This window comes from Piliocolobus tephrosceles, chromosome 6 (assembly GCF_002776525.5).
Source record: "Piliocolobus tephrosceles isolate RC106 chromosome 6, ASM277652v3, whole genome shotgun sequence".
NCBI lineage: Eukaryota > Metazoa > Chordata > Mammalia > Primates > Cercopithecidae > Piliocolobus > Piliocolobus tephrosceles.
This window is the reverse complement of record NC_045439.1, coordinates 94,642,869-94,714,957: the sequence shown is the minus strand read 5'-3', so window position 1 is coordinate 94,714,957 and position 72,089 is coordinate 94,642,869. Positions and strand designations below refer to the sequence as shown.

At 40.6% G+C, this 72,089-nt stretch overlaps 2 pseudogenes; one reads left to right on the top strand and one right to left on the bottom strand.

Moving 5' to 3' along the window:
• Positions 1-20,898: 20,898 nt before the first annotated feature.
• LOC111522910 lies at positions 20,899-39,838 on the bottom strand (annotated as a pseudogene).
• A 3,790-nt stretch (positions 39,839-43,628) lies between these two features.
• LOC111522911 lies at positions 43,629-63,574 on the top strand (annotated as a pseudogene).
• Positions 63,575-72,089: the final 8,515 nt, after the last annotated feature.

The following is a 72,089-nucleotide window of genomic DNA, read 5'->3' as shown; positions in this document are numbered from 1 at the left end:
AGAAAAACCAATCAGTGAAATGGACAAACGTCAAGGCTGTGTTATTCACTGAAAACACACTGAACACATATTTCCTTCCACTTTTTTTCCCTAATCACATACTGCTTCTGAAGCATGGAAGGTGAAGCAATATGTGATTAGTAAAAGAAGTGGAAGGAAATACCCTCAGGCATTTTCAGTGGTTCTCTCTGGAGGCTGGAATTATAGGTGATTTATTTCCTACCTTGTGCTTTTCACTGCCTTTCCCAAACTTTAATCCATTTGATTACTTTTGCAGTTTGTTCTAAGGTTTTTTGTTTGTTTGTTTGTTTGTTTGTTTGAGTGGGTGGGTGGAGTCTTGCTCTGTTGCCCAGGCTGAAGTGCAGTGACATGATCTCGGCTCACGGCAACCTCTGCTTCCTGAGTTCAAGCAATTCTGTCTCAGCCTCCCGAGTAGCTGGGATTACAGGCACACACCACCACACCTGGCTAATTGTTGTATTTTTAATAGAGATGGGTTTTCACCATATTGGTCAGGCTAATCTCGAACTCCTGACCTCAGGTGATCCACCCGCCTCAGCCTCCCAAAGTGCTGGGATTACAGGCATGAGCCACTGCACGCAGCCTGTTCTAAGGTTTGAAATCAGAATGATGGTCACGCGTGGTGGCTCACACCTGTAATCCCAACATTTTGGGAAGCCGAGGCGGTCAGATCACGAGGTCAGGAGATCAATACCATCCTGGCTAATATGGTGAAACCCTGTCTCTACTCAAAATAGCAAAAATTAGCCAGGTGTGGTGGCACATGCCTGTAGTCCCAGCTACTCGGGAGGCTGAGGCAGGAAAATCGTGTGAACCTGGGAGGCGGAGGTTGTAGTGAGCCGAGATTGCGCCACTGCACTCCAGCCTGGGCAATAGAGCGAGATTCTGTCTCAAAATCAATAAATTAATTAAATAAAATCAGAATGACTGAGAAGGCAGTGTGAGTCACATAACTAGGAAATGCTAGAGACAGAATCAGACTTTCCAGGGAAGACAACCACTTGGATTTGGACATAATGAGTATCAGGGCCTGTGGACATCCAGGGAGCAGAGCCCACTGGAAGTGGACTGTAGGGTGCCCGTGGGGTCTGTGCTGTGTCTGGCTCGACACAGGCCTTGAAATAATCAAGGATGGAGAGGAAGAAGGGGAGAGTCGCACAGCACAACTGTACCCTGGGCTGTCAAAGTCCACGTGGCAGCCCTGGAGGAGGTCCAGGACCCCCAGGGCCACGTGGGGCTGGAAAGGAACAGAGCAACAGTGTCCAGACTTCCCACCTCCTGGCCCACACCCTCATCCAGAGATTCCGTCTTCCACTTGCAAGGACAAGGTGAGTGTGCCAGCTAGTGTGTCCCTCAGGGACTTAGGCAGAAAAATGAAATTTTAAATAGAGGCAAAAGTTACCAACCTGGAAAAAGACCAAGGTTTGTCTGCCCACCTCATTTTAACTGAGCCTCAGGAAAAGGTCAAAGAAAAGTAGGAAGCAGTTTTGCTCCCCCATCTTCTTCAAAGAAATAACTGGATGTGGAAGAACGGGCTTCTATGTCATAAGGAAGCCTTTCCCCCAAGGAATAGGATCAGAAACAATGAGGAAAGGAATTAGTAGTCATCAGTTCATAGCAAGCTCAGGAAGAAGCTGAATAAACTTTTGAACAATTTGTCTCACCCTGCTATAAAAAGAGGAAATTTTAAAAAGTTAAGAACTATCTTGTATATAGAGTTACATGCTTGTTTACTCCACTTAGATGATCTCAAGTCACAAAGGAAAGAAGCCCATGAATAAGAAAGCAAAGTCCTCCAGCCCCTCGCTTAACAGTCTGCAGACCAGCAGCTTTGGTGCCTCCAGGAACCGGCCAGAAACACAGCACCTCATGCCCGTGCACACCCATGTCTGAGAAGCGTGGCTTAACGAATATCTTCTTTGCAAAATAGGCCCTGCAATTAGGTATTTTCACAAGTCACCAATTTCCTCCCACCCCCATTTCACCAAAGCCTGAAACCCCACCTGAAAGGCCCCATTTTTGACTAATAGAAAAGAGACTAGACTAATAAAAAAGAGAGAAGACTCAAATTGCTAAAAGCATGAATGAAAGAGAGGACATTACTACCAACCTTACAGAAATAAAAAGGATTACAAGAGAATACTATAAATAATTGTATGCTAAATATTAGATAACCCAGGTAACATAGAAATTCCTAGAAAGATGCAAATTAATGAAAAGGACTCAATAAGAAATGTTAAACTTGAATAGACCTATAACAAGTGAAGATGGAATTAGTAATATAAAAATTTCCCATAAAGTAAAGCCCAGGACCAGGTGGCTTCACCACTGAATTTTATTAAACATTTTAACAAAGAACACCAATCCTTCTCAACATCTCCCTAAAAACAGAAGAGGAGGAAACACCTTCCAACTCATTTTGTGAGGCCAGTATTACCCTGATACCAAAATCAGACAAAAATGTCACAAGAAAACTACCGACCAATATCTTTCTTATTAATGTGAACATAAAAGTCCTCTATAATATAGTAGCAAACTGAATGCAGCAACATGTAAAAATGATTGTACATCACGGCCAGGTGGAACTTAGGAATGCAAGATCAGCTAAGCATACAATAATCAATCAATGTAATACACCACATTGATAAAGAACAAAACCACATGGTTATCTCAACAGAAAGAATAAAGGCATTTGACAAAATTTAACGCTTTCATGATAAAAATAAAAGGGAACTTCCTCAGCCTGATAAGGAGCATCCAGCTGTTTGGGAGCTCTACATAGGGATGACTGATTAAATCATTGGCCACTGGGGTTCAGCTTAACCTTCAGCTTCTCTCCTCTCCCTGCAGGTTGCTGGGTGGAGCTAAAAGCCTCAACCTTCTAATCATGCCTTGGTCTTTCCTGTAACCAGCCCCCATTCGGAAGCTACAAGGGCCCCAGCCACCAGTCATCTCATTAGCATAGAAAAAGACACTCATAACTCCAGAGATTCCAAGTGTTTTACAAGTTATGTCAAGAAACAGGAATGAAGACCAAATATATGTATTTCACAATATCACACAAGGGTTCCATCAACCCAAAGAAACACTGTACCCTGCAAGCCAGAACCCCAAAAAACTAGTCGCATCCTTCCTCCAATGAGAAATGGTTTGCAATAATGAACACACAGAATGAAAAAACAAATATATTATGAGCTAACCCAGATTACAACCCTCTGATTATTCATAAGAAATGAAAAAAAGTGTTTAACTTCTTCTACAAAAGTACTGATTATGTTTAATTTGTATTTAAAATATTTAAACCATAGTGTTACAGGACAGAAAAATATGTTACAGGAAAGGGGTCCCAATCCAGACCCCAAGAGAGGGTTTGGATCTCACACAAGAAAGAATTCAGAGCGAGTCCACAGTGCAAAGTGAAAGCAAATTTATTAAGAAAGTAAAGGAAGAAAAGAATGACTACTCCATAGACAGACCAGCCCCAAGGGCTGCTGGTTGTCCCTTTTTTAATGGTTATTTCTTGATGATACGCTAAACAAGTGGTGGATTATTCATGCCTCCCCTTTTTAGACCATATAGGGTAACTTCCTGATGTTGCCATGGCATTTGTAAACTGTCATGGTACTGGTGGAGTATAGCAGTGAGGACAACCAGAGGTCACTCTCATTGCTATTTTGGTTTTGGTGGGTTTTGGCCAGCTCCTTTACTGCAAACTGTTTTATCAGCAAGGTTTTTGTAACCTGTATTTTGTGCTGACCTCCTGTCTCACCTTGTGACTTAAAATGCCTTAACCATCTGGGAATGCAGTCCAGTAGGTTTCAACTTCATTTTGTCCAGCTCCTATTTAAGATGGAATTGCTCTGGTTCACATGCCTCTGACAATAGGGCCCCAAACCTCAAAGAAACCCCTAAAGATTTTCAACTGAAAATAAAATAAAAATAAAAATAAAAACAGAGAGATTAAAAAGCCCTGGGTTGGATTTGATAAAAGACATGAATCTGCAAAACCAAGAGGCTCACCAAATTTCAAGTAAGATAAAAAAGAGACCCACACTGAAACACATCATAGTCAAATTGTTGAAAGCCAAAGACAGCCTTGACAGCACCAAGAAGCACCTTATCATGTACAAATTATCCTCAATAAGATTACTTCCAATTTCTTATCAGATATCATGGATTCCAGAGGCAACAGGATTTTCGGATGACATATTTTAAAGTGCTGAAAGAAACAACTCTACTGACACTTTGGTCTCCAACTTGTAGCTTCCAGAATAGTGAGAAAATAAATTTTCTGTTGCTTAAACCACCCAGTCTATAGTACTTTGTTATGGCAGCCCTAGCAGACAAATACTGATGAGAAATGTGAGCTCCACAGTAAAATTTGATTTTACTGTAGTCTTCTTCACAAAGAAAATATCAGCAGAAGACTATACACAAAGGAAATGAAAAGGGAATCAAAATGGTTCACTACTGAAAATCAACAAAATACAAAAGGAAAACAAGGGACAAAAAAGATATATAGAAAACAAATAGCAAAGTGGCAGAAGTCTTTTCTTCTTTTTTTTTTTTTTTAATTTTTTTTTTTTTATTATACTTTAAGTTCTAGGGTACATATGCATAACGTGCAGGTTTGTTACATATGTATACATGTGCCATGTTGGTGTGCTGCACCCATCAACTCGTCAGCTCCCATCAATTCATCATTTATATCAGGTATAACTCCCCAATGCAATCCCTCCCCCCTCCCCCCTCCCCATGATAGGCCCCATTGTGTGATGTTCCCCTTCCCGAGTCCAAGTGAGCTCATTGTTCAGTTCCCACCTATGAGTGAGAACATGCGGTGTTTGGTTTTCTCTTCTTGTGATAATTTGCTAAGAATGATGGTTTCCAGCTGCATCCATGTCTCTACAAAGGACGCAAACTCATCCTTTTTTATGGCTGCATAGTATTCCATGGTGTATATGTGCCACATTTTCTTAATCCAGTCTGTCACTGATGGACATTTGGGTTGATTCCAAGTCTTTGCTATTGTGAATAGTGCCGCAATAAACATACGTGTGCATGTGTCTTTGTAGTAGCATAATTTATAATCCTTTGGGTATATACCCAGTAGTGGGATGGCTGGGTCATATGGTACATCTAGTTCTAGATCCTTGAGGAATTGCCATACTATTTTCCATAATGGTTGAACTAGTTTACAATCCCACCAACAGTGTAAAAGTGTTCCTATTTCTCCACATCCTCTCCAACACCTGTTGTTTCCTGATTTTTTAAGAAGTCTTTTCTTATCAGTAATTACTTTAAATGTAAATAGATGAAACTTTCCAATCAAGACAGAGAATGACAAAATGGGTTTTTAAAAACATGAACCAACTATATGCTGTCTACAAGAAACACACTTTAAATTCAAACAACAGATAGGCTGAAAGTGAAAGGATAGAAAAAGATTCCATGCAGATAGTTCCCAAAAGGGAGCTGGGGTTGCTATACTAATATTGGACAAAACAGGCTTTATGCCAAAAACTATTACAAGGGACAAGGATGTTATACATCAATAAATGATAAGTTGATTCACCAAGATTATATAATTATAAGCATATGTATTATATACAATTATGTAGTTATAAGCATATATTCACCAAACATCAGAGTTCTAAATATATGAAGCAAATATTGACAGAAGTGAAGGGAGAAATCATTCTACAATAATAGCTGTAGACTTCAATGTCCCACTTTTTGTTGTGTTTTATTTTTAGAGACAGGGTCTTGCTCTGTTGTCCAGGGTAGAATACTACGGTGTGACCATAGTACAGCTTCCAACTCCTGGGCTTAAGCAATCCCCTTGCCTCAGCCTCCTGGGTAACTAGGAATACAAGTGCATACCACCACCTACCACCACCTGGCTTTATTTTTTTTATTTTTTTTTTCCAGAAATGGAGTCTTGCTATGTTGCCCAGGCTAGTCTCAAACTCCTGGCCTCAAATGATCCTTCTGCCTCAGCTTCCCAAAGTGGTGGGATTACAGGCATAAGCCACTATACCTAGCCAACATCCCACTTTTAATAATGGATAGAAAATCTAGGCAGAAGATCATTAAAGATATAGAAAGCTTGAACAACACCATAAACCAACTAGACCTAAAGACATATATAGAACACTCCACCCAGTAACAGCAGAATATACATTCTTCTCAAATGTACATGGAACATTCTCCAAAATATACCATATGTTAGAATACAAATCAAGTCCAAATAAATTTAAAAAGTTTGAAATCATACAAAGTATCTTTTCTGACCACAGTGGAATAAATCTAAAAATCAATAATAGGTGAAAAAAATCCACAAATACATGGTCATTAACCAAAACTTTTTTTTTAAAGACAGGGTTTTACTGTATCTCCCAGGCTGGAGGGCAGTGTCATGATCTTGGCTAACTGCAACCTCCACTTCCTGGGCTCAAGTGACCCATCTGCCTCAGCCCCCCAAATAGCTGGGACTACAAGCACATGACACTATAGCCGGCTAATTTTTGTATTTTTTTCACAGAGATGAGGTTTCACCATGTTGCCCAGGCTGGTCTCAAACTACTGAGCTCAAGCAACCCATCCACCTTGGCCTTCCAAAGTGCTAGGATTACAGGTGTGAGCTACCATGCCTGGTCAACACCACATTTTTTTTTTTTTTTTTTTGAGATGGAGTCTCACTCTGTTGCCCAGGCTGGAGTGCAATGGCATGGGCTTGGCTCACTGCAACCTCTGCCTCCCAGGTTCAAGCGATTCTCCTGCCTCAGCCTCTCAAGTAGCTGGGATTACAGGTGCCCACCACCATGCCCGGCTAATTTTGTATTTTTAGTAGAGACAGGGTTTCACCATGTTGGCCAGGCTGGTCTCAAACTCCTGACCTCAGGTGATCCACCCATCTTGGCCTCCCAAAGTGTTGGGATTACAGGCATGAGCCACCGTGCCTGGCTAACAACACATTCTTAAACAAATTATAGGTCAAAGCAATCATAAGAGAAATTAAAAAACACTTAAAGACAAATGAAAATGAAAACACAACATACCAAAACTTATAGGATGCAGTAAAGGCGGTACTCAGAGGGAAATGTATAGCTGTAAATGCCTATATTAAAAAAGAAAAAATATCTCAAATCAATAACCTAACTTCATACCTTAAGGCTCAAGAAAAAGAAGAGCAAACTCAACCAAAAGCTAACACAAAGAGGGAAATAAAGATTAGAGTAAAAATAAATAAAAATAGATCATGGAAAAACAATCAATGAAACCAAAAGTTAGTTTGTTGAAAAAAATAAATTTTGACAAACCTTTAGCTCGACACACACACACACACACACACACACACACACACACACACACACACGAATATGCAAATAATCAAAATCAGAAATCAAAGCAGGGACATTACTTCTGAACAAACAGTAATGAGAAACATTATATAAGAATACTATGAACAATTATACACCAAAAATTGGATAACCTAGATGAAATGGACAAATATCTAGAAACACATAAATTACATAAATTGACTCAAAAAGAAATTGAAAGTCTTACCAGACATATAAAAAGTAAAAACATTTAATCAAAACTTCTCAACAAAGAAAAGCCTAGGACCAGATGGATTCACTGATGAAGCCTTCTAAAGATTTAAAGAAAAATTAATATCAATCCTTCTCAAACACTTCCAAAAAAATTCAAAGAGGAGGGAATACTTCCTAACTTATTCAGATGCCAGCATTACCCTAATAACAAAGCCATATTAAGACATAAAGAAAAAAATAAAAATCAGTATCCCTTATGAATATCAATACAAAAATCTTCAGCAAAACACTAGCAAACCAAATACAACACATTATATATCATCACCAAGTGGAATTTGTAACACGAATGCAAAAGTTGTTCAACATAAGAAAATCAAATTAATATAACATCACATTAATAGAATGATTATCTTAATTGGTACAGAAAAGGCATTTATAAAAGCCAACACTTTTTCATAAAAACTCTCAGAATTGGCTGGGCGCGGTGGCTCAAGCCTGTAATCCCAGCACTTTGGGAGGCCGAGACGAGTGGATCACGAGGTCAGGAGTTCGAGACCATCCTGGCTAACACAGTGAAACCCCATCTCTACTAAAAAAATACAAAAAGCTAGCCGGGCGAGGTGGCAGGCGCCTGTAGTCCCAGCTACTCGGGAGGCAGGAGAATGGCGTAAACCCAGGAGGCGGAGCTTGCAGTGAGCTGAGATCCGGCCACTGCACTCCAGCCTAGGCTACAGAGCGAGACTCCATCTCAAAAAAAAAAAAAACTCTCAGAATTAAAAACAGAACTTTATTTAAAAAGTAACTCTCAGAAAACTCGGAATAGAAGGAAGGTTCTTCAGCATAATAAAGGCACTTATGAAAAGCCCACAGCTAACATCATACTTAATGGGAAAAGACTGAAAGTTTTTCCCATAACTTCACAAACAAGTCAAAAACGTCTGTTTTCACCAGTGCTATTCAACATTGTATTGGAAGTTTCTACCTTTTTTTTTTTGACAGGGTCTCACTCTGTTTTACACGCTGGAGTACAGTTGTACCATCATAGCTCACTGCAGCCTTGACCTCCTGGGCTGAAGTGACCCCCTCATCTCAGTCTCCTGAGGCTGAGACCACAGGCATGTGCCACCACACCTGGGTAATTTTTGTTTTTATAGAGATAGGGTTTTGCCATGTTGCTCAGGCTTGTCTGAAACTCCTGGGCTCAAGGGATCCACCTGTCTCTGCCTCATGAAGTGTTGGGATTACAGGTGTGAGCCACTGGCCACTGCACCAGGCCTGTACTAGAAGTTGCAGCCACAGCAATTAGATAAGAAAAAGAAATAAAAAGCATTCAAACTGAAAAGGAAGTAAAACTATATTGACAGACAATATGATCTTGTACATAGAAAATCCCAAAGAATGTAAGGCAACTCCTAGAGCAAATAAATGATTCAGCAAAAATTCAGGGTACAAGATCAACACACAAAAACTAGTTATGTTTCTATATACCAATACTGAACAATCAGAAAAGGAAATTTAAAAAGCAATTCCATGTATAATATCATCTAAAAGCATGAAATATCTGGGAATAAATTTAACCAAGGAGTGAAAGACTTGTACACTGAAAATTAGAAAACATTCCTGAAAGTCCTAAATCAAGAAAGGCCTAAATAAATGGAAAGACGTCTTGTGCTAATGAATGGAAAGAATTAATATCAGTACTACCCAAAGTTATCTACAGATTCAAGACAACTTCTAACAAAATTTCAAAAGCCTTTTTTGCAGAAATGGAAAATCTGATCTTCAGTTCATATGAAATTGCAAGGAGCTTATGTTATGGGCTGGATTGTGTCCTCCTGTCCTCTCAATTCACATGTTCAAATCCGTAACCCCCTAGTACCTTAGAATGTGACTGTATTTGGAGATAGGACCTTTAAAGAAGTGATTGAGGGCCAAGCATGGTGGTTCACACCTGTAATCCCAGCACCTTGGGAGGCTGAGGCAGGTGGATCACCTGAAGTCAGGAGTTCAAGACCAGCCTGACCAATATGGTAAAACCCCATCTCTACTAAAAGTACAAAAATTAGTCAGGCATGGTGGCGGGTGCCTGTAATCCCAGCTACTTGGGAGGCTGAGGCAGGAGAATTGCTTAAACCCAGGAAGTGGAGGTTGAAGTGAGTTGAGATCATGCCATTGTGCTCCAGGATGGGCAGCAAGAGCAAAACTTCATCTTTAAAAAAAAAAAAAGTGATTGAGTTAAAATAAGGCTGTTAGGGTGATCCCTAATCTAATCTAGCTGGTATCCTTATAAGGAGGAGAAATTTGGAGACACTTACTGCCATCAGTGATGGAAGTACACAAAGAAAACACCATATGAGGATGTAGCAAGAAAGTAGCCATCTGCAAGCCAAGGAGAGAGTCCTCAAGAGAAACCATACCTGCTGACATCTTGATCTTAGACTTCCAGCCCCCAGAACTGTAAGAAAATAAAATTCTGTTGTTCAAGCAACCCAGTTTGTGGTATTTTGTTTTTTGTTTTCTTTTTGAGATGGAGTCTAGCTCTGTCACCCAGGCTAGAATGCAGTGGCAAGATCTCCGGCTCACTGCAACCTCTGCCTCCCAGGTTCAAATGATCCTTCTGTCTTCACCTCCCAAGTAGCTGGGACCACAAGCTCATATCACCACGCCTGGCTAGTTTTTGTATTTTTAGTAGAGATGGGGTTTTACCATGTTGGCCAGGCTGGTCTGAAGTTCTGACCTCAGGTGATCCACTTGCCTCGGCCTCCCAAAGTGTTGGGATTACAGGTATGAGCCAATGCACCCAGCCAGTTTGTGGTTTTTTTTAAATGGCAACCCTAGAAAACTAATATAGCTCAAATGGCAAAAAAAAAAAAAAAAAAAAAAAAAAAAAAAAAAAAAAAAAAAAACCTTGAAAAAGAACTTGAGAGGATTCACAGTTTCCAAATTCAAAACTTACTACAAACCTGCAAACCTACAGTAATCAAAACAGTGTGGTACTGGCATAAGGACGGACATATAGACCAATGGAGTAGAACTGAGAGTTCAGAAATAAACTTGTACATCTGTGGCAAATTGACTTTTAACAAGGGTGCCAAGTCTGTTCAATGTGGAAAGAACAGTCTCTTCAACAAATGGTGCTGGGTTAACTGGAGTTCCACAGGTAAAAGAATGAAGCTGGGCCTCTACCTCATACTATACACTAAAATTTAAAAAATGGATTAAAGACCTAAATATAAAAGCTAAAACTATAAAACTCTTAGAAGAAAACGTAAGAATCATCCTTCATGACCTTGGACTTGGCAAAGCGTTCTTAGATACGACACCAAAAGCACAGGCAACAAAAGAAAAAAGAGACAAACTCAGCTTCATCAAAATAAACTTGTTATCTGTTGCAGGAAGTCAGGGACCCTGAACGGAGGGACCAGCTGAAGCCGCAGCAGAAGAACATAAATTGTGAAGATTTAATGGACAGTTATCAATTCCCCAAATTAATACTTTTATAATTTCTTATGCCTGTCTTTACTGCAGTCTCTGAACATAAATTGTGAAGATTTCATGGACATTTATCACTTCCCCAGTCAATACTCTTATAATTTCTTATGCCTGTCTTTAATCTCTTAATCCCATCATCTTCATAGGTTGAGGACGTATGTCGCCTGAGGACCCTGTGATGATTGTGTTAACTGTACAAATTGTTTTTAAAAGGTGTGTTTGAACAATATGAAATCTGATTGCAAAACATGGGTGCTTGAACAATATGAAATCAGGGCACCCTGAAAAAGAACAGCATAACAGCGATTTTCAGGGAACAAGGAAAGATAACCGTAAGGTCTGACTGCCTATAGGGTCGGCTAGAATAGAGCCATATTTTTCTTCTTGCAGGGAGCCTATAGATGGATGTGTGAGTAGGAGAAATATCATTGAATTCTTTTCCCAGCAAGGAATATTAATAATTGATAACCCTGGGGAAGGAATGTATTCCCAGGGGTAGGTGTATAGATGGCCGCTTGGGGAGTGTCTGTCTTATGGGGTTGAGATAAGGGATGAAATATGCCCTGGTCTCCTGCAGTGCCCTCAGGCTTACTAGGATTGGAAATTCCAGCCTGGTGAATTCTAGTCAGACTGGTTGTCTGCTCTTGAACCCTGTTTCCTGTTAAAATGTTTATCAAGACAATGCATGCACAGTGGGACACAGACCCTCATCAGTAATTCTAATTTTGCCTTTGCCTTGTGATCTTTATGGCCCTTTGAAGCATGTGATCCTTATGACTTACTCCCTGTTTGTATACCCCTCCCCTTTCAAAATCCCTAATAAAAACTTGCTGGTTTTGCAGCTCAGGTGGACATCACAGAACCTGCTGATATGTGATGTCACCTCCAGAGGCCCAGCTGTAAAATTTCTCTTTGTACTCTTTATCTTTATTTCTCAGACTGGCCGACACTTAGGGAAAATAGAAAAGGACCTACATTGAAATATTGGGGGCTGGTTCCCCCAGTAGTTATCAAAGAACACTATCAACAGAGTTGAAGGCAACCCATAGAGAGAAAATATCTGCAAGTCACATATTTCATAAGGGATCAATATCCAGAATATATAAAGAACTCCTACAACTCAAGAAAACAAACCACTTGATTCAAAAATGGGCAAAGCATTTGAATGGACATTTCTCCAAAGATGACATACAAATGTTCAATAAGCACACGAAAAGATGCTCAACATCACTAACCATTAGGGAAAGGCAAGTCAAAACCACAATGAAATATCTTCACTTCACACTCATTAGGATAAGCACTATTATTTTAATGGAAAATAACATGTTGGCAAGGATGTGGAAAAATCAGAAGTCTTGTGCATTGCTAGTGAGAATGTAAAATGGTACAGCTTCTGTGGAAGATATTATGTATGGTATTTCCTCAAAAACTTAAACATAGAATTACTATATGACCCAGCAATTCCACTTATGGGAATATAACCCAGAAATTACAAAACATTCTTGAAAGTCCTAAATAAAGAAAGGCCTAAATAAATAGAAAGATGTCTTGTGCTAATGAATGGTTAGCACAAGTAATAATTCCACAATTTGTACACCCATGTTTACAGCAGCATTATTCACAATAGAAACAACCCACATGTCCTTCAACAGATGAATAGATAAACAAAATGTGGTATATACACACAATGGAACATTATTCAGCCATAAAAGGAATATAATTTTGATATATGCTACAATACGGATGGACCTTGAAAACATTATGGTTAGTGAAAGCAGCTAGGCATAGAAGGACAAATATTGTATGATTTCACTTATATGAAGTACCTAGAAAAGGCAAATTCATAGAGACAGAAAATGGAGCTGAAGTTACTTGGGGTTTGGGGAAAGGGTTTGGGAGTTATTTAATGAGTATAGAGTTATTTGGGATGATGAAAAAGTTTTTTGAGTATACACAATGATGATACATAACATGAATGCATTTAACATCACTGAATTGTACATTTATGGGTGGTTAAAATGATAAATATTATATTTTGTCACACTTTAAAAACAACACTTTACCAAATTTCATAGAATTGATGATAGTTAAGTGAGAGGAAATGAAGTTCACTTCCATTATCCACAACATAGATATTTTCCACAAGGTATCTGATGAATAATATAATGACAACCATGGTTTTAAACACTTTACATTTTTGCAAGCTTTGGAATTTCTCCAAATGAGCTTTTTTCTGCTCCACACACACTTTTACTAAAACAAGCTGTACCAGAGCTCAGCAGATTCCCACCTCAGGTTACACTGAATTAGTGATTTCTAGTCTTCTTTAAAAATATTCTCACCCATAGTTGTTCTGTGTAGATTACTCATAAAGTCAAATTCTCAGTCTCTTCAAACTTGGCACTGACACCTTGAGCAGTATTGGTAACATCTGTTGACTCATCAAAAGCCAAGGAAAACCACTCAAAATCATTTCCCTTCCTTCTTTCTTTTGGTAAATTAGAGACAGGGTCTCACTCTGTTGCCCATGCCGGAGTGCAGAGGAGCCATCATAGCTCACTGCAGCCTTGAACTCCTGGGCTCAAGCAATCCTCCCACCTCAGCCTCTCAAGTAGCTGGGACTTTAAAATTAGTGTGCCACCACACTTGGCTTTTTTTTTTTTTTTTTTTTTTTTTAACTTTTAGTAGAGACAGATCCTCGTTATGTTGTCCAGGCTGGTCTTGAACTCCCAGCCTCAAGCAATCCTCCTGCCTCGGCCTCCCAAAGTGCTGAGCCACCATGCCCTATATTTCTAAATGTTTAAAAGATGAAGAAGAATATAGTCAGTGAAAATTCAAATTTCAGTGCCCATAAAGTTTTATTGGAACACAGCCATATTGAAACACACCCTGGCATCACTACTCTCCAGCCTGAGTGACAGGGTGAGACCTTGTCTCAAAAAAAAAAAAAAAAAGTAAAAGCCATTTTTATACACCTGCTGGAGGGTGGTCTTAAAAATAATAAAAACTAACAATAAAAAGCTATTTTTAGTTTCTGGCTCACACACATACAAGCAGCTGGCTATCATTTGCCAAACTTTGCAGCTGAAGACAGAAAATAAGCAGTATTCATATTTCTCACAAGTTCTAATGGGAAAAAGAGGCATCCTCAAGTAAAGAGGAAGGAAGGGAGGAAGAACTCCGAATGCTGGTTCTTTGAAACTATCAGCAAAATAATCAAACACATGACACGTTTAATTCAGAAAATGAAGACTATTAAATATGAGACATAATAGATTTGGAATCTTCCCAGTTACAAGAGAAAACAATGCATAACTACATACTAATAAAATGGAAAATCTTCATGACATAGGCAATACAGGAAACATATATGAATTTATAGATATGGGGGGAAATGTGTGCTTCAGTGAAAAACTATGCACTGATAAGAGCAATAACCCAGGTTCTGATTCAGATTCTACAGGGGCTCTGAACCTTCCACTGCCTTCAAGCGATTTTGCAACTTTGAAAGTTGTAGATACCTGAGCATGCAGAAAATTCCTGTCTAGAGACTTTGCAAGTAAGATTGTTCCAATAGAGCTTCAGTTGACTTCCCCACTGTAGAAGGAAGAGGTTACTTTTGTGTCCATTTATAAATTCATTTCAACGTTACTTTACTCCAAATTAATTTGTCCTTCTTTGACTTCTCCTTTGAACTGATTATAACATCTTAGTTCCCCCAATTGAGTTTAAAAAAAAAAAAAATTTGGCCAGGCACGGTGACTCAGGCCTGTAATCCCAGCACTTTGGGAGACCGAGGTGGGCGGATCATTTGAGGTCAGGAGTTGGAGACCAGCCTCGCCAACATGGTGAACCCCACCTGTCTCTACTAAAAGTACAAAAATTAGCCAGGCGTGGTGGCGGGCGCCTGTAATCCCAGCTACTCAGGAGGTTGAGGCAGGAAAATTGCTTGAACCTGGGAGGCGAGATCACAACACTGCACTCCAGGGTGCGACAGGAAGACTCCACCTCAAAAAATAAAAATAAACTTAAAAAATATTTAACAATACTCATTTTATATAATTATTTAACTTTTGTTTGTTGAAAATAACAAAGAAAGATATGGGAAAAAATAATTACTTCCAAAAATTTCTGGGGGCACTTTTAATCTTCAGCAAACACTGTATGCGTGACACAGAAAGCAAAAGACAGTCCAGTCCAGTTCATGCCAACAGCATTACTGTGACGCATAGAATTGGGGAGGATAGCCCCCGAGGGTACCGGGCGGAGCACGGAACTGCCCGAAGAGCTCACTCGGAAGACCTGTGCTGGGCCCGCCCCAAACAAACACAAATCACAGCCCTGGCGGCCCTGGGGGCGGGGGCGGGGGCGGGGGCGGGGGCGGGGGCGGGGGCTGACCGTTTGCGTTTAATGAGATCCTTGGGTAGCTCTAATGAGCACTATGATTAGTCCTGTTTTAGAGGAAAGAACCAAAGCCTAAACAGGTTACCCAGCACAGCTGGAGCACTGTCACAACTGCTTCCCGCAGCCACCGTGCAGCCGCCCGTCCCTCCCCGTCTCTTACTTCGTATCTAAGTTACCTAGTGCAGGTTTCCCTAGGCGGGCGAGCTGGGAAGATGAAAATAATGACAGCTCCCCCTAGTGGAGGAGTGTGGCAAGTATCACAGCAAGCTGCCCAGTTTCATTATTGGTAATTTTTCTTAGTTTGGGCTTTGTGTAAGCTCCCCCTGTCTCAGCTCCCTGCCCCGCCATCCTTACACAAAGCCCAATCGTTTCCTCACCATTAACGCCAGACCTAGGGGAGGGGCTTCTTTATGCGGCGCTGTATTTAGAAGATAAGAGTGTTTGTTGAGAATGCTCTACACCCCACCCCACCCACACAAATACAAACGTCTGCAAACGTTTGCTGGGAAGAAATAATCTCTTCCTTACAGTAGAGTACGAATAAATATAAAAGGAATGATGGAGTTAGAATATCACCAATAGATGCTAAAGCTAGTGGGCAAAAAGTTGATGAGGAACAGATATTTTGCCTCAAAATATCTGCTCACAATTACAAAGGGGAAAAGTTTACAGTAGAGAAACTTGACAGATGTACCTTAATCCAAGTACTCAAAGTAAATATCGGGGGGCTGAAGTGGGGGGATCACTTGAGCCTGAGAGGTCAAGGCTGCAGTGAGCTGCGATTGTGTCACTGCACTCCAGCCTGGGGGACAGAGTGAGACCCTGCCTGTAAAAAAAAAAAAAATATATATACACACACACACACACACACACACACACACATATATATAGTTAGGAGGAAAATTCTAGTGTCTTTAGCACTATACGGTGACAATAATTGATGACAATTTATTATATATTTTCAAATAGCTAGAAGGGTGGATTTTGAATGCTCCCAGAACAAAGAAATGGTAAATGCTTGAGGTGGTGGAGGCACTAATTGCCATGATTTGATCATTGCACATTGTATACATGTATAAAAATATTACACTGTACCCATAAATATGTACAACTATTATGTGTCAGTTAAAAATAATAAAAGCAAAAAATCTACTCTTAGAAAATTTCAAGTATAATTATTTATAGTCATCATTCTGTACAACAGATCTCCAGAACTTACTAACATTATATTAATTCTGATCAAATTACTAGATACACAGAGTTATGAACAAAATGGCAAAATGGTATCTGGAGCAAGAAATGCTCAGCAAAACAAACAAACAAAAAAAAAAAAAAACGACAAAATGGTGACAAAAGGCTTATATCAAAAACCATTTCTTGTGCCCTTTCCTTTCTTGCCTTTGAGTGCTAATTCCCAGAGGCCATCACTTTAAACTCGTTTTGCTATGGCCTCCGGTATTTATAATCATATTTCTAAATAATGTTTATATTGCCACTTCTTGATTTGTTTTCCTCAGTATCTGTCGACTTCCTGGCATAGCACAGTGCTGGGATTTACTTCCTTTATGAGGTCTTAACAATGTCCTTGCCTCCGTTCTACCAATTTGATTGGATCATAATCTTATGAAATCAAAATATTTACATTCTTGTAGATATCTCAATATTGTTCCCTCAGCCAAGTCCTGCACTAAAATTGTTTCATTTCTTTCTTCCCCTGGAGTTAATAATTGCTTCAGATATCTTCCCTTCATTTGCTTATATGTTTTTGTACCTACCTATTACCTAGTGTTTTTTTTTTTCAGATGCTCCAACTGATCTATCAAATGTCTAGTGATAATTATCCAAAAACTAAGAAACACTGGACACTGTATCAGCCCCATTATTTTCCTGAAGCCTTCCCTCTCTCCCTTGCCCTCCATCCTTCTACTCCAAACTGGACTCAGCTCTCTCAGCCTGTGGTACAGCTGGCATCCTGGCATGTCTCTGCAACACCGTGTGAATATCCTGCTGCCTCTTCTGTGTGCATCTACTGTTCCCTGGCCCCAGATCTTTTTCCTTGGTTTATCCTCTCATTGTGTTGCAGCACATCTTCCAGTGGCTTCCTGAGACGGAGTGAATGGAAGCCAAGCTTTCTGACCCCACATATTTTAAAATGTCATTGTTCTACCTCAACTCCTGATTACTAGTTTGGCTGGATGTAATGCTCTAATTTAAACATAACTTCTCCTCACATTGGGAAATATTGCTCTATTATTTTTTAGTTCCCAGTGTTTTTGGGAAGAAGTCAGTGTCATGTGGAGTCTTGGCTCTTTGCATATGACTTGTCTTTTCTCTCTGGAAGATTTTAGGATTTCCTCTCTACCCTTGGTTTTCTAGAATTTCTCAGTAATGTGCCTTTTTTTTTTTTTTTCTTGATGGAGTCTCGCTCTTTTGCCCAGCTGGAGTACAGTGACGTGATCTCGGCTCACTGCAACCTCCGCCTCCCGGGTTCAAGCAATTCTCCTGCCTCAGTCTGCTGAGTAGCTGGGATTACAGGCGCCCGCCACCACGCCAAGCTAATTTTTGTATTTTTAGTAGAGATGGCGTTTCACCATGTTGGTCAGGCTGGTCTCGAACTTCTGACCTTGTGATCTACCCACCTCAGCCTCCCAAAGTGCTAGGATTACAGGCGTGAGCCACCACACCCAGCCCGATGTACCTTCTTGTAGGTCTTTCTTCATTCACTGTGCTAGTTACTTGGTAGATGCTTTTTGTTGGTAGAAGAGCTGAGGTAGGACTGGCTTGTCTGGCATAATATAAAAGAGTCTTGCAACATGTCCGGGGTCCAGGGTCTAAAACCCCTCGTGGCCTTTGGAATACCAAGTGCTGTGCCAAAGGGTGGAAGGCTGCCCTACTGCACCAGAAATCTAAGCCCAGGGCATAAAATCTCTTGTGGCTTGGATGGAATCCAGGGCTGAGGGCATAAAACCCCCCATAACCTCTGGAATGTGCACAGACTTGTTGGTTGCTCTCCTAGGCTCGTAAACATGTTCTCCATTATCTCAAGCAGCAGAGCATATTCTATATGCATCAAAGAAAATACTAAACCATCACAGTTACACTTGATGCACTGCTACCTTTCTACCCCCATGTCCCCACACCCTCACCTTTTACCCCCACATCCACATGTCCTCACCACTTGCTTGTTTGATCACCAATAAATAGTGTGGGCTCCCAGAGCTTGAGGCCTTCACAGCCTCCAATCTAGCATTGGTCCCTCAGACCCACTTTATGCACTCTGGCCTTTTTGCATTCCTTTGACCCCGCCAGACTTTGTAGCCCCCACAGCCTGGTGTTGGGCCTGATCACCCCAACACTTTTGAACTAGAAAATTATGTCCTTCTGGCCAGGTGTGGTGGCTCACACCTGTAATCCCAGCACTTTGGGAGGCCAAGGCAACAGATCATGAGGTCAGGAGATTGAGACTACCCTGGATAGCATGGTGAAACCCCATCTCTACTTAAAAAATACAAAAAATTAGCTGGGCATGGTGGCGGGTGCCTGTAGTCCCAGCTACTCGGGAGGCTGATGCAGGAGAATCGCTTGAACTGGAGAGGCCGAGGTTGCAGTGAGCCAAAATTGCGCCATTGCACTCCAGCCTGGGTGAAAGAGCGAGACTTCATCGAAAGAAAGAAAGAGAGAGAGAGAGAGAGAAAGAGGGAAAGAGAGAGAGAGAGAGAGGAAGGAAGGGAGGAAGGAAGGAAGGAAGGAAGGAAGGAAGGAAGGAAGAGAAAGAAAGAAAGAAAGAAGAAAAAGAAAGAAAGAAAGAAAGAAAGAAAGAAAGAAAGAAAGAAAGAAAGGGAGAAAGAGAGAAAGAGAGAAAGAGAGAAAGAAAGAAGAAAATTATGACCTTCTATTGTGGGAAGCTACCAGCATGTTCATGTGAGCTGGGTAATCTCGTTCTTTTCTTCCAAGAACAGAGGTATCAAGGCCCTGGGAACCTTATAAGTGGATAGGGAAAGGGGGCCTGAGGTGAATCCAACAAAGTTGCAGCACCCACTGAGCTCATGTCCCAGGGCCAGGCTCTGCCTGAGGACAGTAGACATGGGTGAGACCCACTTCCTGCCAGTCCCATGGTGGGGTTCAGGACACACATGGTCCAGAAGGCCCCCAGTTCCAGGCTAAATTTACATGCACCTACCTGCATGTAGCGTTCTTTGAGCCACAGGACAACTTAGGGGAAGAGGTAGCTCCAGAGAGTAGGATAGGAGACAAGTAAATAATGGAGTGGGGAGTGGCCTTGTGGGGAAGGGGCAAAGGCAGGGCTGTGTGTGTCTGTGTGTGTGTGTGTGTGTGTGTGTGTGTGTATTGTGTATTGGGGGAAATGGGGAGAACATCTGAAGTTTTATCTGCCCCCTTTTTCTGGCCACTGCACCCCTTTTCTTCCTGAATAGTTTTTCTTCCCATTATGGACTGAATGTCCCTGTCTCCTCCAAATTCACATTGAAGTCCTAATTCTCTGTGTTGCTGCATTTGGATATAAGGCCTCTCAGGAAGTCATTAAGGTTAAATGAGGTCCTAAGGGTAGGGCCCTGATTCAGTAGGATTAGTGTCCTTATAAGACGAGACACCAGAGAGTGCACTCACTCTCTCCTCACAAATACAAAGAAGAGGTCACGTGAGCACACAATATGGCAGCCACCTATGGGTCAAGAGAAGCCTCAGAATGAAACCTACCTTGCTGGCACTTTGGTCTTGGATTGTCCAGCCTCCAGAACTGTGAGAAATAAATGTTTGTGGCTTAAGCCACCCAGACTGTGGTATTTTGGCATGGCACCCTGAACTGTCTAATACGTCTCTCCACCCTACTTCAACCACATGACACTAGAGGGCTTGGAAGTTCTAGTGTCCCAGCTACCCAGCCAATCCAAACCAGACCAAGCAGAAACTGTCCTCTGGAATTTTCTGAATAGGAACTAATGGAGGGAAACCCCATCCTTTCTTGGGGGCAAAGCCAGGAAGATGGAAGCCTCATGCTGCCAACAGCCTGACTCCAACCTTGCAGGGAAAGTTGCTCTGAGAGCACAAAACTGATCTGCAGACTGAGGTGGAAACAGAGACAAGGGAAAGAGCCTGCAAATCCCGACAGCACTGGTGACTCTGAGACCAGGTATTCCTGAGGCTCAGCTGTTCCCTGCCCTGCACGTGGCTAACTTACTGACAAATGAACTTCCCTTCTTGCCTAAGGCAACTCAAGTGAATTTTCTGTCACTCACCCCAAAGAGCCCTGACTGCAGTGGCAGGGCATGGCAGGGCTGGGCTGGCTGGGACAGAGGACAGTGTGGGTGGAATCAGCTGTGACAGACACACAGAAAGTACAGTTATTGCATGGACTCCATGAGATCTTACTCCAGCCCCCACTGTGAGCAAGCCTGGGCTCATATGCTCAGTAGGTCAGAGTGAGGGATTTGGTCAGAGGTGGATGCTCAGGGTCATCTTTCTATGGGCCAGACCCTTCGTCATCAAAGGCTTTGCCATCAGAGATAGTTTTAGTCACATCTTGTGTTCACTTGATCAATTGCTGTTCTCCTAGTTTCAGAATCTTCAAATTAGCCTTCCCCACATGGATGATAGGAAGCAACAGGCATCCTGGCCAGAAGCCCAGACCAAGAACAGGGCTCCTGCCAGTCTGCCCAGGGTTCCAGAGGGCAAGACCAAGGGGTGGTGGGAGGAGCTCAGCCTGGGCAGCTGTGATATGTCCACGACTCTTGATCTGTCTCCAGGAACTTTTCACCCCTCAGGTGTGGGCCCCCACTGGGGCATACATGGGAAAGACAATGCCCATGTCCCCGACTAGTTCCCCTGTCAAAACAGGTCATTGCACCAACCACCCTCCTCCATTAAAACTGGACAGACCAAGGGTCACTTTCCTAATGGATGGGTCTTCTCGGTCCATCTCATGCTTCCAACAGGGCTCCATCCTGGGATGGGAACATACCAGGGCAGTCATTTTGACCCAGCCTCCAGCCAAAGCCAGTTCCCCTGTCAAGCAGGCCCTGGAGTTACACTGGAGGGTGACAGGCCTCATCTGGAAATTTCTTGTGAAAATTGTCAGTTTCTCACACAAGTACAGCCTGACAGTTTAATTCAAATTAAACCCAGAAGGAGACTGCTGCTTCAGTCTCAACTGCTATGTAGAGCAGTTGTGTGCTAGAAATTGTGCAGTCAGACACTGTGCAGATTGACTCAGTAGATACAGCAAGTACACACATAGGGCACCAACCAAGAATGAGTGCGTATACACACACACATGAATACGAACGACAGAAAATCTAGAAACAAACTGTTTTAATTTCAGGTGTCATGGAAGTTTTGTGTCATTTCCCCAAAAAAACACAAATTTTATTTTATGATTTAGTCTTGTTTTTATTTAGAATCACTTAAGGAAAAGGAGAGCTGAGTGCAGTGGCTCATACCTGTAATCCCAGCACTTTGGGAGGCTGAGGTAGAAGGATCATTTGAGCCCAGGAGCTCGAGAGCAGCCTGGGCAACATGGTGAAACCCCATCTCTATAAGAAAAACAAAAATTAGCCAGATGTGGTAGCGTGTACCTGTGGTCCCATTTACCAAGGAAACTGAGGTGGGAGGCTCACTTGAGCCTGGGAGGCAGAGGTTGCAGTGAACCGAGATCATGTCACTGCACTCCAGCCTGGGTGACAGAGTGAGAACCCATCTCAAAAACAAAAAAAAAGAGAAAGAGAGAAAAAGATAGGGAAAGAGAAAAGAAGAGAAAGAGGAGAGGAGAAGAGGGGATGGAGGAGAGAAGAGGAATGGAGAGGAGAAGAGAGGAATGATATCTGGTATCGGAAAACTTAAGTGGATGCATCTGAGAACTTTGAGCCTCCAGTTTCCACTGAATGCTCTGGTCTAAAAGAAGTAGCCCCCTTTCCTTGCTAAGAGAAAGGCAGCTGACCCTTGCCTGGAGACTAGGCAAAGAGCCTCCAACAAAGCCTTACAGCAGGATGAGGTGTGTCGTCATTGCTGCCCCACATTGACACCAGGCTATGGTCAGGCTATGGTCATTCCTCATCACGGCCCAAGGTCACAAGCACAATCTGCTCTGGGAGAATGATTTTTTTTTTTTTGCCAAAAATGTTGTAGGGGCTGCCTAGTGTGTGCTGGCAGAATCTGGGAGAGGAGGTGGAGGAGTGGACATAAGGGTGTTGGACCAGGGGGAGACTAAAGGCTGTATACACGAGAATACACTGACCTAGGAGGACGCTCAGGATTTAATGGCTTGGCAAGGACACCTGGGGCTGTAACATGCGCTGGAGTGGCTTCTAGAAATGTGGACGTAACAGTTGCTGCAGCGAATTAGGCGGAGATTATACAACTGCATTCACGAGGCATCAAAGAAGCCGGAAAATGCAGGGAGGTAGGAATGTTGGAATGGTTCGTTATATGCCAGCAGATTCAGAATCCACCACTTGACTATGTGCCCTTGGAGGCCTCACAGGAACTCCCCTCTCTAGGCTAACGAGGAAGGCACTAGTGAGAAGGGCACCTGAATCTTTCAGAGACTCAGTGGCATTATCCTTTGTAGGCCAGGATCGACAAGAGGAGATGTTGCCATTGGACCAGGCTTTGTGGTGTCAGTGGGAATGGTGGAAGACCAGAACAGCAGATGCCAGGTGGTGGCATGTCACCATCAACAACAATGTGGATGTAATTAACTTAATTGGTAGGAAGGCTAGAGTGATAACCAGGATCCCTTGACCTCCAGGGATCTCTTGTATTGGCTAAAAACTGCTGGCATTCCTGCATACCGCTGCACTCCAGCCTGGGTAACAGAGTGAGACCTTGTCTCAAAAACAAAACAAAACAAAACAAGTGTTGTTATAATGGCACCAATTGCATATGAAGTTCCTGAAATTCTGAGTTCCACTAATATGATTTGTGTGATTAAAAAAATCCATGCTTAAAAGCAACACACCAATAGAGGCAAGCAAACCATGTTTTGAACAAAATAACTATCAATGGTGATGGCACGTGGATCTCCCCTTTCAGAACCCTGAGATTCTCAGTGCCATTAGGCTAAGGGCTTTCTGCAGACAAGGTAACTATCAGAATCACATGGAGAATATCAGAGCCTGGAAGGACACTTGAGAATTTTCTATTTCAACCTTCTTCATTTACACAGAGACAAAACTGAAATTCAGAGAGTTCTGGTTTCTCAAGGCACACCACTACTCAATAAACACAGAGCCAGAAGCTAGATCTAGCTCAGTGTTCTTTTAAAGCTTTAAAAATTCCTCTCTGCTAGTAAAGCTTACAGCCTGGCAAGAATATAATATATACACACAAATACAGTTATTTCCAAAATAGTTTGGTCAGGGGCAGACCCTGCATTTCTCCAATTTATAATTTATTTTTAAGAATTGCAAAATGTGGGCCAGGCGTGGTGGCTCACGCCTGTAATCCCAGCACTTTGGGAGGTCGAGGTGGGCGGATCACGAGGTCAGGAGATCGAGACCATCCTGGCTAACACTGTGAAACCCCGTCTCTACTAAAAATGCAAAAAATTAGCTGGGAGTGGCAGCGGGTGCCTGTAGTCCCAGGTACTCGGGAGGCTGAGGCAGGAGAATGGCGTGAACCTGGGAGGCGGAGCTTGCAGTGAGCCGAGATCACGCCACTGCACTCCAGCCTGGGCAACAGAGTGAGACTCTGTCTCAAAAAATAAATAAATAAATAAAAATTTTTAAAAATTTGCAAAATGTGTCTCCAATATTCATAACAGGATGTCATTAACCAATCCCCATAGTGGGTTGGACATCGAGGTTGTTTCCAACTGTTTGCTTTTATAATTATTCATTATAATGCTGAAAAATTGGAATCAACCTAAATGTCCAACAATATAGGCTTTAATTCTCTATAAAGTGAATATCAAATAGCCATAGAAAAAACGTTAAAGACCCAGAAGTGTTGCTAACTGAGCAAAAATACGCCATTTCAGGTCAGATGCAGTGGCTCACACCTGTAATCCCAGCACTTGGAGGCTGAGGAGGGCAGATCACTTGAGTCCAGGAGCTGGAGACCAGCCTGGCCAACATAGCAAAACCACATTGTAAGGTACATGGATGTGCTTTGGTCAAGGAATAGGCCGAGGCGGATAGCCAGGCCTGCATGACACGAGTTTGGCGTACAAGCACACAGGTCCACTTGTAATATAACCTGTTTGTGTAAGTTCATACTTGGCTTTATGCCACTGTGGTCTGTAAAAGGTATAACTGCCCTGTTGACGCTGTGCATAAGAGACATGGCTCTTGGGGGCTTGGCTCAGCTCGGCTCAACATGGCTTGATATGATGAGCGCACTGGCACCCAGAGAAAGAGACAGCCAAAAGCCGTCCATCTGGCAGACAGATGGGAGGGAGCCAGGACACAGCTGGGCTTGCTCATGCCCAGAGAGAGAAGGAGTTAAGCTGCTGACCCTGAAGGCGAGGGAGAGCCGACTATGCAGCTGTGTGTGGGGGCAGCTGGCTCAAGCAGCTGAGACTGGGTGAACAGTTTAAGAATAAGCTGCTAATAAGAGAGCTAGTGTAAGGAAGCTGTTAATGAGAGCTGCCGCTGAATAAAACTATCTTTCATCTGCCTACAGCCCTCCGAAGGGTTTTTTCTGCTCACCCACCAACTCCCCTCAGACTTCAGCATGGGCTGGACCTGGACCCTAGAATCTGACACATATCTCTACTAAAAATACAAAAATTAGCCAGTGTGGTGGCACGTGCCTGTAATTCCAGCTACTAGGGTGGCTGAGGCACGATGATCGCATGAACCCAGGAGGCAGAGGTTGCAGTGAGCCAAGATCACGCCACTGCACTCCAGCCTGTGCAACAGAGCATGACCCTATCTCAAAAAAAAAAAAAAAAAAACAGTGAAAGACCATTTGTCCAGTATAAACTCTTTCAAAATATATACTCTAGCACAGAAAAGTCTAGAAATGTCATCAACGGTAATTTCAGGAAAGAATTCTAAAGTGATTTTTTCGGTTATCTGCATTTTTTTCTTTTATTTTTTTGAGATAGGGTCTTGCTCTGTCACCCAGGCTGGAGTGCAGTGACGTGCAGCCTCGACCTCCCAGGCTTAAGCAATCCTCCCACCTCCGTCTCCTGAGTAGCTGGCACTACAGGCACATGCCACCACCCCTGGCTAATTTTTGTATTCTTGTATTTTTTGCAAAGATGGGGTTTCGCCATGTTGCCCAAGCTGGTCTCAAGCAATCTGCCCACCTCGGCCTCCCAGAGTGCTGGGATTACAAGTGTGAGCCACGTGTGCCAGGCCAACGTTTTCTTTTCTATAATCACCATGACCATGGGTTTCATGTACCAACATTTTTCTAACAATAATATTTACAAAGCATACTATGAAAAATGTTCAAAGAGAATACAAAATTGTAAAAATCATATATAATTAGGTTTTTGCTTGTTTTTAAGGCAAGAAAGAGATTGTCCAGGAAGTTACTTCCACTTTGTGTTTTTCTGGTGAACTCATTAGGAACTCTAAAAAGTTCCAGGAGTAGAATCACAGGTCAAAGTGCCCTGGCTTTAACTTCTGGTTCAGAGAATCCTAACAACTTACATTATCACCAGCAAGGTCTTTGACTACACAAGGAACTCTCACCTTAAAGCGTTTCTCATCTGACATCAGCTGCTGGGCTTTCTGCTGATGTGTTGACACCAGAAGGCTTCTTGAGTTCTGTGTATTCGGCTGGCCTCCGGTGGCCCCATTATTATTTTCTGCCAGGTAAAGTTCAGTCACCTGTACACAGATCTCATCACTTATGATATGCTGCAGCTGGAATCAAACAAAGGCAAGCTGTTAGTGAACACGGAAAACATTTCCTCATTACACAGTCAATGTTCCTTTAACTGATCCAGTCACTCAACTCAAAAGAGGTTTTGGGTTTTTTTGGCTGGCAATTTTAGAAAATTCATCACACAAACCACTGTATCATTTTCTTGGAGAATAATCAAGCCAAGATTTTCTACCATATCAGTGATTCATTGTAAAACTTTCATATCTGTTTAAAATAAAAACTATAGATAACTCAGCTTAATGTACTGTTTATTTAAAATTCTAAGGATCTTTAAATAGCTTTCCATGGGTTATATATTTATTGCATTTTAAAATCATTTACAATTTGCTTTCACACATATTCTCCCTCATTTGATCCTCATAACTGCCTTGGGAAGCAGATTGGAGATAGAGTAGGGGCCTGTTAGGAGACAGATTTACACAATGCATAAGAAAGCTCACTATGAGCTGGGTGAGGAGGGGACACTTGGAGAATCATGAATGCAATATCTATGTCTATATTCCCAGCCCAACTACAAAGCCTGAAACTTTGTAGGTATTTAAGAAATAGCTGCTGAATTATTGCCTAGGGGTGCTCAGCTGAAGAAGCAGGGTTGGGACTAACAGTCAAGCTTCCTGACTCCTAGCCCAATACTTCTCCAAACACACCACCTATTTTTCTATATCTGATAGAAAGTATAGTGCTTAAGTTGTACATAATGTTAACTCACTTTCAATATAGGCCAATCATGATTGACTATCAGTAGTTTTTGCGACAATCTAAGAAACTAATGACTAGAAAGTTGAACCTTTCAGAGTTCCCATTCTCATGTCATATGCTATTTCTATTTTGAAATAAAAATACTTTCAAATGAAACTTTGTCCATCAAAATGACAGAGAAGTGAAAAATAGATATAAGAAGAAAGTAAAACATTAATTTCAATATCAATTTGTCTATTTTACTTTAAAATTATTATAACCACCAAGCCATTCTATTTTTAGGAAGCTACATTCTCTTTGAAGTGTTAGGAACTATGATAACTATTTATTCTTAACTTTAAGTCCTAAATGACCAGTATGTGTATTAGTAGATAACAGGACAAGAGCAAGGTCAGAAGGGTGACTGAGTGTGGCAGAAAGGGCAGTAACTCCAGCAACTGCAGATGGATAATGACAATGAATCCAGATAATGGATCTGATGCAATCATTCAAATAATGCTTATGAGTAACATAGGGAAAAGCTTCAGATACAGTGTTGTAGAGACAAAAAGGGCAAGGTGGAAAAAAATATGGAAAGCATGACTTCAATCATGCATACAGATGTTCCACTTTACACTTTTTTTGTTTTGTTTTGAGACAGGGTCTCGCTTCGTCACTCAGGCTGGAGTGCAGTGGCATCATGATCTTGGCTCACGGTAGCCTTGACTTCCTGGGCTCAAGCAAGTCTCCCACCTCAGCCTCCTAAGTAGCTGGGACTACAGGCATGTGTCACCATATCTAGCTAAGCTTTTGTATTTTTAGTAGAGATTGGGTTTTGCCATGTTGCTCAGTCTGGTCTCAAACTCCTGAGCTCAAGTAATCAGCCTTCCTTGGCCTCCTAAAGTGCTGGGATTACAGGCATGAGCCACCACCTCTACTTTATACTTTCTTGTTGAAATAGACTGCATTACTGATTCCCCACCCATGCCCTCTTTTTGGATATCTGGCCCCTCCTTGAGTCTCTGGAAAGGGCAGGACTACACATCCACGGACAACTAGGGAACTCCCACCCCCACTGCTAGGCAGATCAGATTCTCTCTCCTCTCATTGGAAACGACACAGAGAGTGCTCCATCGATTTTTTTGCAGATAAGCATCTGTATGGAAAGGTCCAGTAACACTGGGACCAGGGGCACTACCAGGGCAAGCCAAAGCCTCAGAGGCTGGAGGAGCCTGGTGTACATGCTGAATGTCCATCTGCAGAGCAAAGCACAAGCATGGAGCAGAAGTCCAGAGAAAGGCATGCAGGAAGGAAAAATAACCTCCCAGCCCAGTCCTTCCATGGTGTGGTCACATGTTGAGTTCTGTATTTAGATGTCTGTGAGATTGCCTATTGTATTCTTAATACAAATCCCTCTTAAGCCAGCCAGAATAGGCTAAGATAAATGTAATGACTTGACTTGGCTGGAGTGCAGTGGCGTGATCACGGCTCACTGCAGCCTCAACTTCCTGGGCTCAGGTGATCCTCCCACTTTAGACTCCTGAGTAGCTGGGACTAGAATCATGAGCCACCACACCCAGCTAATTTTTTGTATTTTTGTCATAAAAATATTACACTTTTCAGAAGAAATCATATATAACACACTGAAAATCAGTGATTGTTTTTCTTCTTTTTTTCTGTGAATGTGTAGATGTTTGAGTCTCTTGTATTTTTTCTTTTACACAGGATATGGACTGTTTGAAAACTATTTCATTATCTTCATCATCACCATTCATTTCAGACGCTTCAGATTTTCCTCTCTCCAAAAATGTTGATGTACAAACTGGTGTGGGGCCCTGGGTATCCACAGTCTTTTCAGGAGAGTCAGGAGTGCCTAAAACCTTTTCCTTCTTCTTACATAAAACCTGGCCTTTTGTAGATATCTGATTATTCGTTTTTGAAATACTTTCCATTTTCTGTAAAATCAAAGAAGGAAAATCATAATCAATTCCTTTTTAAACTAATTTCTTCCAAAGTAATCTTTCTTTCTTTTTAAATCGCCCCTCCATCAGCAGCTTTTGCATAAGTGCTGATTCTGATTATACGTTTCACTGATGTATATGATGGCTGCTCAAATGGAATATCCCAGTCTTTAAAGAGTTCTTTCTGACTTTTTCAGGTGGCATAAAATGACCCTGTGAGAGTCTTTCTCCAAACAGGTAGTTGTTCATCGTTTTAGCAACTATCTTGGCAATATCCTCAGACTCACACTCCACACTTGCATAGCCTTTGCTATTTCCAGTCATTTTTATTCTGGATAGTCTGAACCTTGTAACAGTGCCACACTGGGAGAAATAGGAAAGGATCAGAGTTTCGCTCAGTAGGTTAGAAAGGTGGCGCACATGCACTACTCCAGGCGAAAGGTGTTCTTGTTTTTTTCCCCAGATTATGCACTTGCGAACCTGTGCCAGAACTCGAGCAATCTGCCTGCCCTGGACTCCCAAAGTGCTGGAATTATAGGCATGATCCACCGCACCCAGCCTTGACTTTGAAATGTATGTTGTACATCCAGTCAGCAGTAAACTCTGAGGGAACACCAAAGATGAGGAGAATGAGAGAAGAGATACCTCCGGTTCAAGGAATTAAGAAGAGATGCTTTAAAAAAGGTTTTAAAGGGTTTTAAAAAGTCACTGTGGCTCATGCCTGTAGTCACAGCATTTTGGGAGGCCAAAGTGGGTGAACTGCTTGAGACTAAAAGTTTGAGACCACCCAGGGCAACATGGCAAAGCCCCATCTGTACAAAAAATACAATAAATTAGCTGGGCACAGTGGTGCCTGTCGTCCCAGCTACTCGAGAGGCTGAGGTGGGAAATTGAGGCTGCAGTGAACTGAGATCCATCACTCCACTCCAGCCTGGGTGACAGAGTGAGACCTTGTCTTTAAAAAAAAAAAAAAATCACTGTTTTAGGGTTTTCTGGATGAAATCTCTGTTTCCATTAAAAAAAAAAAAGGTGGAGACAGTATGCATTACTGATTTAAAATCATAATCAGACACTTAGAGTAAATAATTGTATCTATTATTTCAAAAACCAACCTCAGGATTATTAAAAGTTAGTTTTATTAGATTTTTTTAAAGATGTGCTGATTCACTCAGGTCTGTCACTTTTCTTCTAAAAGCAGCAAATGTATTTAACATTTTACTGAGATCCTCAACAGCTGCCATTTGCTTTGTATAGCAAATTGTTTACAAAGTAACTTTTTTCCATTTTTGATATTTTCATGAAAATTATGTTCTTCAGTTTTAAAGCCCCATCCCTCTCCCAAAGAAAGATTAATAACTACCAAGTAATTATTATTTAGGAAAATAACAACAACAAGCATAAGAACAAAAACTCCATCTTTTAAACACTTCTGGAACATGGGTAAGCATCCAAAGTCAAGACCTTCTGGGCCCAATGGAGGTGCTAGGCTGCCTCAGGACACCATCAGCACTTCCCCATCCACAACAGCCTCAACAGGTGGGAGCCATGCACGGATCCTGGGGGGCTTCCTGTTCCACAAGCTCCCCTCTCTTTTTCCTCTCCACCCTTGCTGTTGGGCCTCCCCTCTGAATCTGCATAACAAAGGCAGCAGGGTCTTTAATACTGTTCAGCTTTGTAAATGGAGACAAGATACTCTAGAAAACTGAGAGATTCCCTGGTCCAGTCTGGGGGAGGAAAAAATATGCAGTGTAGCATAGATGGTTTTACTTGTCCACTCAGACACACGCTCATACTTATTAGATGGATGTATCAGATGCTTCAAAAGTCCTAACGTGTAGTAGCACAAAGGTTGCTTGTAAAAAAGATGTTGCAAAATGATAAAAATTTCTGCAGCAGTTCAGGCTCCTGAGGACAAAGCTCATTCTGATAAGTAGTTATTTTGACATGCACAACAGCTGTGCCTATAAGTCCTGTGTTCAGAGGGTTTCATTTAGACTGCAGGAAGTTGGAATCCAAGTTTGAAAGGCTGTCTGCTGACAAAATGTGCTATATCCATCAATGGACTTCTACTCTGTAATGAAAGGAACAAACTATCAAAACATGTTATATTAAGGGAGGAGAACACCGCTCATATTGTCTTACATCCAATTTCTGCTTCCAAAGAAAGAAGAAGAAAAAGCTAAAAGGCAGAAATGAACTCCACAGGCAGATAGCCTGTGCATACCCTAGGCCTGGTACTTAAAAGTCAACCCCTCACCTAACTGCTTGTGTTATCTATAGATTCCAGACATTGTATGGAAAAGCACTGTGAAAATCCTTGTCCTGTTCTGTTTCATTCCAATTGCTGATGCATGCAGCCCCCAGTCACATACCCCCTGCTTGATCAATTGATGACCAACCCTCCCACACAGACCCCCTTAGAGTTGTAAGCCCTTAAAAGGGACAATAATTGCTCACTCAAGGAACTTGGCTTTTGAGATGCAAGTCTGCTGAAGCTCCTAGCTGAATAAAGCTCCTTCCTTCTTTAATGCAGTGTCTGCGGGTTGTCTGCAGCTCATCCTGCTACATTTCTTGGTTCCCTGACTGGGAAGTGAGGTGATTGGCAGATGGTCGAGGCAGCCTCTTAGGTCACTTAGGCCTGCCCTGTGGAGCATCCCTGCAGGGGACTCTGACCTGCTCTTTGGATCCAAAGAGCGCTGCCAGGTAGGCAATTGCCTCAGAGGGATGCCTCACCAGAGCAGCTTGTGGCCGGCCCCTGTGGAGGATCAATGCAGTGGCTGAACACTGGGAAGGAACTGGCACTTGGAGTCCAGACACCTTGGTAAAACTGGTCTATGGAACTTGCCCACTCCTTTTGAGTGGAAGCATGGCCTGATCACCCACAGCATGCCTATACCGGCACTTTGGTTTTTGTTTTTGACTTGACTTGGATTGCTTGATACTTTGGTTTTGGTTTTGACCTGGCTTGGATTTGTTGATACTCTGATTTCGGTTTTGAGTCTGGTTTGGTGTAAACTGTAAAAGTGTGTGTATGCCCTTTTTACCCATTCTTTGTTTTGGTGTGCCGGTGGTGTGCGTGTGGTGTTTTGTTTCAAGGAAACATGGGTCAGGCACAGAGTAAGCCCACCCCACTAGGAACTATGTTGAAAAATTCCAAGAAAGGATTTAAGGGAGATTATGGTGTTACTATGACACCAGGAAAATTTAGAACTTTGTGAGAAATAGACTGGCCAGTATTAGACGTGGGTTGGCCATCAGAAGGAAGCCTGGACAGGTCCCTTGTTTCAAAGGTATAGCACAAGGTAACCTGTAAGCCAGGGAGCCAGACCAGTTCCCATACATAGACACTTGGTTACAGCTGCTTTTAGATGCCCCCCAACAGTGGTTGAGAGATCAGCAGCATAAGTGGCTGGAAGAGGCAAGGAAAGACCAGCAGAGAGAGAGAGAGGAAAGAGATAGACAGGAAAAGAGGCAAAGAAAGAGAAGAAGAGACAGAGAAACAAAGAGGGAGTCAAGGAGAGGGAGAGAGAGAGAAACAGAGAGAGGCAGAGAGTGAGAGGAAGAGACAGAGGCAAAAGGAAAGTCAGAGAGGCAGAAAGTCAAAGGTAGTAAGAGAGAGAAAGAGAGAGAGATATACAAGTAGTTAAAAAAAATACCCCCGGAGGCTGAGGCAGGAGAATGGCATAAACCCCGGAGGCGGAACTTGCAGTGAGCTGAGATCCGGCCACTGCACTCCAGCCTGGGTGACAGAGCCAGACTCCGTCTCAAAAAAAAAAAAAAAAAAAAATACCCTATTCCTTTAAAAGACAAGGTAAATTTAAAACCTATAATTGATAACTAAAGGTATTCTCCATAACCCTATAACACTCCAATACCACTTTGTTGTCAGTGTAAACGAGGGCATACCCTGAAAGCACTGAGGCCACTGATAACCCATAGCCTTCCTATCAAAAAATCCTTAACCCAGTAACCCACGGATGGCCCAAATGCATTCGATGTGTAGCAGAAACTGCTTTGCTAACAGAAGAAAGTAGAAAAATAAGTTTTAAAGGAAACCTCATTGTGAGCACACCTCACCAGTTCAGAAGTATCCTAAGTCAAAAAAAAAAAAAGGCAAAAAGGTAGCTTACTAACTTAAAAATCTTAAAGTATAGGGCTATTCCATTAAAAAAAAAGATAATTTAACATTAATCACTGAAAATTCCCAGCCGGGTGCGGTGGCTCAAGCCTGTAATCTCAGCACTTTGGGAGGCTGGGGTGGGCAGATCACAAGGTCAGGAGATGGAGACCATCCTGGCTAACCCTTGAAACCCCGTCTCTACTAAAAAATACAAAAAACTAGCCAGGCGAGGTGGCGGGTGCCTGTAGTCCCAGCTACTCAGGAGGCTGAGGCAGGAGAATGGTGTAACCCGGGAGGCGGAGCTTGCAGTGAGCTGAGATCCGGCCACTGCACTCCAGCCTGGGCGACAGAGCAAAACTCCGTCTCAACAACAAGTTTCCTAACAGAGATCTAAATCGTAATTACCATACAAAGGTCCAGCCAGACCTAGGAGAAACTCCCTTCAGGACAGGAGGGTAGAGGGTTCCTTCGGGGTAATTGAAGGGAAAAAAAAAAATAAGCCTTTTATACCAATTCTAAGTTAATTTGGACTAAACAAGGTCTTACTAATAGCAAAGGATAATTGAAATCCCAAATTTACAAGATTTTCAACAAAAGTAAAGTTTGCTAAAAGTTAACAGTGTAACATGTATTATAGTAACTTCTAATCTTGTGGCCTTAGACCGTCTAGTCCACAGACACAAAAGAAGTTTGCTTTGGAAAAGAGAGATTATCATCTTTGAAAAAAGAAAGGAAAAAATGGAGGCAGAATTTACGTAAAAGAATGCTGCATGGTAAATTCTTATCCTGAAATAAGTTAACTGGTTGTTTAAAGAAAGAAATGTTTGTAATAAGTCAGAAAGTTGAGACATGTCTAAGAATTGTCTGCGAAAGTCATGAAAAAAATATATGCAATAAATGTTGTATAATTTAAAAGTAATTAGGCCTCCTGAATGTAAAACTATTGAAAAACCAGTTTATACGCAAGATGTTTAAGGAAAGTAAAATATACTTCTGGTAAAAAGATTATAAGGAGGCACAAGAATGTGGATTTTTTACCTACATTAAAAGGTTAAAAAAAATTGTTTTCAAGGTTTAAGCAAGCCTTAAAACATTAGTTGTAAAGAAAATTCTGGGTGTAAACGTATTAGCTAAAGTTAAAGGGGTATCATCCAGTTTTTCTGTGAACTGGACCTGAAAGTAAAAACACAACGAGTTTTTCTTAAAGCACTAACCTACTCTTTAACAAAAATTATAAAAGGTTAAAAAGAGTCTATAAAAATCTTACCTTATGGTCAGACATTAAAAATTGAATAAATATGTCTACAAAGTTTTATTAAAACTATGTTTTTCATTAATAACACACTAATATAAAGGTGAAATTTAGCTTATCTGGTATAAAAATCATACAGAAAGCATTGTCAAACATAAAATGGTGTCTGGCTTTCTTTGGTCTAAAAACTAATAAAAATAAGTGCTAAAGGAAATTTCTCAGTAAGAAGGCACCAAGGACTATAAAGTCCACTGCTGATATCCCCACATTTAAAACAAACGGTCCTGGGAAGGACCCTATCTTGTGCTACCAAGCACTGACACTGCTGTTCATACAGCAATAAAGGAATGGATTCATCACACCCGAGTCAAGAAAGTGCCAACCCCTCCAGAGTTGTGGGCCATAGTCCCAGGGGAAAACCCTACCAAACTAAAGCTAAGAAAAGTTTAACTCTTTCATCTATTCTATTACTCTTTCTTCTTTCCTCGCTGTATTGCTGATCATCTAGTTATTAACATAACCAAGTCAATTTCACCTCAAACTATTGCATTTAATGCTTGCTTTGTTATAACCTGTGGGGACTTGCCAAGTCAAAGACAGCTCTCTATTTCAGAAAAGTACTTCTGTCCCTCTTGACTCTCCTCAGACTAGGCATTAGTAAGTTACGACCATTTAATTTGAGGAGATTTCAATAAAGACCCCAGTGTCAACCAGGAGTCTTGCCCCCTGGCTCCCCGCGATGTAGAACTTCTATCCCATAGTTGATCCAATATTCTGTGGACCACTAAAGAGCAAGGATGGACTGCCCCAACCAGTTTTTGTAATATCCTAAAATCATACATTCATTTTACTGGAGGATCATAGAAGTTAAAGACTTAAAACAAACCTTGACAATTAACACAGGATACCAAGATGGAAATGCCTGGTTGGAATAGATCAAATATTCTGTCTGCATGTTAAACAAAAGCAATTGTTATGCTTGTGCACATGGCAGACCAAAAGTCCACATTGACCACTTTTCACTAAGGTGGTCCTCCAGTCAACCAGGCATGGACTACATGGTAGCTCTTTTCCAAGATTCTACAGCCTTGAATAACAAGTTGTGCCAAGCTCTCTCTCTGCTATGTCCCAAAGGTCAACACCCTGAAGGTCAGCCCCTGAGGGCCATCCAGCTTCCGTCTCCCGACACTAAGTTCACTCCGTGTCTGTCAAGACAGGGAGGAAACATAGCATTCCTTGGAGACCTGAAGGGATGCAGTGAGCTTAAGAATTTTCAAGAGCTTAGCAATAAGTTAGCCCTTGTTCATCCCTGAGTGGATGTGTGGTGGTATTGTGGTGGACCTTTACTGGACACTCTGCTGAATAACTGGAGTGGCACTTGTACTTTTGCCCAATTGGCTATCCCTTTCACCCTGGTATTTCATCAACTAGAGGGAGGGTGGGTATTAGAAGAAGGATGGGTCCGGTTATTAGACGGAACAATAGCTGTGCCACTACTGCTAGGAGCTGCAGTCATACTGGCTGTGTATGAGACCACCCACCTAGGCCAAGAGTCACTTGAAAAGATGTTAAGCTGGTACTTCTACATCTCATGTCTGTCAACTCTTGCAAAAACAGTGGCACAGCAGTGTGTCACCTCCCAGCAGCACAATGCTAGGCAAGGTCCAACTGTACTGCCTGGCATACAGGCTTATAGAACAGCCCCCTTTGAAGATCTCCAAGTAGACTTCACCGAGATGTCCAAATGTGGAGATCTCATCCATAGGTTTGGACTGCTCTTATGAATTGGGTTGGACAATGGGCTGGTGTTTGTGGCTGACTTGTTACAGAGGACAGCAAAGGTGATCGGGTGTAGATCAAGGATTAGAACATAGCACCCCTTGTGGCCACGTGAAAAGGACCCCAGACCATCATCTTGACCACTCCCACAGCTGTAAAAGCAAAAGGAATCCCAGCCTGGATCTACCACAGCCACGTGAAACCCACAGCACCTGAGACCTGGGAGGTGAGACCAAGCCTGGACAATCTCTGCAAAGTGACTCTGAAGAAGATGACAAGACCTGCTCCAGTCACACCCGGAAGCTGACTGGTCCATGCATGGTCGAAACATGAGGAAACTCACTATGGGACTTATTTTCCTTAAATTTTGGACTTTTACAGTAGGGACTTCAATTGACCTTCCTCAAAATAAGGACTGTTCCCAGTGTATACATCAGGTCACTAAGGTAGGGCAAAAAGTTAAAACTGTCTTTTTGTTCTATAGATATTATAAATGTGCAGGAACTCTAATAGGGACTTGTTTGTATAATGTCACCCAGTACAAGGTATGTAACCCAGGAAGTGACCAGCCTGATGTGTGTTATAACCCATCTGAGCCCCCTATGGTTACAGTTTTTAAAATAAAATTAAAAACAGCCACCTGGTGGGGTCTAGGCCAAACTAAAAAGAATCCATTTAGTAAATTCCCAAAGTTGCAAACTGTGTGGGCCTACCCAGAGTCCCACCAGGACTGGACAGCCCCCACTGGATTATACTGGATATGCAGGCATAGAGCTTATGCCAAATAACCCTACCAGTGGGCAGGTAGTTGTGTGATTTGCACTATTTAACCATCCTTCTTTCTACTGCCCATAAAAACAGGTGAACTCCTGGGCTTCCCTGTCTATGCTTCCTGCAAACAAACACAAACAAAAAAACAAACAAACAAAGCTATAGGTAATTGGAAAGATGATAAATGGCCCCCTAAAAAAGTCATACAATACTATGAGCCTGCTACTTGGTCACAAGACAGCTCGTGGGGATACCGGACACCCTTTATATGCTCAACCAAATCATAAGGTTACAAGCTGTCTTAGAGGCCAGGTGTGGTGGCTCACACCTGTAATCCCAGCACCTTGGGAGGCCAAGGTGAGTGGACCACGAGGTCAGGAGACCAAGACTATTGTGGCTGACATGATGAAACCCCATCTCTATTAAAAATACAAAAAATTAGCTGGGCATTGTGGCAGGTGCCTGTGGTCCCAGCTACTGAGGAGGCTGAGGCAGGAGAATGGCGTGAACCCAGGAGGTGGAGGTTGCAGTGAACTGGGATGTGCCACTGCACTCCAGCCTTGGTAACAGAGTGAGACTCCATCTCGAAAAAAGAAAAAGAAAAAAAAAAAAGAAATAATCACTAGTGAAACTGGCAGAGCCTTTACTATTCTACTATTCTAGGCCGGCAAGAAATTAAGATGAGAAATGCTATCTATCAAAATAGATTGGCTCTCAACTACTTGCTAGCAGCTGAGAGAGGAGTCTGTGGGAAGTTTAACCTTACCAATTGCTGTCTATACATAGATGAACAAGAGCAAGTAGTTGAAGACATAAAGATATGACAAAACTGGTACATGTGCCCATGCAAGGGTGGCATGTATTTAATCCTGGGGCCATGTTTAGAAAATGGTTCCCAGCACTAGGAGGATTTAAAACTTTTATAACAGAAATTATAATAGTAATAAGAACCTGCTTACTACTCCCTTGTTTGCTACCTGTACTCCTTCAAATGATAAAAAGCTTCATCACTACTTTAGTTCACCAAAATTCTTCAGCACAAGTGTACTATATAAATAACTATCAATCTGTCCTACAAGAAGACATGGGTAGTGAGGATAAAAGTGAGAACTCTCACTTTGAGTGAAGTTCTCAAAGGGGGAATTAAGGGAGGAGAACACCCCTCATATTGTCTTATGCCCAATTTCTGCCTCCAAAGAAAGAAGAAGTAAAAACAAAAAGACAGAAATGAAATCCACAGGCAGATAGCCCAGCCTGCACCCTGGGCCTGGTAGTTAAAAATCAACCCCTCACCTAACTGCTTGTGTTATCTATAGATTCCAAACATTGTATGGAAAAGCATTGTGAAAATCCCTGTCCTGTTCTGTTCCATTCCAATTACTGGTGCATGCAGCCCTCAGTCACAACCCCCTGCTTGCTCAATCAATCACGATCCTCTCACGCAGACAGCCTTAGAGTTGTAAGCCCTTAAAAGGGAGAGGCATTGCTTACTTGGGGAGCTTGGCTTTGAGATGCAAGTCTGCCAAAGCTCCCAGCTGAATAAAGCCCCTTCCTTCTTTAACACAGTATCTGAGGAGTTTTGTCTGTGGCTCGTCCTGCTACAATATGTCATGGAACAACCTCAAAAACATTAGCTAAGTAAAAAAGCCAGACATGAAACCACATATTGTATAATTCCATTGATTTGAAATGTCCAAAAAAGGCAAATTTATAGACAGAAATGGGCTGATTTACCTCTAGAGGCAGGGATTCAAGCTCTCTAGACTACATGTGATACATACATGAGAAAAAAATAAGGAAAAGAAAAGAAAATTAAATATAAATAAATGGAAATAATACTTCTCCCTGATCATAAAGAAAATCACATTCTTTTTGTAATAATTTGGAATACAAACTATGAAGAAAAGTCTGTAATTTTGCCACTCAAAACATTCTGGTTTGTTACTTTTTACACTTTTTTATGCATATAAACATTTTAAAAAGTAGAATCATTATATAGTCTTTTGTCACTATATTTTGGACATATTTCTATGGCAATAAATCTATCCTTGGCATCATCATTTTTAATAGCTTGATATCTATTAATTTAATCATTGCCACTCCAGAAGTAAATTTTCTTATACATATATTTTAATGGATTAGAGAAAACATTTTTGGATTGAATTCATGTAAGTAGAGTTTCTGGAGGAAAATAACATAAAACAGTTTTAGGGTTTTTAATAGAAATTTTCAAATTATCCTGCAGAAAAATTGGTTCAGTTTATACTCCCACAAATAGGGGCAGAGCGCCACATTCCCCCTTCCATTTGTACTCCTTACTGGTTTTTAAGCAGAAAATCTCATTGTTTTCATTATATTTATTTGGTTTCTAATGCTTTTGAATCTTTTGTGTGTGTGTGTGTGACAGAGTCTTGCTCTGTCATCCAGGCTGGGCTGCAGTGGCATGATCTGATCCTGGCTCACTGCAACGTCTGCTTCCTGGGTTCAAGCTATTCTCCTACCTCAGCCTCCTGAGTAGATGGGATTATAGGTATCCACCACCACGCCTGGCTAATGTTTGTATCTTTAGTACAGACATGGTTTCAACATGTTGGTCAGGCTGGTCTCACATTCCTGACCTCAGGTGGTCCTCTTGCCTTGGTCTCCCAAAGTTATGGGATTATAGGCATGAGCCACCACACCCAGCCAGCACAGCTAACTTCTGATGAGACTACCTCAGACAAGTTACGTACTGTCTCTGAGCCTCTGTGTTCTCATCCATGAAACGGGTTTAATCACCCAGATTTGTTGAGATAATTAAAAGAGAGAATACCTGCAATGCAACAGCACCATGCTAACACAGCTGACTCATCAGTTTCAGTGCTGGTCTGTCCTCTCTCACCTTCAATTGCAAGGCCCCTTGCTGTCCTTTTGCCACCAGCAGAAGTGTGTTCCCCCGGGAGGCTGCCATCAGTTGCAGGTTTCTTTGCTCTGTTTGGTATGTCCCTTTCCCAGGCACCCAGGCGATGGCCACTGGTGATCTGACTTTAAGCTTTGAGTGCCCAGGTGTGACCTATGGCCAGTCCCTGTCTGATCTGTGCCCCACTTTCTCATGTCCAAAATGAGAAGTCAGTTCTCTCCAATGTCTTTCCTATGGCTTTAAGAGGAGGTATGTACTTCTCACTTGGAGGAGGGGCTGGCAAAACCACTTGAATTTTAATTTGAATTGAGGCATCTTGGCAGAGGTTGTAAAATGTCCTCTCACACCTGTACTACCACACCTAGCTAATTTTTTGTATTTTTTGTAGAGGCAGGGTTTTGCCATGTTGCCTTAGCTGCTTTTTTGATACTCCATCAAAACTTGATTTTTCTTGAACTTTGGATATTTTACCCTTGCATGATATTATAATATCACGCCTTGGTCACTTCACAAATAATGGTTCACTGAGCTCTTCTATATGCTGATACATTTGATTTTATGGTATCAAAATACATTCATCAATATCACCATCAATCTCATCAGAATACATTTGGAAAACTATGGTGGATAAAAGTTTTCTAAAATTCTAATTTTTTTATTCAAAAGCTTGAGTTTTGTTATTAGCAATTTTATTGTTAAATTTTATTATGACCTTTCTGTTGTTTTCCTTGAAATAACAGAATCTCCCTTTTTCTATTTTTTTTTTTTTTTTTGTTTTTGAGACGGAGTCTCGTTCTGTCGCCCGGGCTGGAGTGCAGTGGCCAGATCTCAGCTCACTGCAAGCTCCGCCTCCCGGGTTTACGCCATTCTTCTGCCTCAGCCTCCCGAGTAGCTGGGACTACAGGCACCAGCCACCTCGCCCGGCTAGCTTTTTGTATTTTTTAGTAGAGACGGGGTTTCACCGTGTTAGCCAGGATGGTCTCGAACTCCTGACCTCGTGATCCGCCCATCTCGGCCTCCCAAAGTGCTGGGATTACAGGCTTGAGACACCGCGCCTGGCCCCTTTTTCTATTTTTTTGTGTCCTCTTTTATTTCATTGAGCAGTGGTTTGTAGTTCTCCTTGAAGAGGTCCTTCACATTCCATGCTCATGGATAGGAAGAATCAATATCATGAAAATGGCCATACTGCCCAAGGTAATTTATAGATTCAATGCCATCCCCATTAAGTTACCATGACTTTCTTCACAAAATTGGAAAAAACTACTTTAAAGTTCATATGGAACCAAAAAAGAGCCTGCATTGCCAAGACAATCCTAAACCAAAAGAACAAAGCTGGAGGCATCACGCTACCTGACTTGAAACTATACTACAAGGGTACAGTAACCAGAACAGCATGGTACTGGCACCAAAACAGATATAGACCAATGGAACAGAACAGAGCCCTGAGAAATAATACCACACATCTACAACCATCTGATCTTTGGCAAACCTGACAAAAACAAGAAATGGGGAAAGGATTCCCTATTTAATAAATGGTGCTGGGAAAACTGGCTAGCCATAAATAGAAAGCTGAAATTGGATCCCTTCCTTACACCTTACACAAAAATTAATTCAAGATAAATTAGAGACTTAAATGTTAGACCTAAAACCGTAAAAACCCTAGAAGAAAACCTAGGTAATACCATTCCGGACATAGGCATGGGCAAGGACTTCGTGTCTAACACAGCAAAAGCAATGGCAACAAAAGCCAAAATTGACAAATGGGATCTAATTAAACTAAAGAGCTTCTGTACAGCAAAAGAAACTACCGTCAGAGTGAACAGGCAACCTATGGAATGGGAGAAAATTTTTGCAATCTACTCATCTGACAAAGGGCTAATATCCAGAATCCACAAAGAACTCAAAATTTACAAGAAAAAAACAACTCCATCAAAAACTGGGCAAAGGATATGAACAGACATTTCTCAAAAGAAGACATTTATGCAGCCAACAGACACATGAAAAAATACTCATCATCACTAGCCATCAGAGAAATGCAAATCAAAACCACAATGAGATACCACCTTACACCAGTTAGAGTGATGATCATTAAAGAGTCAGGAAACAACAGATGCTGGAGAGCATGTGGAGAAATAGGAACACTTTTACACTGTTGGTGGGACTGTAACCCAGTTCAACCATTGTGGAAGACAGTGTGGCCATTCCTCAAGGATCTAGAACTAGAAACACCATTTGACCCAGCCATCCCATTACTGGGTATATACCCAAAGGATTATAAATCATGCTGCTATAAAGACACATGCACATGTATGTTTATTGTGGCACTATTCACAATAGCAAAGACTTGGAACCAACCCAAAGGTCCATCAATGACAGATTGGATTAAGAAAATGTGACACATATACACCATGGAATATTATGCAGCCATAAAAAAGGATGAGTTCATGTCCTTTGTAGGCACATGGATGCAGCTGGAAACCATCATTCTGAGCAAACTATCAAAAGGAAAGAAAACCAAACACGGCATGTTCTCACTCATACGTGGGAATTGTACAATTGAACCAACACTTGGACACAGGGTGGGGAACATCACACACTGGAGCCTGTCGTGGGTTGCGGGGAGGGGGGAGGAATAGCTTTAGGAGGTATACCTAAGGTAAATGACAAGTTAATGAGTGCAGCACACCAACATGGCACATGTATACATATGTAACAAGCCTACACATTGTGCACATGTACCCTAGAAGATAAAACACACACACATAAAAAAAGAAATAGTAGAATCTCCTTTTTTGAGAAAATGTCTCCCAAAACCCAAGCTGAAATAACATTTTTTGTCAGTCATCCTTTGAAGTAAAAATGATATTCCATTAAAGTGGTTAATTCACTTCATGACTTAGTCACACGAGGGTTTTTTCTCAGGCAGTCTGTAGGAATGTTTATGTATACTTCCCATTTCATCACTTGAAATATTAAAAAGATATATTCAAGGATTAAGATGTAAAATTTTCACTCCTTCATCATAGACATTCTTTTTATTTTTGAGACTGGGCCTTGTTCTGTCACCTAGGCTGGAATGCAGTAGCATGACCACAGCTCACTGTAGCCTCAACCTTCTGGGCTCAATCAATCCTCCTGGCTCAGCCTGCCAAGTAGCTGGGACTAGAAGCATGCAACCACCATGTCCATCTAATTTTTGTATTTTTAGTAGAGATGGGGTTTCGTCATGTTGGCCAGGCTAATCGCAAACTCTTGACCTCAGGTGATCTGCCCATCTTGGCCTCCCAAAGTGCTGGGATTACAGGCCTGAGTCACTGCCCAGCCCACCGTTCCTTTTTAAACCTTTAAACATTTCCTATGCATAGTAGTCATACCATGACTACTAGTAGTTTGGTGTTACTGCCTTTATTTGTGCTAAAGTACCAGCATTTTAACCCACCATTGTATCTGCACCATTACAGCAAATGTCACCATGTTAGTATTCCTGTCAAAATAGTTTGGACCTGGGGGTCTGAGGGCCACACTTTGGGAACCATTGAAATAGGTACTTACACCTACTATATATCATATCTTTTCATCTACAGGATTTTTAAAAACTTGATTGCAGTTAATGTTTTTGTAATTTTTAAAATATGGTTTTGATGGGTTTCAGTCCAGAGCAACAACACGTATTTTATTTTGCTTATGCTGAAGTTTACTAGACAAATACTAACCTAATAGAATGAGGTCCTAAATCTAGTTGCAGTTTCTTTAGCCAAAAAAAAAAAAAAAAAAAAGCAAACACAAACAAAAAAAACCCCAAAACTAAAAATGTACAAATGGTCCATATGGTGTATTCCCAATGTATGCTGCAGAATTTGAAGAAGAAAATGCAATAGTCCGTAAGTGGTGTTCTTTAAGAATAGGATTGGGCCAGGTGCAGTGGCTCACACCTGTAATCCCAGCACTTTGGGAGGCGGAGGCGGGCGGATCACGAGATCAAGAGATAGAGAAACCCCGTCTCTACTAAAAATACAGAAAATTAACTGGGGATGGTGACGGGCACCTATAGTCCCAGCTACTCTGGAGGCTGATTCAGGAGAATGACGTGAACCCGGGAGGCTGAGCTTGCAGCGAGCCAGGATCGCGCCACTGCATCCAGCCTGGGAGACAGAGCAAGACTCCATCTCAAAAAAAAAAATTGGATTAATTCTGAAGAGTTTCAGCCTGTAAAGAGATTTGGGACACTGTAAGAGAGGAATAAGAAGAATGAGAATAGTAAAATAAATAATTATTGAAGAGATATACTGTTAATGATGTCCTCCTTCAATACAACTTGTTTTTTTGTTTTTGTTTTTGTTTTTGAGATGGAGTCTTTCTCTGTCACCAGGCTGGACTGCAGTGGCACATCTCAGCTCTCTGAATCCTCTGCCTCCCGGGTTCAAGTGATTTCCCTTCCTCAGCCTCCTGAGTAGCTGGGACTACAGGCACATGCCACCACGCCTGGATAATTTTTATTTTAGTGGAGACGGGGTTTCACCACATTGATCAGGATGTCTCCATCTCCCGACCTCGTGATCTACCCACCTCAGCCTCCCAAAGTGCCAGGATTAGAGGCGTGAGCCACCACGTCCACCCAACTTGTTTTTCTTAAAAGAATCTTTGGTAAGTATTTGGTTTCTGGCCGGGCGTGGTGGCTCAAGCCTGTAATCCCAGCACTTTGGGAGGCCCAGACGGGCGGATCACGAGGTCAGGAGACAGAGACCATCCTGGCTAACACGGTGAAACCCCGTCTCTACTAAAAAAACAAAAAACTAGCCGGGCGAGGTGGCGGGCGCCTGTAGTCCCAGCTACTCCGGCGGCTGAGGGAGGAGAACGGCGTAAACCCGGGAGGCGGAGCTTGCAGTAAGCTGAGATCGGGCCACTGCACTCCAGCCTGGGCGACAGAGCGAGACTCCGTCTCAAAAAAAAAAAAAAAAAAAAAAAGTATTCGGTTTCTGTGGCTTCGGCTATAATTCAGATTACAGTTTTGAAAGCAGTATTTCCTAACGTTGTTTGTGCAAAATGGTTTTCCATGACTTGAACCTAGTTCTTCTGAAGCTAATATATAATAATAATGGCTTTTCCCCAATTTATAACAGAAAACATTGCAACATAACAGAATAAATGTCTATTAGTGGGTGAAAGCACATAATGCTTAGTTCATTAGCTTTTTTAAAAAATCACATGTAATTGTGTTCTGAAAATATATGTATAGTAATGGCATTTATTGGTATTACTTGATTCGTGTGATAGAATAAAATGTTAGAATTTTATGGTGTTTGAATTAGTTATCTATTGCTCTGTAACAAATTTAGCAGCTTAAAACAACAAATGTTATCTCACAGTTTCTGTGGGTCAGGATTCTGTGCAGTTTACCTTGGGTTCACTGGCTTGGCCTCTCACCAGGCAGTGAAGGTGTTGATGGCAGCTGTGATCATCCCAAGGCAGGATAGGGAGAGAATCCATCTCCAAGCTTGCATTGGCAGGATTCATCTCAGAGGCTGTTGGACTGGGCCTCCGTTTCTAGATGACCATTGGTCGGAGGCCTTTTACAACACCTCGCCATGCGCGTCACTCCATAGGGCACCTCATCACATGGCAACTGGCTTCCATCAGAGGGAGCAATGGAAAGAGCAGGAGAAGGGTGACCAAGGCAGGCATCGTAGTCTCCTTGTAGCCTCACCTCAGAAGGGATGTTATTACTTTTGCTGTATTCTCTTTGTTAGAAGTGAGTCACTAGGTCCAGGAGTGGGAATTTTACAAGGGCATGAATGGCAGGAGGTGACAGTGATCAGGGCCATTTAGAGGCTGCCTACCGGTGTTGAAGAAAATTGTTGACTTCTATGAGCTGTAGCAGCAGACAGTGCTATGCAAGGATGGCTGTCTCAGAAGTCCAGCTCCTCACTTGGGTTTTAATGTGTTGCCTTTCCCCCCACACATTTTGTTTAAATCCATGGTCATCTTGCCATTTAGTGGTGTGGTTTAGTTTTATATTTGGATTAATCTGTATGTAAATGTCTAACATAGGTGTCTCTGTGTTAAACAGGAATACTGTTCATTTTCTTCACCGATATGGTTTGTGGACTCTGATGAGCCAAATCTGACATAAGTTCTGGAATGTCTAGAAGATGCTAAGAACAACAATTTGGTGAGGAAAGGAGCCAAGCAATTTTCTGTTTTCCTCATGAACATGATATTTAGAAATTGAATGTTAAGAGATAATATGATTAAAAAGCATGCTTAATGACTATAATCTTAGAGGATTTAAAGTCTGGGAATTTTAAGTCCTCTGAATCTTTCTTACTACCAGGATTCTCTTTATTATTTACCACATGTATAACCTTAGTTTAGATTAGGAATTCAGAATCTCTTTTTCCCTGAATTCTAACCATTAAGAGCCAAGCAAGCATTTTGGGTAGAGACCACTAGCCAAGGTGAGAAGTAGAAAAAAGACCAAGGTAGAAGTGAAGGTAGGGATGGGGAGAATGACACCAGAATGACACCAGAACTAGTAGGAGGGAATTGCCTCTTTTTTTTTTTTTTTTTTTTGGAGATAGAGTCTCACTCTGTTGCCCAGGCTGGAGTGCAGTGGTGTGATCTCAGCTCACTGCAAGCTCTGCCTCCCGGGTTCATGCCATTCTTCTGCCTCAGCCCCCCGAGTAGCTGTACAGCCATCTGCCACCATGCCCAGCTAATTTTTTGTGTGTTTTTAGTAGAGACAGAGTTTCATCATGTTAGCCAGGATGGTCTCAATCTCCTGACCACCTGATCCACCCGCCTCGGCCTCCCAAAGTGCTGGAATTATAGGTGTGACCCACCGCACCTGGTGGGAATTGCCTTTTCTTTCAAGGGACTGTAAGTCTGCAGTAAAAGTCAATGGTATTCAAATTAAAAGTTTTGTTTTTATTTTTAGTATGTAAAGAAATATAACTTTCCATGTTGGAAAAATTTTAAGAACCCTTTTTTAATTATAAAACTCATAAGCAGCCATTGTTGAGAAAATTAGTAAAGTACAGAAAAGAAAAAGAAAAAAATTAAAGTCTTCCATAATTTCTCTACCTAATATTGCCACTATTGACAGTTGACATTATGGCCATTTTCTACCAGTATATATTTTTTCTTTGGTAGTAAAATACATATCCCTTATAGATATGTTTAAATAGTTGAGGTCATATTCTCTATAATTTTATATTCTTTTTTTTTTTCTTGAGATGAAGTCTCGCTCTGTGGCCCAGGCTGGAGTGCAGTGGCGTGATCTGCACTCACTGCAAGCTCCGCCTCCCGGGTTCACATCATTCTCCTGCCTCAGCCTCCCCAGTAGCTGGGACTACAGGTGCCCACCACCATGCCCGGCTAATTTTTGTATTTTTTAGTAGAGATGGGGCTTCACCATGTTAGCCAGGATGGTCTTGATCTCCTGATCTCATGTTCTGCCTGCCTCGGCCTCCCAAAGTGCTAGGATTACAGGTGTCAGCCACTGTACCCGGCCCTTTTATATTCTTTTAAAAAGTATTTACTGTATTTTACCATGATGTCATAGTGTTTATAGAAAAAAAATCATTATTTTCAGTTGACATGATTGTTTACCTGAAAATATCCAAAGGAACCAAATGAAAAAAACAATTTTTAAGATTAGTGGCTAAAATCTCTTTATATAAAAATCAATATCCTTCCCCAATGCTAGCTATAATAATATAGAAGATATAGTGATACAATATTTTTTCAGGTTTTTCAGGTGTTTCAGCAAAAATTAAATATCTAGGAATAAACAGATGTGCAGGACTTTTATCAAGGACATGACAAAATTTTGCTGAGTGGAATGAAAGATTTGCATTCTATGTTCCTGGATGAGCAGATTTCATGCTATAAATATGTTAGTTATCACCATGTCTTCATATTAATTTATAAATATAATTTCTGCTGGGCACAGTGGCTCATACCTGTAATCCCAAAACTTTGGGAAGCTGAGGTGAGTAGATGACAATTAGCTGGGTGTCTGTGGCACACACTTGTAGTTCCAACTACTCCTGAGGCTGAGGCAGGAGGATCACTTGAGCTTGGGAGGCAGAGGTTGCAGTGAGCCGAGATCATGTCTCTGAACTCCAGCCTAGGTGACAGAGTGAGACCGTGTCTCAAAAAAAAAAAAAAAGAGAAAAAAAGTGTGTGTATATATTTTATATACATATACATTTTGTATATATATATATACAAATTTCAGTACAGATTCCAGCAGATTTATTTTTGGCACTTGACAAAACAACTCTAAAATTTGTTTAGAAGTATAAATAATAAAAAAAAATCAAGTATAGACTCTTTCAACCAGATATTAAATAAAATATTGTAGACTAGCCCTGGGCCAGACAGATAAAGGCAATGGAAGTTTAGAACCAGAGTCATGCAAATGAGAATTTAATATAAGGAAAAGGTGGTATTTTACCTTAATAGTGAAAAGATAGATTATTCTGTAAATAGTTTTAGGAGAACTGGCCATTTGTGGAAGTTTGAATCTTAACTTCAGTTTTTGTCAAAATAAGTTGTAGTTAGTTTAAACACATCTAAAATTCTTAAAAATTAGAAGAGAAGAACTTCAGTTGAATGATATTTTAAGAGTTAAGGCTGAGGGTAGGCACAGTGGTTCATGCCTGTAATCCCAGCACTTTTCGAGGCCAAGGTGGGAGGATTGCTTGAGCCCAGGAGTTCGAGATCAGCCTGGGCAACATAACAAGACTCTCTCTCTCTCTCTAGATATAGATATACGTATAAATATATATATACAAGTACAAAAAAGAGTTAAGTTTTGTGTGGAGAGCCATGAAGATAAGAGGTAAAAATTAAAGGTTTGATGGACACATGTTTACATCTCCAGCAAGGGGGTTGATGGGAAAGAATGATAGACATAGCTCCTTTACTGCTACCTCCTTTTAGGGAGTTGCTTCTGAACATCTAAAGATACCAGTTTTATAATAGCAGAAATGAGTTATTTTTCAGTGTCTAAAACATTACATAACATACATACATACATACATAAACATGTTCTTGTTCATAAAGTTAAATGAAGTAGGATATAAAATGGGGCCTAGTGTTTAAAAAATAAATATATTTACATGAAGGAGAAAACAACTCGCCTCACACTCTTACAGCCTCTGCCGGTTTACCATAACCTAGTTTCTTGAGAGAATAAGCTACATGTCTTCACCTTTTTTCACTGAGCTCACTATAATCTGGATTCTGCCTTCATCGTTGTGCTAAAATTTACCTCCTAGTTGCCAAATCCAGTGGCTCCCCTCTTAGTCCCCAAATTGACCCCTTTGCAGTATTTTGATGCTGTTGATTGTTCCTTTGTTGAAGCATTCCTCCATTCTTCATGTCCACCAATAAAGAGTTGGTTAAATAAAAATTATAGTGTAGTTTTATAATAGAATATTCTGTTGTAGACCAAAAAATGCAGGCAGTCTTTCCATAAGAGCATGTGCAGACTTCTAAGATATATTAAGTAAAAAAGTGAGGCATAAAATATTGTGTATAATCTGACCCCTTTAGTATACAGTGTAAAAAAATCTATGTCTGTGTTTGTTTATACTTACTTTTTTCTCCCCTGGTGGATACGGGAAACTGTGTATAGTAGAACACAATTTAAAAAAAACTGTGGCTTCTGTGCCAGGACCTGTAATAATTGGGTATAAAAGACAAAAAAGGCATGTCCATGTCCTCTGGGAAGAGACATGATAATCGAATGGGACTTGTATCAGATTCTTTTCTCCTGTTTTGATCTTATCACCTGCCTTGGTCTCCTCTGATCTCTTCTTCCTTGGCCTACTTCTTTCTTCTCTTTTCATTCTGTGCTTTCTCTGAGTAATCTTTGACTCCCATTACTTAAGTCATGACCTGTGTTCCAGGGATTCCTAAATCCGTATTCATCTTGAGTTTCAAACCCATATATCTGTCTGTATATCATATATGTTAGGGAATCTCACTTGGAGTGACATGGGTGTTCAAAATGATGATATTTAAAACTTCATGTATCTACCTCTTAGCACTGTATCAGCCCCATCATGTGTTCCATCAATAATTCTCCTTGTCATTGTGGGTGGGACAAAATGAAATAATCAAACTAGTCACCCATGCCCAAACCTGGGAACTGTCCTAGTGTTCTTTTATATACTACTGCTCTCTGATCCCCACCCCCCACAAACTAGTACATTTCTAAGACCTGTCCTTCTGAATGTCTCTTACTATTTTCCTTGTGATCTCAGTTTCTTCCTCCTATCCCTCAAATGCTTTTTGTGTGTGTGCAGTGGGGGAAGAGAGTAAAATTAAAATTCATGGAACATGTACTACCCTGTCTTTGTTTCATTCTTTCTTTCTTTCCTTTTTTTTTTTTTTTTTTTTGTGATGAAGTCTCACTCTTGTCCCCCAGGCTGGAGTGCAATGGTGGAATCTTGGCTCACTGCAACCTCCACCTCCTGGGTTCAAGTGATTCCCTGCCTTAGCCTCCTGAGTAGCTGGGATTACAGGCTACTGTAATACATGCCCAGCTAATTTTTGTATTTTTTAATAGAGATGAGGTTTCATCATGTTGGCCAGGCTGGTCTCAAACTCCTGACCTCAGGTGATCCTCCTGCCTCAGCCTCTGAAATTGCTGGCATTACAGGTGTGAGCCACTGTGCCCGGCCACTACCCTGCCTGTCTTGTTGCTTGGTATGACTCCACTACCCTGCTGCCTCTCTCCCCCTGCAGCGGGATAATTTAGGAATCAGAGAGACTGAGGGGTTGATGAAGATATGTATTATTATTTAGGTGCACTGGCCCAGTCAGATTAACATCTAAAGGACTGAACCCTGAACAAAGAGTCAGGTTACCTTTTAAGCATTTTGTGAGGTAGAGGGGAGATCTGTGCAGGGAGAAGCATATTACAGAAGCAAGAAACAAAGACAGTTATTCAGTTGAGACATGCATTACATTGTTTCTTACTTTTCAAAGAAAAACATGTTTTACAACTTGATTTTATCTGTCTAGTGACCTTGCAGCTGCACAGCTAGAGAAACAGGGTCTTCACAATGCCTAGGAAAGGAGGAGAGATAAGGCTCACTAGCCTCAGAAAAACAGGCAGTTAATTTTTAAAGGACTCCACCTCTTTTTATTTTCTAGGGGGAATTGGTTTTTTTTTTTTTTTTTACATACAGCTGAGTTTTTGCTTACACATTCTTTTTTTTTTTTTTAATTACATTTTAAGTTCTAGGGTACATGTGCATAATGTGCAGTTTTGTCACATATGCATACATGTACCATGTTGGTGTGCTGCACCCATTAAGTTGTCATTTACATTACATATATCTCCTAATGCTATCCCTCCCCACTCCCCTCCACCCTACAACAGGCCCCGGTGTGTGTGATGTTCCCCATCCTGTGTCCAAGTGTTCTGATTGTTCAATTCCCACCTATGAGTGAGAACATGCGGTGTTTGGTTTTCTGTCCTTGTGATAGTTTGCTGAGAATGATGGTTTCCAGCTGCATCCATGTCCCTACAAAGGACATGAACTCATCCTTTTTATGGCTGCATAGTATTCCATGGTGTATATGTGCCACATTTTCCTAATCCAGTCTATCATTGCTGGACATTTGGGTTGGTTCCAAGTCTTTGCTATTGTGAATAGTGCCACAATAAACATACGTGTGCATGTGTCTTTATAGCAGCATGATTTATAATCCTTTGGGTATATACCCCGTAATGGGATGGCTGGGTCAAATGGTATTTCTAGTTCCAGATCCTTGGGGAATGGCCACACTGTCTTCCACAATGGTTGAACTAGTTTACAGTCCCACCAACAGTGTATAAGTGTTCCTATTTCTCCACAACCTCTCCAGCACCTGTTGTTTCCTGACTTTTTTATGATCACCCTTCTAACTGGTGTGAGATGGTATCTCATTGTGGTTTTGATTTGCATTTCTCTGATGACCACTGTTGATGAGCATTTTTTCATGTGTCTATTGACTGCATAAATGTCTTCTTTTGAGAAGTGTCTGTTCATATCCTTTGCCCCTTTTTGATGGGGTTGTTTGATTTTTTCTTGTAAATTTAAGTTCTTTGTAGATTCTGGATATTAGCTCTTTGTCAGATGAGTAGATTGCAAAAATTTTCTCCCATTCTGTAGGTTGCCTATTCACTCTGATGGTAATTTCACATTCTTTAATTTCTTTTAATTCCTGTTTCACCCCAGCCCTCCTGTAGCCCCTTCTGCGCTAGAGGTCAGAGTGTCCTGTCCAGGTCTGTGTCCACATCACCCTGCCTCATCTTCATTATGTACTTAGCACAAAGCAGAGCACATTGGGTGCATAACAAATCCACACTGGGGCTTGGCTTCCTTTTAAGCATGAGGATTTTTGGTGGATCCTAATTTATGGTTCAACCTTCCTGTTTCCACCTTCTTCATTGATAACCTTCGGAAGGCTTATTCTTTGCTTTGTTAACCCATTCTAATCCTGTGTCTTCTTTTTTTGTCCTTTGTAAACCTGCTTCTTTCTCTTCATCTCTTTTCTTGGTCAGAGACACCCATAAAATTGTTCCCTACCAAGTGAAGCGAGTTGCCTTATTAGATCCCATTTGAGTCACCTTATACATTGGAAAACATTTTAAACAATGAAAACCACACTTGTGCACATAGTCTATCTTGCTTACTTCCTTAAAGTAAATGTGCTTACAACACAATTTGGACTTAAACATGGAAATTTACAGTTATTCTTTGCAGTTTCCTAGTGAATTATTATTTTTTAGACAGACACTTAAGAGCCTACTAAGTATCAAGTGTTTTGCAGGTTTATTTAATCTTTACCATTCTGGGAAAGTTTTCATTTCTTTCTTTTACAAATGAGTAGACTCAAATTAGGGAAATAGATATGATATCCAAGGTCATCTAGATTTCCAGGCTCTGTCTGCTGGATCACATTTGCTTTTGTAGTTTTAACTGACTGTGATTGGAATATATAATTTTATAAGCCATGTGTAACAACACTGCCTGTGTGTTTTTTTCTTCTTTTTTTCTTTTTTGGTAGCCTCATTAATGCATTGATGTTCTCTTGTTTGAAGTTGTAAGTTTCTAAGAAAACAAGGTAGCAATGAGAAATTGGACAATGTCTGGAACTTCCTTCCTCTGCCTTTATTGTTGTCATTCCGCTAGTTATCAGTTGTATTGATTATACCCCAAGCCATAGTAACATTCTTAAAATAGAGACTCCTGAAAATATTTTAAAGAGGTTTTTTTTATATTTGTAAGCTACAGTTGAGCAGTAACAAACTTTTTTATTTCCTTCTGGATTGATTACAGTAGTCATAACGTTATTGATGTCCTCTAAGGGCTCTTTAACATAATGCTTATTTACTGAAATGTGTTTTATAGCTTCATCAGCAACTGAAGTGCTGGATATGTGGACTCTGCAGATTATATAACCCTCCTAAGCACCTGGATGTTGAGATGCCAGATCAACCACTACCCATGGGTGAGGTAAAGTAAAAATTCTCTAGTGTTCAAGAGCTAAAATAAATTGTCTCAAACAAAAGTCAAACTAGGATGATTTTTTTTTTTTATTATTCAAGTCATTTAGAAGTTCGTTTTTCTGTTCCTATTGAATTGTTTTGTTTGTTCTGTTTTAGATACTAAAAATAACCTTTTCATTCTTTGGAGCTGCTAGCATTTAGTATGACAGGTAAAAAATTGCCCTTTTCCCTAACACCTGATTTTTGTTGTTAATATTCCTGGTGTCCATAAATGTTCTTGCTTCTTTCATTGTTTGTCTTTGCTCACTGAATTACCTTCACCTAGAAATGTCATCTCTTTAAGTCTGTCTCTGCTTCTTAAGGACTCGCCCACATGTTATCTCCTGCAAGCAACAGAAATCACCACTAGGTCACCACTACCCCTAACTTCTTCCTGGATTTACCTATTTAGGCCTCTGTTATTGACTTTTTAGTATAATACATGAGAATTTAGCCTTATACCACCCTTTCCCTTCCTCAAATATTATCTTTAGTCATATAAGTAATCACTAATTGTCATTAGGACTTTGTAAAGCCAAGTTTTCTAGAATATTTAGGATAGAATATTTTGCTTTCTTGATGGTGTTTTTAGTTTTGCAGTGTCTTCCTCCTAATAGTACTTTTTAATTAAAAAAATTCTGTTGTAGCCCTTCCCATGAGATCTCCTTCTCTTCCAAAGTCTTTGGCTCCTCTGTGCCCATTTTGGCAGATTGTTCTTTGGGTTGGCTGTGCAGATGTCATCTCCTAGAGTAGATCCATAGTTTCCTGGATCCCATGTCTTATTTCTTGGCTTTCCCTTTGTCATTTTACCTGACTATGTCCTCAAGTAAAACCCTAAGAAAGCATGGAGTGGTATATTTTCTGATCTCTAGCTTCTGGAAAAAATACAATCCAGTGTTTGGGTTATGGAGACAATCTGAGATAGGTTTGAATCTTGGTTCTACTGCTTATTAGCTGTATGCCCTTGGGCTGATTCCCTAAGTGCTCTATGCATCAATTTTCCATTTGCAAAATGGGGGAGCCAGTAATAGTATTAGTCCCTATGTTTCTAGGGAGCTATGAGGATTAAATGAGTTGGTACTTGTAAACCATTTAGAACAGTGCCTGGTGCATAGCACATCCCCATCACTATTCTCTTTTGTCATAGTCTACCCTCACACTTGATGGATAGTTTGGTTGATTATGTATTTGTAGGTTGAGGATAATTTTACCTTAGAATTTCGTAGTCTGTGCTGTTGTCTTCTAACCAGTTGTGGTGGTGGAGCCTCAGGTCATCCTGAGTTTCCCTCATTTATGCATGACTTTCTGGAAGCTTTTAGGAGTTTGTCTTTTCCTCGGTGAGCTGAAATAGCACAACATTGTACTTAGTGTGGGTCTTTTTTTCATTCATTGTGCTGGATACACCAAATGGACAGGCCTATGGATGGGGTCTTTCAAAGATGGAATCTTGAACCTGGTCATATTTTTGTTAACTTTCTCTTTTCCATTTTATTTGTTTGTTTTGAAATGTCTGTTAATTGGATTTTAGTCCTCTTGTCTTGAGTCTTGTATCTCACGTTATTTCTAAATCTTTTTTAAATTTTAAGTTCTGGAATATTTTTCTTATCTTTTGACTTTTAGGAAATTTTATTTGGATAGGCATAAATTTAAGTTTTGTTTTGGTTATTTATTGTTGCTTAACCAATTTTCCCAACACTTAATGGCATAAAACCACACATTTGTCTATCTGTCACTACTGTATGGGTTAACTGGGGATAGCTGGACAATTTTTCTGCTGGTCTCATTTGGCATCTCTCACTGTGCGGTTAGATGGTGTCAGGGACTGGCCGTCTGGATGCTCAGCTGCAGTGGAGTGTCTGAGATGGCTTCTTCACCCACAGGTCTGCTGTCTTGGTGTGTCTTCATGTGGCCTTCCTCTCTGCATAGTATCTCATCCTCTCGGGCCTCTTCATGTGGCTTGTCTTTCTCCAAGAGGATAGCCAATTGTTATTTTTGGCTTCCAGAAGCACAGAAGTGGAGCTGCCAGGTGTTCTTAAGGCTTAGACCTGGAGCAGGTCCAGTGTCATTTCTACCAAATTCTCTAGGTTAAATTGAGTCTTGGGGCCAACCCAGATTCACTGTGGGATGGGCCTGTCCAAGGACATGGTGACAGGAGGTGTGGCTCATTGGGGACCAAGTCCCAAGATGAACCCTGAGTTCTAAGAACTTTTTCTTCTCTGATTATTCCTTATTCATGTTCTATTTTGTTTTATTCATGTAATACATTCACAAGTGTCTTTATGAAGTGATTTTGATAGTCTTTTGTCTGCTCCCTAGCATCTCTTTGTTCTTTAATAAATTTTTTTCTTAGTTTACTTTGGTCTTATTTTACTTTGTAAAGCCTTTCCTTAAATATCTATTTTATGTTGTTTATCATTTGTAGTCTTTTTTTTTTTTTTTTTTTTTGAGATGGAGTTTCACTCTTGTTTCCCAGCCTGGAGTGCAATGGCATGATCTTGGCTTGCCGCAATCTTTAGCTCCTGGGTTCAAGCGATTCTCCTGCCTCAGCCTTGTAAGTAGCTGGGATTATAGGCATGTGCCACCAAGCCCGACTAATTTTTGTATTTGTTTCTCCATGTTGGTCAAGCTGGTTTCAAATTCCTGACCTCAGGGGCTATGCCCAAGTCAGCCTCCCAAATTGCTGGGATTAAAGTCATGAACCACTGTGCTGGCCTGTATTCTCTTTTTTTTTTAATTCCCCTTTTTGTTCATTCATATATGAGAGAAGTACTAAAAGACTGGGACACTGGGTGTGGTGGCTTACACCTACAATCTCAGGGCTTTGGGAGACTGATGTGGGAGGATCACTTGAGCCCAGGAACTCGAGACTAATTTAGGCAACATCGTGAGACCACATCTTTATGAAAATAAATAAAAAAAATAGCCAGGTGTGGTGACACCCACCTGTAGGCCCAACTACTTGGGAGGCTGAGGCAGGAGGATCGCTTGAGCCCAGAATGTTGAGGCTGAAGTGAGCTGTGATCATCCCACTGCATTCCTGCATTCTAGCCTGGGTGAAAGAGCAAGACCCTGCCTCAATAAATAAATAAAGAAATAAATAAAATAAATAAATACAAATAAAAAATAAAAAAAAAATTGATTGGGAGTTCTTCTTGGCAACTGATAGCTTTTAGAGGGGAATGTATGCTGATTCCTAATTGTTATCCTTTAACCCTCTATCTTATCTCCTGGTGCAATCATAAATGATGGCTGGAACCTCCACTTTTGTTTGCTTTGCTCCATTAATTAACCATTTTCCATTTACTGTCATTGTCTAAATAAGGTGAATTCTCTTCTGTTGGTAATCCTATTTCTTTTTTTGTAATTGTGTGTTTATATGTTTCTTCTTCACTGTATTTCTAGTGGAGTCTTAGGACAAAGAGCAGATGGTGGAAATATGTGTTCAGTGTTCAGTTTTTTCTGTAAGACTTCTGCAACTTGTGTTTTTCACTGAATATCACAGGGACTTAATGCATATAGAGCTACCTTGTTTTTCATGATTGTGCCTACAATTCTATGGAGAAATATAATTTGTGAATTACCTGATGAAATTTTCCTAATTTTGAATCATCCTTGCATTCCTATAAAAAACACTGTTAGAACGGCTATAGTAATATTTTATTTTTGCATTTTTACTTCTGTATTAAAGAAGATTAAGGTTTTGCTTGTTTCCTTTAAGGCTCTTATTTCATATCAAGGGTGTGCAGGGCTAACTTGGGAAGCTTTACATCTTTTTTCTAAGACCTAGGATGTAGATCTAGTTTACACAGTAATTTTTGCCTGCAGGAATATTTTGCCTCCCATGGGACATTTGGAAATATCTGGAAACATTTTTGTGGTCACAACTGGCCATGGTCGGGAGGTCTTATTGGCATCCCGTGGGTAGAGGGGATGTTATTAAATGTCCCACAACACACCAGGAGAAGCCTCCACAAAGAATTGTCTGACCCAATATATCAATATTGCTGAGGGTGACAAACCCTGGTTTAAATAAAAGTCCAATTTGGAGGATGAGTCTTTGTCTTTTTCCTTCTTCTCGCTTGAACCCAGGAGGTGGAGGTTGCAGTGAGCCAAGAGTGTGCCACTGTACTCCAGTCTGGATGACAAAGGTGAAACTCTGTCTCAAAAGAAAAAAAAAATCATAAATATCTTCAGTTTCGAACATTTGAGTAATTCTCTAATCTCCTTTATAAGTAACTACTAATGTGGAATAATTGAAAGACATTGTATTTGGAATGGAATGTAATTTGTAAATTCTGGCTTTACCTCTAACTCATGATATGCCTTTGAGCAAATTGTTTTATGTGAATTGTTGGATTTGGTTTTCTGGAAAACAAAAGCTCTGAACTTTTAGCACTAAAATTATATTTAATACTAATCAGTACTTAACCTGTATGTGGTTACTTTTTGGAAGAGAAACTGCTGAATTTTTAAAATTTTATGTTTGCATAAAAGGAGAATTTGAGAATATTTTAGGGACCACTTGCTGGAGGTAGTGAAACTCTCATTGAAAAATCATTCAAAGACATTTGTCTTAGTCTGTTTGATAGTGTTGTAACAGAATAACAGAGAGTGAGTAATTTATAAAGAACAGTCATTTATTTTCTGACTGTTCTGGAGTCTGGGAAATCCAAGATGAAAATATCAACATTTGGTGTCTCAGTGCCTTCTTGTTTCATCCTCACATGGTAGCAGGCAGAAGGGCAGGAGAGCAAGCTAGTCCAATGTGTGAAGCCTCATTCATAAGGGCCTTAATCCCATAAATGAGGAAAGAGCCCTCTTGGCCTAATGACATTTTAAAAGTCCTACCTGTTAATATCATCACATTGACAACATCAACAGATGAATTTTGGAGGGAATACATTCCAACAGTAGCAAATTTAGTAGGGCAAATTCCAAAGACATTGAGCTTAGGCCAGTTGTCAGTCATGGGTATAATTTTAGACGTTTTCAGGCTCTGAAGCTTTGCATTTAAATTTAAACTTCGGAACAAAGATCTATATCTCTGCATTGACCAAATAGAATGTATGTGAATTCCATGGTCTTGATTGTTTTAAAAGATTTTTTTCTCTTTGGGGTCTTATAATTAATTTAGGCTTTCATTTTCTTGGTTTGGAATTTATTAATCTAAAATATACTTTAGAGGGCTTCAGAACTAAAGAAGTAGTGTTGTAAGCTTGTTTTTGTTTGTTTTTTTGAGACAGAGTCGTATGTCACTCAGGATGGAGTGCAGTAGCGTGGTCATGTAACCTTGAACTCCTGGGTTCAAGCAATCCTCCTGAGTAGCTGGGACTATAGGCCGGTGCCCTACATGACAGAGTGAGACTCTATATTTAAAAAAAATAAATTAGGCCGGCGCGGTGGCTCAAGCCTGTAATCCCAGCACTTTGGGAGGCTGAGACGGGTGGATCACAAGGTCAGGAGATCGAGACCATCCTGGCTAACACGGTGAAACCCCGTCTCTACTAAAAAATACAAAAAACTAGCCGGGCGAGGTGGCGGGCGCCTGTAGTCCCAGCTACTTGGGAGGCTGAGGCAGGAGAATAGGGTAAACCCGGGAGGCGGAGCTTGCAGTGAGCTGAGATCCGGTCACTGCACTCTAGCCCGGGCGACAGAGTGAGACTCCGTCTCAAAAAAATAAATAGATAAAAATAAAAATAAAATAAAATAAATAAATTAATTAAATTAAAAGTAAATAAATAAATGATGTCTTATTTCATAATAGTTGTGACTTTGTAAAGCTTTTAAACCTGCTTTACCCAGAGTCTAACTTTTAAATAAAATACAGGATATAAAAGGTGGGAGCCTCTTGAATGGACTGTAAGGGCTTTTTCTCTCTCCCCATAGGATAGATATATTCTGTTTCTTGTCCCCCATTGAGTCAAGAATAATTTAACTTTTGGCATAAGAAACTACTAAAGAAAACAGGTTGAATAAGCTAATATTTTTCTTCTTTTTGCAGGATATAGAAGACTTAGATCACTATGAGATGAAAGAAGAGCGTATTAGTGGGAAAAAGTTGGAGGATGAAGGAATTGAAAAAGAAAATTGGGTGATATTAGAGAAAATTAGGAAGACTGAAAGGTAAGACCATTTAAATGTGTAATTGTGTACAAATATCTGGAGGCTGGACTTTTTGGTCAAGTAATTATAGTCAACACCAGGCAATTCATGAACATGCCGATCTCAGCTGCTCTCTTCCTCCATTCCTGCTTTAGTGGTAGATTCAGTCATTTGTTTATTGGTTTTGAGACAGGGTCTTGCTCTGTCACCTGGGCTAGGGTGCGGGGGCACAATCATAGTTCACTGTAGCCTTTATCTCCCAGGCTCCAGTGGTCCTCCTGCCTCCAGTGGTCCTCCTGCCTCCAGTGGTCGTCCTGCTTCAGCCTCCCAAGTGTCTCAGACTATAGGCATATGCCACCACACCACTTTTTGATTTTTAGTAGAGATGAGTTCTCACTGTGTTGACCATGCTGGTCTTGAACACCTGAGTTCAAGCAGTCCTCTTACCTCGGCCTGCCCAAGTGCTGGGATTACAGACATGAGCCACTCTGCCTAGCTACGCTCATATGCTTTGCTGCCCAGGGTTATCTTTCTCATCTATGAATAGCCACTTTTTATCCTGTTCATCTGCTCTTCACATCCTGAACCACCAGCTGATCCCTGTATATGCCCCTTTCCACCTGTCTATGCTGTTTTCTCTGCTGACCTTCCTTCTGCGGCATCTGTATATTCAAATTCATTCTCTCCTACAAAACACAACTCAAATTATTTCTCCTTCATGAAGCTGACTTTGGTCCATCCTGCTCTAGATATGGTTAGACAGTACATATCTTTTGGATGGTTGCTATGAAAAATAAATTTAAATGATGGATGTATATACAAAAAAAGCTAGACAGAGTAGGAAAATATCAAATGATTGTCTGAACACTTACTGCTTCCTGCCTTGTACTAGAGCTATTTACCAACTCCACAATATCCGAGGACCAGTTACTTTGTATTGGGCACAGGTTCTCCAAAACAGGGAATGAATTGTTAGGCAAGTAGATGCCAGATGTTGAAATCAGATAGATAACTCTCCCTCCTTCCATCTTATTTATATGTTAATTTAATTGGTAATTTTTCATACGGCAAAGAAATTTAGCCAATCCCCCACATCTTGATTATTTAAAAAACTGAGATTGTAGCATTTGAATTAATGTTACTGTACTTTCTGTGTCTTGTGATCAATTCCAGTTTGAGTTATCTTCAAAACAAGTATAAATTATTGAACACTTTTGCATGACTGATACTATGCTAAATACTTTATACTTTATAGATCTTTTCATTTAGTCATCATAGCAACTGTGTGAAATAGGTGCTCTTCATATTTTAGAGATAGGAAAGCTTCTCATATTTTATAGATATGAAATGAGTTTGTGGTTACATAGCTAGGAAGTAATATTTTTATAAACTTGATTTTTTTTCTCCTTCAAAGTCTAGTACAGTCTTTAAAACCATTGGTTTCACATGACCAAAAAGTAATTCCATTTCTCTATAGTCTTAGGGTATGATATCAATATTTTTCATCTTTAGAGAAGTCCCTGCACTGAAAAACTGAAACCAGTTGCATGTAAGCACACATGGTTCCCAGTGTCTTAATGTGTGAACTAGACCATCTGTGTAATATTCTTGCTTGTCGTCTTATGAATGGAAGCCTATTTGAGTTAATAATGTGTCACCTTGAGTGTCTTCCAGTATTTTCAAAAATTGCTGGGGTTTGGAATAGACTCATACTGAATTCTATGCTTCTGTAGAGTCCATGGTGGTCTGAACATGTTGGCTAGAGTTTTTCAGGTGATAAGAAAAAGGAAATGGACCAGACTTGTGTCTAATTTTATATTCTCTTCAAACTTCATAATGCTTCATTTAATGGGACTTTTTCTTTTTTTTTAGATGGAGTTTCACTCTGTCACCCAGGCTGGAGTGCAATGGCACGGTCTTGGCTCACTGCAACCTCTGCCTCCCGGGTAAAAGCAATTCTCCTGCCTCATCCTTCTGAGTAGCTGGGACTACAGGCATGCACCACCACACTCAGCTAATTTTTGTATTTTTAGTAGAGACTGGGTTTCACTATGTTCGCCAGGCTGGTCTCAAACTCCTGATGTTGTGATCTGCACACCTCAGCCTCCCAAAGTGCTGGGATTACAGGCATGAGCCACTGTGCCTGGCCTTTTTTTACTTCTGAAATTGTTAAGTGGTGATCCAATTTTATTGTAATCTTTTTCTTTTTTCTTTTGAGATGGAGTCTTGCTCTGTGGCCCAGGCCAGAGTGCAGTGGCACCATCTCAGCTCAGTACTACCTCCACCTTCCGGGTTCAAGTGATTCTCTTGCCTCAGCTTCCCTAGTAGCTGGGAATACAGGCACGTGCTTCCACACCTGGCCAACTTTTGTATTTTTTTAGTATAGATGGGGTTTCATCCTGATGGCCAAGCTGGTTCCAAACTCTTGGCCTCACATGATCCACCCGCCTCAGCCTCCCAAAGTGCTGGGATTACAGGTGTGAGCCCCCTGCCTGGCTACTGTAATCTTTTGGAGCAGGTTGAAATACCTTAAATCTTTAAATTAGTTGGCTCAGTAGACCCTGGTAAACAGTGGCTTTTGTGTTTCAGGCTGCAGTGTCTGGGTCAGTGCAAGCTTCAGATAGACTTATGGAAGAGCTCAGGGACATATACAGATCACAGAGTTATAAGACAGGTAAGGATCTCTAAATTCATGCTCTTCTGATTGTTCTTTTGTTCTTTTCTTTTGTCAGATTATAAATATCATTTCTTAAAATTGGACAGAAATGGAAATGCTTATTAGCTTTATTTTGTGAATCTCAAATGCAATCAAGTTCCAAAAGATGTAGGGGGTAAGATAGGATGAGTTTACTTATTTTTGGATTTAAAGAAATTGTTTTTATAAGCCCATTGGAATTGTTTTTGTCATCTTCCTGATAGAGTGAACATTTACATGATTTTTATCTTCTGGCAAAAAGCTCAAGCAATATGGCTTTATAAGTAAATAAAAGTAATACGTTTCATTATACAGGGAATGATTGCCAAGTTGATTTTTGTGATTTTTTTCCCCCAAGTTTGAAAGCAACATAATCAACTCTTATTGTGGAGGTAGTTATGTTATTACTTTTGAAATATATAGATAGAATACACCTGTAGCCCCAGCTATGAGGGGTGGTGGGAGGCTGAGGCAGGAAGATCTTTTGAGCTAGGAGAAGTCAAGGCTGCAATGAACTGTGATTGCACCATTATATTCCAGCCTGGATGACAGAGTGAGACACCCTGTCTCATAAAACAAAAAAAAGTGGGGAGTGGGAGTTGGGATACATATTGGGTATGTATATATAGGACAGTTGTAGAAAAATACCGATTCTTTAGTGATTTAACTTTTGACAGTTCTTGGCCAGGCGCGGTGGTTCAAGCCTGTAATCCCAGCACTTTGGGAGGCCGAGGTGGGCGGATCACGAAGTCAGGAGATGGAGACCATCCTGGCTAACACGGTGAAACCCCGTCTCTACTAAAAATACAAAAAAAAAAAGAAATTAGCCGGGCGTGGTGGCGGTCGCCTGTAGTCCCAGCTACTCCAGAGGCTGAGGTGGGAGAATGGTGTGAACCTGGGAAGCGGAGCTTGCAGTGAGCCAAGATCGCGCCACTGGAGGCAACAGAGCAAGACTCCGTCAAAAAAAAAAAAAAAAAAAAAACTTTTAACAGTTCTGTCCATGGCAAATTTTTCTCCTAAAACACACTGGCTAATAATACAAGTTTAGGAAAGCATAGCAAACTTTTTTTGAATTCTTGAGAAAATTATGTACATGTGACTGTTTTCCTTTAGAATGACTACAAACCCTAAACCCCCTTATTAGATTAGATTTAGGCTACTATGATCTCTTTGGGACACTTATCCTAAAGGAGCTGGAAGCCATAGTGGCCTCTATTCTTCTTGGGAATATAGAGCAGCTGAAGATCTCCTCTTTCTGGAACTTACCCTGGGTGCTCTATTTTAGCTTTCAGATTGGTTCATTTTTGACTTAGTAAAAATAATAATAATAATAATAATCTTTCTGTTTGAATTGTTTTTTTGTTTTGTAATTCTCAAGGTTGACCCTGATAGTCCCTTGCACAGTGATCTTCAGATCTTAAAAGAAAAACAAGGGATAGGAGACATTTTGCTTATCTTTCAAGGTAAGAAAATTGTTACGAGACTCTATATCCTTCTAATGGGGGTGTATTTGTACAAGTGTTTGGAAAACAGTTTGGTAAAGTGGAAGATACTCATACCCTATGGTTCAGGAATCTCATGGATATATACTCCACAAGAATGAGTACGTAGGTGCCGGGAGACACAGGAATGTTCAGAGCAGCATTGTTTATAATAGCCCCAAACAGAAAATAACCCAAATGTTCATTCCAGTAAAATGGAGAATTGTGGTATTCATAAAATGGCTTACAGCTATGTGGGACAAGATGGGCGAATCTTGAACACTATGTTAAGCAATAGAGACCAGACCCCCAAAACCTATTTTGTACAATTCCCTCTATATAGAGTTCAAAAATAGGCAAAACTCATGTTGGTTAGGGCATACATTCTTAGTGGAGGCAATATCACTGGCAGTGGAGTGAAAATTGGTCCTTAGAGTGAAAGAAAATCTTACCTATTATAATGGTCTGCTGCCCTCCAAAGGGCCATAGGACATAAATGAAAAGAGAACTGAGAAATACTTATTTATGGATTCATACTTGGGCAGTAAAACTGTCAAGAAAAGAGAGGTGATTACACACAGGGTAGGTTGAGGAGTCCATCTAGGTGGGAGGTAGGGAGGTGTGAACTGAAAGATACATTTATGGGCTTCTTGGATCCTGGCTCTAATATCTTTCTGGAGCAGGCTGGTGGTTACATGGGCAAATAATTTAGAGTAACTTGTTAAGGTCTACCTTAAGGTATATTTTGTGCACTTTTCTGAATGTGTTATATTTAATAAAGTATTTTTAAGATACCTAAAATAAAGGTTACAAAAGAATAACAATGGAATCTAGAAAAAATGTTAATGATCTAATATGGAATCTAGATAAGATGTAATGGTTTAAAATCTATGGCTGTATGAGGTATTTTGATGAAAAAAACAAAGACATAAAAGAATACTTTGTTGTACTTACTCTAAGGATGGTAGTAGTTTTCTAAAAGCTTCTTACTTAGCTTTTCTGTGTGTATATTTTTGCTTGGGGATATATCTTATGATTAAACTGTCTTGATATGACCCTAATGTCAGTATTTTCTCTGACTTTTGTTAGCATAGAAACTGTTGTGGTTGTCAACTGGGTTGTCTTCCTAAAGTATGAGTCTAGTATATATTGACTGAAGTTGCTAATGTTACTTCTCTACGGATTCATATGGGTGAACGAATGAAGCACTCAGGCCTACAACAAAAAACAAACACACACACAAAAAGGAAGATATCATTTTTTAAAAAAACATTAAATCATATGAACATATGCCCAACACCAAACTTAAGAAATAGAACCTTTGGCTGGGTGTGGTGGCTCACTCCTGTAATTCTAGCACTTTGGGAGGCCGAGGCAGGTGGATCACTTGAGGACAGGAGTTTGAGACCAGCCTGGTCAACATGGTGAAACCCCGCCTCTACTAAAAATACAAAAATAAGCCAGGCGTGATGGCCAGTGTCTCTAATCCCAGCTACTTGGGAGGCTGAGGTGGGAGAATCACTTGAACCCAGGAGGCAGAGGTTACAGTGAGCCGAGATCGCACCATTGTTCTCCAACCTGGGGGACAAGAGTGAAACTCCATCTCAAAAAGAGAAAAAAGAAAAAAGAAATAGAACCTTATCAGTACCTGTAGCACTCTGTGTGCCCCTCCCTTGTCATGTCCTCTTTGGGAGGTATCTTGAAGGGAATATGAAATATTGGCCAAGAAACTGGAGGATTTGTGACTGCAGGTGGCGTTTTCATTATTTTTTCCTGCTCTGGTTAGAACTTCAGGGAGGGGATGATCTGGGAGGTAAATGGCTGAAATTCTACTGGATTTGTGTTTGTGGCCCATGACTCCTGATACCAGAAAGAAGGGCCTTTTCTGGGGTTGGAGTATTTCTTAAGAGGCCTGGGAAGAATGTGATTGCCGTGAGCTAACTGACCTTCTGAAGAGGACCTTAAACTGAACTGCCAAGTTATTAGTATTGGGATTCACAGACTTTGGAGAACAACAGGTATGACTCAGAAAGATTTGCAGGAAAGAGCCAGAACAATATATATATATGGCCTCTGATATCCACTGTGACACGTTGAGAGTCATGAATAATAAGCAAAATGAAACTTGAGATAAAGTATAACACAAAGATGGGAGTGAGGGCAGGAGGGAATGCAACCTGGTCAGCAACTTGGCAAATCCAACTTGCTGTACTTTTAAGGAAGTCATTTTCTGATGTTACAGGCAACATCAGAGTTACTGACTTGAATTCCTAGGTAGCACTTTAAGAAGGGTCTACTTAGACAAGGATAGGTTCATTTAGAGAATAATAGCCAGGATTGGGAAAAGATTCTTTTCCATGTCTTAGGATAGCTGGTGAAATTGTGGATTTGGAGAGGAAAGCCTGGGGGTTCAGGTTCATGATAGCTTGTCTTCAACTATTTGAAAAAGTATGTATATGGAAGCATTAGTTTTTATTTTTATTTGTTTTTGGTGAAGACAGGGCATAAAACTAGAACTAATAAGTCAAATTACAAAGGGGTGATTTTCAACTCAATGTAAGGAAGTGACTTGTAACTATTTAGACCTGGTGATGTAGTCTTTGAAAAATAGAATGTTCTTCATCCTTAAGAATAACTTAGAAGGCTGAGATGTTAAATGGGAAATCAGATAACTTCATGAGATCCTTGTAGAGCCTGAGAGTCTGGTTCAGAGTTAATACATACTAAGGTAACTCAAACTTCATTTTACCAGTCACCCTCAACCTTTATTTTCCCCTCCCTGAAGAACGCTTTTTATTTCTGTAAAATCTTAATTCCTGAGTTCCAGGGTACGGAGTTTATGGAATAGAGTCCCCAGGTTTTGATGTAGAGGATCCTCTTTCTCCTGTCTGAAAATACCTTTTAGTATTTCCTTTAGTGTGAGTCTGCAGGTGGAGAAAATCCTTACTTTTTATTTTATTATTGAAGAATATCTTCACTGAGTGTAAGTTTCTAGATTGGCAGTTTCCTTCTTTCAGCACCTTGAAGATATCATTCTCTTATGCTAGCTTCCATTGTTTCTCTTGAATCGTTTATGGTGCTTCAATCTTGTGAAGTCTTTGATCAGTTTTTGAAAACTCTCCGCAACCATATCTTCAGCTCTTACTTCTGTCCCATTCTTTTTTTCTTCCAGGACTCTACGTATGTGATACACTTTTCAACATATTGTCTTTTATTTTCTCAATTTTCTACCTTTTTGTCTTTCTGAGCTTTTTCCAGTTTACTGAATCTGTCTTCTGCTAGGTTACTGCTGTGGTTAAACTTATCCATTAAGTTATTAATTTCAGTTTTGGTAGTTCTAACTTGCAGAATTTCATATGGTTGATTTTCATAATTTGCATTTATCTGCCAGGTTTTCAGTCTTGTCCTGTCTTTCCTTGCTCATGTTCAGCAGAGTTATTTTGAAGTGTGTCTGGTAACTCTGTTATCTCGATCCCTTGTGGTTTTGTGTCTTGTTTGCTTCTCTTGTTTTCTGTTATGTCATTCTTAAGTCTCATGTGGCTTTTTATTTTTAGTGGTAGACATTATATATGAAATATATAATGTGGAGCCAATTTGAAGCCTTGGATGATATTCTTCTCCAGAGAGGATTTACATTTGCCCCTGCCAGGGGCTTGGAAATTAGCAACCCAGGATTGTCTCATCCAATCAGGGATTGAGATGATTAAAGCTGGCCATCATTCCTTCAGGGCAATTTGCAGTTTGTTCTTCAGGTTCCCAATCTAAGGAGTGGGAGAGTTAGCAGGGCTTCTCCTCAGTGAACGCTGAGCTCCAATGTTTATCTCCCTGTGAGCTCTGTGAGGCTGTGAGTTCTAGCTCAGCTTATTAACCTCTTCTTATCTGCTGTCATTGGAAGAAAACCCAAGGGGGAAAAAAGAAGACTCTGTTCTCTGGTATTCCCTTTTCTCAGCCCTGTAATTATTAGGTTTTGTCCAGCTTTCTAGTTCTCAGTCAGAAGATTGATCTAAGTTACCTAGTCTATCATCGTTGGAATGGTTCCTTTATATAGTTCTATTGAAGTGGAACCCCTTCATATGTTCCATAAGTTTACCATAACACTGTTCTGTTTGGGCCTGATTTTCACTTCATTTTTATTTGCTTTGGTTTTCATTTTTGTTCCTACTAATTTTACCTTTATGACTTTCACCCATTATCTGATAATAAATGTACATATTATTTTATAGATTCTTTGAAAATCTTCTAAATAGTATATAGCATTAAGGATGTTCTTCAAATTAATTAAACTTGCTTATTTGCTTTTTAGGATAACTTTCCCTTTGATCCTCCATTTGTTTGAGTGGTGTTAACTGTTCTCTCAGGAGCATAAGTTTAAGTGATTACTTTAATTTTTTTTTTTTTTTTTTTTTTTTTTTTTTTAGTTTAAAAAAGTTTTTTATAGGATGAAGTCTCACTATGTTGCTCTGGTTGTTCTTGAACTCCTGGGTTCAAGCAATCCTCCCACCTTGCCCTCCCAAAATGCTGGGATGACAGGCATGAGCAGCTGTGCCTGGCCTACATTGTTCTTTAATACAGTGTGCACCAGAATCATTTGGAGAGCTAGTCCCAGGGTTTCTGATTCAGTAGGTCTGTGGTGTTGCCTAAGCATTTACATTTTTAAGAAGTTCCCAGGTGAAGCTGATACTGTTTTTCTGGGGCCCACATCTGAAACTGTTGGTTATAAATCATTATGTTGTTGATAGGTAGAGATTTTAGTGATATATGTATATATATATATATATATATACACACGCACATACATATTTACACGTACACACACACACATATACACATTTTAATCATAAAAACCAAAGGTTTTTCAAATGTAAATTGTGACTGAAGGTTTAGAGAATGTTACGATTACAGAGTGGTCCCCACGTGCCTGTGATCCTAATTAGTACTTCTAGGAATAATCATGGGAAATCTGATGGACCTGTGGAGCTGGCTAATTACTTCTAGAGGTGATAGTTGCAATGTAGTAGAATCAAATGGTAATTGTCATGCAGTTTTACTGAAATTTGTATTGCTTCTTTTTTGTGATTGGAAGTCTTACAGAAGTGGGGAAAAGATCACAGTTTGCTAGGTTAGTTGTGAAATGTTCTGTAGACCCTGAAAGTATGAGCAATTTAAAGTAATGAAGATTTTCAAACACTCAGCTGACTAATTCCATTATGTGACATAATCCACATTATGGTGATTAAAATCTAAATATCTCCAGCCCTTACTTTGATCATTTCTATGGTTGAGATAGTAATAGTTGCATTTAAGGTAAAAATATGAGTGACTACTTCAGACTACAGAACTTTCTCCAGAAGAGCTTTGTTGCTACAGTTATTTTTACTTGTATTTGCTGTACATGCTTATGTATGTGTTTTGGGGGCTAAGATCCTGTTGAGAATCATTATTCTGTATAATCAAAATACATATTAACTGTGGTGTTGGTACTACAGAATACTTATCTGGACGTGATATCCATCGGTAAAAGCTCAGAGAAAAAAAACTGTGGGTTTAAAAAAAAAAAAAAAACCTTAGTATTACATATGGATGTGCCAAGCTCATTTTGAGTTTCTCCACACAGTAAATGAATATTGGTTTTATTATTTAATTAATTAATTTTATTGAGACGGGGTCTTGCTCTGTTGCCCCAGGCTGGAGTGAGTGGTGCAATCACAGCTCACTGCAACCTCTGCCTCCAGGGCTCAAACCATCCTCCCACCTCAGCCTCCTGAGTAGCTGGAACCACAGGCATATGCCACCAGGCCAAGCTAATTTTTGTATTTTTGATAGAGACAGGGTTTCACCATGTTGCTCATGTTGGTCTCAAACTCCCAGGCTAAAGCAATCCACCTGCTCAGACTCACAAAGTATTAGGATTATGGGTCTGAGCCACTTTGCCCAGCCCAATATTGTTTGTTAAAATTTTTTATTTATTTACTTATCTTTTGCTTTTGTTTTTCTGTTTTAATTTTTAAATTTCTATTTTTTTCAATATTGTGTTTTAAGAGTTTACTTACCTAAGGCCTGCAGCCTAATCTTTGCCATATCTCCCCAAGTGTTCTGTGAGTGCTAATATAGCAGTATGTTCATAGATATTTGTTCTGTGGGGATTGCAAGGTTTTGGGGAAGCCAGATTCAAAATGTCTTTACCAAAGGACTTCCTGGTGTTTGGGTGAGGGAGAAAGGACAAGATGGAGGAAGGTGAACAAGAAGGCACAATCCATGTTGCTTCCGGGTTCTTCCTCACCAACTTTCCCGCACGCGGGAAAATGCAGATCAACCGAGCATGCACCAGGTGACGTCAATCCGAAGAGATGGGAACTTACAGGGCCACGCCTATGGAGACGTCCCTATCATGCCCTTATCCCGCCCACTGCCCGCCCCCTTCCGGTACCAATGCATAAAAGTCCACTGCCAGCAGGAACCGGGGTGACTTCTTTGCCCCTGCATTTGTGGACCAGAGAACCTCACCGAGAGCGCCGGCGTGACTTCCCTGGCCCCATACCTGAGGACCAGAGAACCTCGCCCGAGAGTGTGTGCATATTTGCAATAAAGGGCTGCCACTTTCTTATGTACTTTGGCCTCATGTTTAATGACTTAGCTCTCCTAAATTAAGTTACATTAAATTAAATTAAGACACCTGGAAGCCTTAATGCCATTTTCTGTTTTTCCCAAATTTGTTATTAGTGCTCCTGACAGCATCTCAGAGGATGGTGCCCTCAGGCTTACTCTCTGGGAAATGCTGCTCTGTTGGAAATCCAGAGTTCTGAGTGATTCCCATGTGTTTTCTGCTGCAGAGCAGGACATACTGAAGTGATTCCTTCATGAGCAGATATTAGAGGTCTCCTTTTGACAGCTTGTTACAAAGGTGATCACAAATATACTATTAGGTGAGTGTAAGTCCCAGGTTGAGTGTGAAGCACAGTTGTTTAGAATTGTGTACTGTTTTATTTTGCTACCTTTAAAGCTTCTCTGGGCGGTTTTGGTTTCAGCAGTAAAATTGCTATAAAAAGTACTTCTCTTGTCATAAAACCTCATGGTCAGTTTCGGAAGTCCAGTGTTAGGTAACCCAGCCAAATACTTACGTATACAAAATAAACACAAGACTGAAAAATAGTAAATGTTTAACCTTTGTGTCTCTTACTCACTACACCAGCCTTTTACTAGCCACCAGACCATAGTTCTTTTGTTTTTCGTAGTTGAATGTTAAAATGTAAGGGCTTTTTAATGAAGCCCTTACTGATTGGGGAGAAAAGACATTAGCATTGTGCTTTAGTTTTATGTGCTGGTTTATAAAATTGTGCATGTTGACTCAATATTCCCATAAGCACAGGAAAGGAAAACGGGTCATTTTTGTTCAGAATCTTATTTGAGAAAAAAAAAATGATCAAGGAGAAGATTTGGATAAAACTCTGTAAATTCGAGATAAATGTATGAAAACAATTGAAAATGTGATTATAAAATGGACCAGTCTAGCTTTTCAACATTTTGTTGTAAGAATCCCAAGAATGTAAGTTTATGATCTTAGTATACCACCTAGAATCGAGACAAATACATGAAGTTATGAGTCGTGCCATTTTCAGTTTTAAAATCTCTCACATAGTTTCTTCATTGATTCTTTTTTGCCACAGTGTGTTATAGTCCTCATTATTTGGATGAATAATTTGAATAATAAGTCAGCTTGTGACCTGCCCAAATAAATCTTCTGATTCCTAGTAAAGTGTTTTTCATTATACCAAATGCCAGCTATATAAGAGGAGATTAAAAATACTAATAACTCTAAGTACCCTATTGATTATCATATGCTACCCATAGGTCAGGCATGGTGGCACACACCTGTAATCAAGTGAGGGGGATGGATCACTTGAGGTCAGGAATTCCAGACCAGGCTTGCCAAGATGGTGAAACCTCATCTCTACCAAAAATACAAAAAAATTGCCAGATGTGATGGTGCATACTGGTAGTCCCAGCTACTCAGGAGGCTGAGGCAGGAGAATCGCTTGAACTCGGGAGGCAGAGGTTGCAGTAAGCTGAGATCACACCACTGCACTCCAGCCTTGGTGGCAAAGATAAACTCCATCTGAACAAAAAAGAAAAAGAAAAGCTAAGCATAGACTTAATTCCTCTGAGGTTTAAAGCTGCAAAGAGTTGCTCTTCATGAAGTAGGTGGGATCTCAGTTGGGCAGTGAAATGTGAGTGGGGTTTGGTCAGTTGGTGGAGGTTGCAGGAAGATTATTTACATAGGTGAAAAGTAAACACAATCAGGTATCTAGGAAAGAGAATGAGAGATTCAGAGTACACGAGACCAGTTTGAGCTATAACACAAGGAGGGTAGGATTCATGTAGAAGAGTTGTAGGAAATATTGCTGATGTAATATTTTGTACTGAAACATTTCTGTGAATTGGTGACAGATTTTTTTTTCTGGTAAGTAAACTATT